This window comes from Henckelia pumila, chromosome 4 (assembly GCF_033568475.1).
Source record: "Henckelia pumila isolate YLH828 chromosome 4, ASM3356847v2, whole genome shotgun sequence".
Taxonomy (NCBI): Eukaryota; Viridiplantae; Streptophyta; class Magnoliopsida; order Lamiales; family Gesneriaceae; genus Henckelia; species Henckelia pumila.
In genome coordinates, this window is record NC_133123.1 from 183,297,240 (window position 1) to 183,369,328 (window position 72,089).

The 72,089-nt window shown below is 39.8% G+C and overlaps 1 protein-coding gene across 1 annotated transcript; it reads right to left on the reverse strand.

Annotated features, from left to right (window-relative positions):
• Positions 1-30,501: 30,501 nt before the first annotated feature.
• On the reverse strand, positions 30,502-33,525 carry LOC140866714 (uncharacterized). The gene is made up of 6 exons (XM_073271746.1): positions 33,362-33,525; positions 32,971-33,220; positions 32,218-32,353; positions 31,472-31,563; positions 30,870-30,993; positions 30,502-30,790 (listed from the first exon to the last, which is right to left on the reverse strand). Exons 1-6 carry the CDS (start codon positions 33,441-33,443, stop codon positions 30,713-30,715), a joined length of 762 nt encoding a protein of 253 aa, XP_073127847.1. The 5' UTR covers positions 33,444-33,525; the 3' UTR covers positions 30,502-30,712.
• Positions 33,526-72,089: the final 38,564 nt, after the last annotated feature.

Sequence of the window (72,089 nt, forward strand, 5' to 3'; positions counted from 1 at the left end):
CGGGGTATAACCCTGATTTTACTCCCTTCAAACATTTTCGCAGAGGAGATCGTCCCTCACTGGCCAATCCTGAGAACACTTCGGGTGATGATTCCGAAGATGCTGATTATGAATTTGTGGCTCGGAAGAAACCAACTGCCACTAATGCACCCTCTGCCTCTGCATCTGTAGCCCCTGCAGGAAGTGATTCAAGTGATTCTAATGCTTCCACAGAGTTTGTTCAGGCTAATGTTCTTGAAAAGTCCGCACCGGCTGATCTTGCTTTCTCAAATGAGGACGATACCTCCCTGGCAAAAATTTAGGAGAGTCTCATGAAAGGAAAGGCTACTCCCTCTGTACCTCCAGTTGTTCATCACTCTGATAATGAACCTGATGCTGAGATGATGGCAGAATTTGCTGCTGGCCGCAATCCTCTGACTAATAGTTCCTCATCTTCCATTGCCTCTGATGCAAGTTCATCTGATAAGAGTGCTGAAATTGGCGATGAAGAAGATTCTAAAGATGTTTCCAGCATGGATGCTGATGAAGATCCTCTGGAGGAAGAGGGTATTTCTGCTGCCAAAGCCAGCATTGCAGTTGATGTTGCCAACACCACAGGAAACACTTTTGATGATGGGTACGATGTGGATTCTGCACACTGCTGTTGTATGGCCCCTCTATGTACACAGAGGGATGCTGGATGAAAAGAACATTGATGTGGATTCCTACAGCATGTATAATTTGACTTAGTTTTTCAAGCTTAGAAAGCTTTATTCCACAGTTGTTGCTGTGATGCCCTATTGCAAGAGGGTAGTTCTGGAGTTCTACGCCAATCTAACTACAAGTATTGAAGATCAAGATTCGGCGAAGTATGGCTTGGTGTACCTTTGGGGCAGGCTATTTGAGTTTACTCCAGCCTTGATCAATTCCCTATATTCAACCCCCGAAGTGGAGGAAAGACACCACCCAGACATTCAAGTAGTCATTTAAATCCTCACAGGTGGAATGGTCAAGAAGTTCACTGGCCATTTTTTGCAATCAAGCTCACTTCTTTCTACTCTGTGCTTCATAAGACTGCTGTAAGGAATTGGACGCCCTCATCAAACTCTACCGTGGTAACAAGGTCACAGACGTTCATACTTTATGCCATAGGGGCAGGGAGTCCTTTCAATTTTGGGAAGTTGGTGTTTAGGACAGTGATCCAGTTTGCTGATGGAGGCCTTAAATCAAAATAGATGTCGTTCCCATCTTTGATCTATGGTATTTTGGAATCTCAAGGGTTCATCCATAATATTACAGAAAACTTGCCTGAAAAACCTGAGATTCTAAGGATTGCAGCTGGACTACTCAAGGGGAATCGAGTTCTTGACTTGCCCTGGACTACTGCTCCTACTTCTGCTGCTGATGTTGCACCCGGTGTTGCCAACACGGGTGACAAAACTGAAGAAACTGTTCCTACTCCTTCTGTAGTGACCCTTACTCGGATCACCTACTAAACAGAACTTAGGCATGCAATTAACTTAATTAAACAAAAATCAAAATTCAACTGCGGAAACCATAACATTTATACAATCCCAAGAAAAGAAATCTGTAAATATCCAAAATAATATACAACCAAATCGAATAGCTGTATAAACCCAAAAAACAGAATAAAACCTAAACGAAGCTTCAGCTGATCAACCACTGCCTAGCCCCTCTTGGATCCACCTGCCTCGTCCAATCGCAAACCTGCCCCATGGAATAGGGTGTTCAGAAACATAGAGTATTAGACGTGAGCATAAAATGCTTAGCACGAGAGTATGAGTATACATGCATGCAAAGTGAACTCCCTATAAACTCTAGGTCAAGGATCAGATAACAGAGATAGACCAGGCCCTGGTATGTAGCACGTTGTGCCGTCGCTTCAGGAGGTGGCTCCCATACCAAAATACCAGTGGATATGCCGGACCAAAATCGATGAAAGTCCAACCACTAACAGGATAGGGTAAAATCATACTATAGACATCTCGAACGAGATAGCTCAATATGCAAATGTATGCAGCATAAATCAATGACATATAAATCATGCAGTCACATAATACATGCATACTCAGTCAGGATATCTCGAACAGTACTTTCGTACCTCAAATACTAGGCAAGTGCTATCAGCCCTAGGTCCACGCCTATAATCCGCGCTACACTGCCAAATGATACTACTATCATTATAGCGCTTTAAAAGACTTAACTAAGCTAAAACATACTCCTAAATATTTTTAGGAAGCAAAAGCTATACATTCGTCCGTCGTTAGCCCTTTGCTGTCGATTGCCTCAAAACTAGGCTACAGCTCCGCTACGACGCTTGGATCGCTATGCCACTTCCGGATTCCCGATGGGACGCCTAGAATTCCCTAGATCTGAGTTAGAAGGCTAAGGAATCGAGAGAGAAGAGGTGATTGGTGTGTCTAAATCTGAATCTCAGCCTTCCTATTTATAGACGAAGTTCGGATCGTCCGAACTGGACTTCGGAGCGTCGGAACACGTTCGGAGCGTCCGAACCCAATAATACGTCATTGCCTACGTTAGCAAAATGATGTCATCCATGACGACTGTTGGCAGCAAGTTCGGAGCGTCCGAACCACTCTTCGGATCGTCCGAACCCTGACTTCGGACCTCCCGAACCTTGACTTCGGAACCTCCGAACCCGACGACCCTCGAACCATTTTTTAGCGTTCTGAATCCATTTCCAAACTCTGTTAATATATCTGGGACTCCCTTAATCATCTTTTATTACATCTAAACATGATCGTATTATTAATTACTCATAAATCGTTAATTCTGGATACGGGTTACTACATTCTCCCCCACTTAAGATATTTTGCGCTCGAAATCCGATCTTAAGTACCAAATGTAAAACAACAATCCAAAACATTCTTTATTCAAATCAAAATTTTACAGAGTTTATATCTGAATACAAATCGAAAATAAAATCAAAATAACTCAGGATGTTCTGCACGCATCCTGTCCTCAAGTTTCCAAGTAGCTTCCTCAGTGCCTCGGCACTGCCACTGAACTAAAACCAAAGGAATGACTTTGTTCCACAAGACCTTATCCTTATGATCTAGGATACGAATAGATCTTTCAACATACGTGTAACGCCCGGAATTATTTAAAGAATAGTTAATTTGGGAATATTTGGAGTTTTGATTTAAATTCTAATATTCTTAAATTGATTAGGATTGAATTTGAATGAATTGAGTAATTGAGGACTGAATTGCAATTTTTGAACTCTTGAGGGGCTAAAGTGCAAATTGTATTTAACTTATCAGAATAGTGGAGGTTGCTCAGCATGCACGTGTACAATTTATATGACTTATCAGATTTCTCAAAGTTGAAGGAGGAAGAACCGAGAGCAGAATTTCCAAATTTGATCTTCATCTTCATTGTCACATATCTTGAGCTACGGTTGTCCGATTTCGATTCCGAAAGATGTTTTGGAATCCTCTTGACAAGACCTTCGATTTGATGTAAGTTTCTTCTTTGTTACTCAAGGTTTGATGGTTCGAAAATGACAGATATCAGCAGCTGGTATTGAATTGATGTTATGGATCTTCTATCTTTGATAATCTTGAGATTTGATTGAAGATTGAATTGTATATCTTGTTCTTATGATTTCTTAGCTGTGATTCACTCTATACACCTGCTGATATTTTGGTTTAGAGGTTGAACAATTGATATGAATGTTAGAAATGATATAGAGATTTGCGGGAATCGCCGAGTTATACCGAAATGCCGTCGAACTTTTGAATTGGAGTGATTTGCTATCATTCTTCAGCTTAGAAGTGGATGAGCTCTTAGCTGATGATTCTTTGCTTGTTATGTTGTTGTTTCAGTGCTTGAACATGACATTTCAATTGATTAATCTTGACTTCGAAACCGATAGACGATAGCACAAGGTTGGTAGAGTTTCCTTTGGCATTCTTGTTGAAGTTTGGGGTTGATCTTGAGCAGATTTTGAGTTGTGCTTGGTGCTTGATATTGTACAGCTTTTGACAAGTTTGAAGACCTCCTAGACATCACATTTGAAAGGTAAAAGTGGACTACAATTTGATTGGGATTATAACTCGAGATGGTTTGTATCGAGTTCCCTCAATTCACATACTTGTTTGTTTAAGTGCTCTTATGTGCTTTCTTTTGATTACTTGAATAAGTTCTTGATATAATGAATGCCCTGATTATGTTACATGTTGCATTCATCTTGATGACTTATTCCCTTGAGTTTGAAATGAACGGACACGTTCGAATAGACGATTTGAGGGATTGTATATGTATGGCCTGGGTGGTTGTTTGAGCCTAGCGTCTGAGCTACATATATAATGGCTTCAAAGTCTAGAGGAGCAAGATAGTAGCCCCACCTCGATAGGGTGTGTCGGTGGATTAGCTATGATATCTTCTTCTCGGGATCCCAATTGATGAATGATGAAAAGAACCTTGTTTTGAAAGCATGCATTGTATTTATTTCTATATCATGATTGTGATATTGACTATGCATGTTTAGTTGCTTTTACTGGGAAATCTATTTCTCACCGGAGTTATCCGGCTATTGTTTTGTTGTATGTGTTATTGCAATAGGAGGAAGTGGAATCGGGCAAAGGCGGACTTAAAGAACAAGGGATGAAATCAATATAGCGTGAGGATCCGAGTTAGGAGTTATGTGTGCTGTCATGAAGTTTAATGAGTCTTAATCATGATTATGTTTAAAGATACTTGTACAAGACTTGTAGATGATCTAGTTAAGGTCTTGTTGTTGTATTTAGAACTTGAGAAATGATGTAACTACTTGATTCCATCAGGATGTATCTTGATTTTGATATATGACAATGATCTTGCATGTTTATGATATTATGTTGATGTAGTAAAGCTTTGGATTGGTTTATTACTAGCATTGAAAGCATGTTGGAATGCATGGTAGTTGTTATGCTTGATTTCATCATGTCTAGACTTTGGTAGGAATTGATCTTGAATCAAAGGGATGCATGAACTCAAGTTTTGAACAGCAGCAGAGTGCAGCCAAATTTCTGGCCGATTGGCCTGCGCACGGGCGAGCTACTGCTCGCGCGCGCGCGGGCCAAGCCAGGGGGCCTCGGTCCCATTGGCTTGCGCGCGCGAGGGGTGATGCCCGCGCGTGCGCAGGGCAATTTATTTAAAAAAATTTTTTTTTTTTATTCTTTTGTTTAGACTTTGATTATTGTCTAACATGGTTTAATAATGATTAATGAGATTAATGAAAGATTAGAACTCGGGTCATCACAGCAGGTGGTATCAAAGCAAGAACATTCTGGACTTAGATAGAGAGTGAGTGGGGTAGATCGAGTCTTCTGCCTTACTTATTTATGTTTTTTTTTATCATGCTATGATTTAATTACGTGATTGAATTACATGTTTTAAATGCTAGCATGATTTACTTTCAAGTATTTTATTAAAAGATGTTGTATTTATTTTATTTGAAAGTATGATTACGATGATTAAAGATGCATGCTTATTGGAATATCTGAACTGATAGAGGCATGTATCCTGATGAATTATGACATGCTACCTGATTATCTGAATTGATTGGAAGCATGTTTTATTTGAAGATTATGATTATATATTTAAGATTGAATTAAAACCGAGTTTTGATCAGAGGTAAGATGATCAGAGGAGGACTGAGATAATTTGATGATTTGGTATCCTAACCATTTTGATAATCAGATATGTCTCGAAGACCAGGCCGACCTCCTCTGAGACCCCATGTTCCTATTTCTCTGCCAGAACAGACAGTTCATACTCCACCGACAGTTGTTACACCGATAGTGCCTCGAGCTACTGCAGTGCCGAGTAATGAACAGGGAAGTACGTCAAGAGATATGACTGATATGACAGCAACTCCTATGGAAACACTTCTGAAACGTTTCCAATCCTACAAGCCGCCTACTTTGAAAGGTACAGAAAATGCTGTTGAATGCGAGGGATGGCTTGATGATATGGAGATGCTATTTGATTCACTTGACTACGGGGATGAACGGAGAGTTAGATTGATTGGGCACCAGTTGCATGAAGTTGCGAAGAGCTGGTGGTTCACTACAAAAAGAGCTTTGGAGCGTAGAGGAACTGTACTGACTTGGAATGTCTTCAAAACTGAGTTCTACCAACGCTTCTTTCCTGTGGCTTACCGCAAGGATAAAGGGGCTGAGTTTGCAAATCTGAAACAGGGGAATTTGAATATCGAAGACTATGTTGCAAAATTCTCTACATTGCTACGTTTTGCTCCACATGTTGCTGACAATGACGAGGCTATGGCTGATCAGTTTATCAATGGCCTGAGTCCGGATGTTTTTACACTGGTGAATACAAGGCGACCGAATACCTTTGCTGATGCCTTGAATAGTGCCAAGGGAGCGGAAGCTGGTTTGATACAGCAGCGAGGAGCTTCGTATACCGCACAACCTCCGAGACAGTCACAACCTGCAGCTCCAACTTCGCAACAGCAACCTTTTCGATTTGAAGGTGGTAGTAGCAGTGGAAAGAAAGGGTTCTTGCAAGCAAGAGGAAAACAGTTTAAGAAGTCTGGGAGCAGTTCTTCGAGTTCCAGTTGTACGAAACAGAAGTCAGGAGTGTTCTGCAACAGTTGTGGTGGAAATCATCCGACCGATCAGTGCCGAGGTGTATCTGGGAGGTGCCATATATGCCAACAGACGGGTCATTTTGCAAGGGTGTGTCCTCAGAGAAATACTGGACAGGCAAGAGGTGCAGAGTCATCACGATCAGTGGCTCAACCTGGAAGACAGGCCTCTTCTGTTCATTCTTTCCAGCCAGCACATCCACAGCAGCAGACTCGACCAGGTGGAAGTCAGGCAGGCAATCAGCCTCAGAGACAGCAGGCTCATGTCTTTGCTTTGACTGAGGAGCAGGCACAGGGAGCACCTGATGATGTGATTGCAGGTAACTGTTCTATTTTTGGTTATTCTGCTTATGTGTTGTTTGATACCGGTGCATCCCATACGTTTCTATCTGCCAAATTTGTTGCATTGCATTCTTTGCCTGTTGAGTCATTACCAGTTGTAGTATCTGTTTCTTCTCCTTTGGGGAGGGGTCTTATCTCGATTCAGATAGTAAAGAATTGTGTACTACAGTATGAGGGTAATGAGATTGAGATCGATTGTTTTGTACTTGGTATGTCTGATTTTGATTGTATTATTGGGATTGATATGCTGAATAAGTACAGAGCTACCGTCGATTGCTTTCAGAAGGTAGTGAGATTCAGACCTGAGATGGCTGGAGAATGGAAGTTCTATGGTAAGGGTTCACGTGCTAAGATTCCTCTTATTTATGTATTATCTATGACCCGACTTTTGCAGAAAGGAGCGGTGGGATTTCTTGTTTATGTAGTGGATTTGTTGAAACCTAGCCTGAACCTGGCTGACTTGCCAGTGGTTAGTGAATTTGCGGACGTTTTTCCGGATGAGATTCCAGGATTACCTCCGTATCGTGAGATTGACTTCAACATTGAACTGATGCCTGGAACTGCACCGATTTCGAAAGCACCATATCGAATGGCACCAGTGGAATTAAAAGAGTTGAAAGAACAGTTAGAAGATTTATTGGCCAAGGGATACATTCGACCCAGTGTTTCTCCTTGGGGTGCTCCAGTTCTGTTTGTCAGAAAGAAAGACGGTTCAATGAGATTGTGTATTGATTACCGGCAACTGAACAAGGCTACGGTAAAGAGCAAATACCCTTTGCCTCGTATTGATGATTTGTTTGATCAGTTGCAAGGTTCTTCTGTGTATTCCAAGATCGATCTGAGATCTGGATACCATCAGCTGAGAGTTAGGGATTCTGATATTCCTAAGACTGCGTTCAGAACCAGGTATGGCCATTATGAGTTTATAGTTATGCCGTTTGGTTTGACGAATGCTCCAGCTGTATTTATGGCCTTAATGAACCGTGTATTTCAGAAGTATCTCGATTATTTTGTGATTATCGATGATATTCTGATATATTCAAAGAATTTGATTGATCATTCTGAACATCTAAGAACGGTATTGAAAACTTTAAGAGCCGAGAAACTGTATGCTAAACTGTCGAAATGTGAGTTTTGGCTGAAACAGGTTGTCTTTCTTGGACATATTATATCTGGAAATGGTATTTCTGTGGATCCAAGTAAAGTAGAAGCAGTGATCAGTTGGTCAAGACCGACATCTGTTCCTGAGATTCGTAGTTTTATGGGATTGGCTGGGTATTATCGTCGATTTATTAAATATTTTTCCAGTATTGCGAAGCCAATTACTCATTTAACTCAGAAAAATGCTCCTTTTATCTGGTCTGAAGCTTGTGAATCTAGTTTTCTTGAGTTGAAGACACGACTGACCAGTGCACCAGTCTTGACGATTCCTTCAGGTACTGGTGGTTTCACTGTTTACTGTGATGCATCTCATCGAGGATTAGGGTGTGTTTTGATGCAGCGAGGACATGTGATTGCTTATGCCTCAAGACAGTTGAAGCCTCACGAAACCAGATATCCGATTCATGATCTTGAATTGGCCGCCATTGTATTTGCTTTGAAGATTTGGCGACATTATCTGTACGGGGAGCAGTTTGAGATTTATTCTGATCACAAGAGTCTGAAGTATCTATTTTCACAGTCAGAATTGAATATGAGACAGCGGAGGTGGCTTGATTTGCTTAAAGACTTTGATTGTGAGATTAAGTACTATCCAGGGAAATCGAATGCGGCAGCAGATGCACTCAGTCGAAAGGTATGTTCTTTGTCCTTATCGACGATTGGTGTATCGAATTTGATTGAAGACTGTTGTCTGTCTGGGTTAGTATTTGATACGAATTATCAACCTCTTCGACTCTATCAAATGCAAGCTGAACCAGCTTTATTGGTAAGAATTCGAGATGCTCAGAAACTTGATCAGAATATACAGAATTCGATTGAGAAATTCAGATCAGGGCATGTATCTGAATACCGGGTTCGAGATGATCTTCTTTATGTTCACAATCGCCTTGTAGTGCCTGATATTTCTGATGTACGACAACAACTACTGACAGAGGCGCATTGTAGGCGTTATAGTATTCATCCTGGAGGTAGGAAGATGTATAATGATCTGAAGACTCGATATTGGTGGAAGCCAATGAAGTCTGATATCACTGAGTTCGTGTCTCAATGTTTGAACTGCCAACAGGTGAAGGCTGAAAGGAAGAAACCGCCTGGTTTACTTAAGAGTTTATCCGTGCCAGAATGGAAATGGGATCATATTTCCATGGATTTCGTGACGAGATTACCTCAATCTTCTAGAGGTTATGATGCTATCTGGGTGATTATCGATAGATTGACGAAGTCTGCGTGTTTTATACCTTATCGTATGACGTACAGACATGATCAGATGGCAGAAATTTATGTCCGTGAAGTTGTTAGATTACATGGTGTGCCGAAGTCTATTGTATCAGATCGTGATCCTCGATTTACATCTCACTTCTGGCATAGCTTACAGAGTGCTTTAGGTACTCAGCTTCGTTTGAGCACAGCTTATCATCCACAAACAGACGGGCAGTCTGAGCGTACCATTCAGACATTGGAGGACATGTTGAGAGCTGTAGTGCTTGATTTTGGCACGAGTTGGCAAGATTCATTACCTCTTTGTGAATTCTCGTACAACAACAGCTATCAATCGAGTATTGGAATGGCTCCTTTTGAAGCTTTATATGGAAGAAAATGTCGATCTCCTTTGTACTGGGATGATATTTCAGAAGTACCTGACACTGGCCCTGATATGATACGTGATCTGACTGATCAAGTGAAGCTTATTCAGACAAGAATGAAGACAGCTCAAGATAGACAAGCGAAATATGCTAACATTCGACGTCGACCTTTGTCTTTTGATCAAGGGGATCGAGTATTCCTGAAGATTTCTCCTTTCAGAGGTACAGTCAGATTTGGCAAGCGAGGGAAGTTGTCTCCACGCTACATTGGTCCTTATGAAATTCTGGAGAAAATAGGCAATCTTGCTTATCGATTAGCTCTTCATCCGGCGTTATCTGGAATACATGATGTCTTTCATGTATCAATGCTTTGAAAGTATCTTTCTGATGAATCTCATGTACTTCAATCTGATGAAGCTGAACTTGACGAGACTTTGAGTTATTTTGAAAAGCCGATTCAGATTCTTGATCGTAAAGAGAAGCAACTTCGTACGAAGACTATTCCGCTTGTGAAGGTTCAGTGGAGTCGTCATGGTATTGAAGAAGCTACTTGGGAGACTGAATCGGATATGAGACAACGATTTCCAGAGTTATTTCATTGATGTGAGTCTCATTTAGTTTTCTGTTATCTGATATCTGTGATATGATCTGTTGATATTACTAAGATTTCGAGGACGAAATCGAGTCTTAGTGGGGGAGAATTGTAACGCCCGGAATTATTTAAAGAATAGTTAATTTGGGAATATTTGGAGTTTTGATTTAAATTCTAATATTCTTAAATTGATTAGGATTGAATTTGAATGAATTGAGTAATTGAGGACTGAATTGCAATTTTTGAACTCTTGAGGGGCTAAAGTGCAAATTGTATTTAACTTATCAGAATAGTGGAGGTTGCTCAGCATGCACGTGTACAATTTATATGACTTATCAGATTTCTCAAAGTTGAAGGAGGAAGAACCGAGAGCAGAATTTCCAAATTTGATCTTCATCTTCATTGTCACATATCTTGAGCTACGGTTGTCCGATTTCAATTCCAAAAGATGTTTTGGAATCCTCTTGACAAGACCTTCGATTTGATGTAAGTTTCTTCTTTGTTACTCAAGGTTTGATGGTTCGAAAATGACAGATATCAGCAGCTGGTATTGAATTGATGTTATGGATCTTCTATCTTTGATAATCTTGAGATTTGATTGAAGATTGAATTTTATATCTTGTTCTTATGATTTCTTAGCTGTGATTCACTCTATACACCTGCTGATATTTTGGTTTAGAGGTTGAACAATTGATATGAATGTTAGAAATGATATAGAGATTTGCGGGAATCGCCGAGTTACACCGAAATGTCGTCGAACTTTTGAATTGGAGTGATTTGCTATCATTCTTCAGCTTAGAAGTGGATGAGCTCTTAGCTGATGATTCTTTGCTTGTTATGTTGTTGTTTCAGTGCTTGAACAGGACATTTCAATTGATTAATCTTGACTTCGAAACCGATAGACGATAGCACAAGGTTGGTAGAGTTTCCTTTGGCATTCTTGTTGAAGTTTGGGGTTGATCTTGAGCAGATTTTGAGTTGTGCTTGGTGCTTGATATTGTACAGCTTTTGACAAGTTTGAAGACCTCCTAGACATCACATTTGAAAGGTAAAAGTGGACTACAATTTGATTGGGATTATAACTCGAGATGGTTTGTATCGAGTTCCCTCAATTCACATACTTGTTTGTTTAAGTGCTCTTATGTGCTTTCTTTTGATTACTTGAATAAGTTCTTGATATAATGAATGCCCTGATTATGTTACATGTTGCATTCATCTTGATGACTTATTCCCTTGAGTTTGAAATGAACGGACACGTTCGAATAGACGATTTGAGGGATTGTATATGTATGGCCTGGGTGGTTGTTTGAGCCTAGCGTCTGAGCTACATATATAATGGCTTCAAAGTCTAGAGGAGCAAGATAGTAGCCCCACCTCGATAGGGTGTGTCGGTGGATTAGCTATGATATCTTCTTCTCGGGATCCCAATTGATGAATGATGAAAAGAACCTTGTTTTGAAAGCATGCATTGTATTTATTTCTATATCATGATTGTGATATTGACTATGCATGTTTAGTTGCTTTTACTGGGAAATCTATTTCTCACCGGAGTTATCCGGCTATTGTTTTGTTGTATGTGTCATTGCAATAGGAGGAAGTGGAATCGGGCAAAGGCGGACTTAAAGAACAAGGGATGAAATCAATATAGCGTGAGGATCCGAGTTAGGAGTTATGTGTGCTGTCATGAAGTTTAATGAGTCTTAATCATGATTATGTTTAAAGATACTTGTACAAGACTTGTAGATGATCTAGTTAAGGTCTTGTTGTTGTATTTAGAACTTGAGAAATGATGTAACTACTTGATTCCATCAGGATGTATCTTGATTTTGATATATGACAATGATCTTGCATGTTTATGATATTATGTTGATGTAGTAAAGCTTTGGATTTGGTTTATTACTAGCATTGAAAGCATGTTGGAATGCATGGTAGTTGTTATGCTTGATTTCATCATGTCTAGACTTTGGTAGGAATTGATCTTGAATCAAAGGGATGCATGAACTCAAGTTTTGAACAGCAGCAGAGTGCAGCCAAATTTCTGGCCGATTGGCCTGCGCACGGGCGAGCTACTGCTCGCGCGCGCGCGGGCCAAGCCAGGGGGCCTCGGTCCCATTGCCTTGCGCGCGCGCGAGGGGTGATGCGCGTGCGCAGGGCAATTTATTTAAAAATTTTTTTTTTTTATTCTTTTGTTTAGACTTTGATTATTGTCTAACATGGTTTAATAATGATTAATGAGATTAATGAAAGATTAGAACTCGGGTCATCACAGCAGGTGGTATCAAAGCAAGAACATTCTGGACTTAGATAGAGAGTGAGTGGGGTAGATCGAGTCTTCTGCCTTACTTATTTATGTTTTTTTTTATCATGCTATGATTTAATTACGTGATTGAATTACATGTTTTAAATGCTAGCATGATTTACTTTCAAGTATTTTATTAAAAGATGTTGTATTTATTTTATTTGAAAGTATGATTACGATGATTAAAGATGCATGCTTATTGGAATATCTGAACTGATAGAGGCATGTATCCTGATGAATTATGACATGCTACCTGATTATCTGAATTGATTGGAAGCATGTTTTATTTGAAGATTATGATTATATATTTAAGATTGAATTAAAACCGAGTTTTGATCAGAGGTAAGATGATCAGAGGAGGACTGAGATAATTTGATGATTTGGTATCCTAACCATTTTGATAATCAGATATGTCTCGAAGACCAGGCCGACCTCCTCTGAGACCCCATGTTCCTATTTCTCTGCCAGAACAGACAGTTCATACTCCACCGACAGTTGTTACACCGATAGTGCCTCGAGCTACTGCAGTGCCGAGTAATGAACAGGGAAGTACGTCAAGAGATATGACTGATATGACAGCAACTCCTATGGAAACACTTCTGAAACGTTTCCAATCCTACAAGCCGCCTACTTTGAAAGGTACAGAAAATGCTGTTGAATGCGAGGGATGGCTTGATGATATGGAGATGCTATTTGATTCACTTGACTACGGGGATGAACGGAGAGTTAGATTGATTGGGCACCAGTTGCATGAAGTTGCGAAGAGCTGGTGGTTCACTACAAAAAGAGCTTTGGAGCGTAGAGGAACTGTACTGACTTGGAATGTCTTCAAAACTAAGTTCTACCAACGCTTCTTTCCTGTGTCTTACCGCAAGGATAAAGGGGCTGAGTTTGCAAATCTGAAACAGGGGAATTTGAATATCGAAGACTATGTTGCAAAATTCTCTACATTGCTACGTTTTGCTCCACATGTTGCTGACAATGACGAGGCTATGGCTGATCAGTTTATCAATGGCCTGAGTCCGGATGTTTTTACACTGGTGAATACAAGGCGACCGAATACCTTTGCTAATGCCTTGAATAGTGCCAAGGGAGCGGAAGCTGGTTTGATACAGCAGCGAGGAGCTTCGTATACCGCACAACCTCCGAGACAGTCACAACCTGCAGCTCCAACTTCGCAACAGCAACCTTTTCGATTTGAAGGTGGTAGTAGCAGTGGAAAGAAAGGGTTCTTGCAAGCAAGAGGAAAACAGTTTAAGAAGTCTGGGAGCAGTTCTTCGAGTTCCAGTGGTACGAAACAGAAGTCAGGAGTGTTCTGCAACAGTTGTGGTGGAAATCATCCGACCGATCAGTGCCGAGGTGTATCTGGGAGGTGCCATATATGCCAACAGACGGGTTATTTTGCAAGGGTGTGTCCTCAGAGAAATACTGGACAGGCAAGAGGTGCAGAGTCATCACGATCTGTGGCTCAACCTGGAAGACAGGCCTCTTCTGTTCATTCTTTCCAGCCTGCACATCCACAGCAGCAGACTCGACCAGGTGGAAGTCAGGCAGGCAATCAGCCTCAGAGACAGCAGGCTCATGTCTTTGCTTTGACTGAGGAGCAGGCACAGGGAGCACCTGATGATGTGATTGCAGGTAAATGTTCTATTTCTGGTTATTCTGCTTATGTGTTGTTTGATACCGGTTCATCCCATACGTTTCTATCTGCCAAATTTGTTGCATTGCATTCTTTGCCTGTTGAGTCATTACCAGTTGTAGTATCTGTTTCTTCTCCTTTGGGGAGGGGTCTTATCTCGATTCAGATAGTAAAGAATTGTGTACTACAGTATGAGGGTAATGAGATTGAGATCGATTGTTTTGTACTTGGTATGTCTGATTTTGATTGTATTATTGGGATTGATATGCTGAATAAGTACAGAGCTACCGTCGATTGCTTTCAGAAGGTAGTGAGATTCAGACCTGAGATGGCTGGAGAATGGAAGTTCTATGGTAAGGGTTCACGTGCTAAGATTCCTCTTATTTTTGTATTATCTATGACCCGACTTTTGCAGAAAGGAGCGGAGGGATTTCTTGTTTATGTAGTGGATTTGTTGAAACCTAGCCTGAACCTGGCTGACTTGCCAGTGGTTAGTGAATTTGCGGACGTTTTTCCGGATGAGATTCCAGGATTACCTCCGTATCGTGAGATTGACTTCAACATTGAACTGATGCCTGGAACTGCACCGATTTCGAAAGCACCATATCGAATGGCACCAGTGGAATTAAAAGAGTTGAAAGAACAGTTAGAATATTTATTGGCCAAGGGATACATTCGACCCAGTGTTTCTCCTTGGGGTGCTCCAGTTCTGTTTGTCAGAAAGAAAGACGGTTCAATGAGATTGTGTATTGATTACCGGCAACTGAACAAGGCTACGGTAAAGAACAAATACCCTTTGCCTCGTATTGATGATTTGTTTGATCAGTTGCAGGGTTCTTCTGTGTATTCCAAGATCGATCTGAGATCTGGATACCATCAGCTGAGAGTTAGGGATTCTGATATTCCTAAGACTGCGTTCAGAACCAGATATGGCCATTATGAGTTTATAGTTATGCCGTTTGGTTTGACGAATGCTCCAGCTGTATTTATGGCCTTAATGAACCGTGTATTTCAGAAGTATCTTGATGATTTTGTGATTATCTTTATTGATGATATTCTGATATATTCAAAGAATTTGATTGATCATTCTGAACATCTAAGAACGGTATTGAAAACTTTAAGAGCCGAGAAACTGTATGCTAAACTGTCGAAATGTGAGTTTTGGCTGAAACAGGTTGTCTTTCTTGGACATATTATATCTGGAAATGGTATTTCTGTGGATCCAAGTAAAGTAGAAGCAGTGATCAGTTGGTCAAGACCGACATTTGTTCCTGAGATTCGTAGTTTTATGGGATTGGCTGGGTATTATCGTCGATTTATTAAAGATTTTTCCAGTATTGCGAAGCCAATTACTCAGTTAACTCAGAAAAATGCTCCTTTTATCTGGTCTGAAGCTTGTGAATCTAGTTTTCTTGAGTTGAAGACATGACTGACCAGTGCACCAGTCTTGACGATTCCTTCAGGTACTGGTGGTTTCACTGTTTACTGTGATGCATCTCATCGAGGATTAGGGTGTGTTTTGATGCAGCGAGGACATGTGATTGCTTATGCCTCAAGACAGTTGAAGCCTCACGAAACCAGATATCCGATTCATGATCTTGAATTGGCCGCCATTGTATTTGCTTTGAAGATTTGGCGACATTATCTGTACGGGGAGCAGTTTGAGATTTATTCTGATCACAAGAGTCTGAAGTATCTATTTTCACAGTCAGAATTGAATATGAGACAGCGGAGGTGGCTTGATTTGCTTAAAGACTTTGATTGTGAGATTAAGTACTATCCAGGGAAATCGAATGCGGCAGCAGATGCACTCAGTCGAAAGGTATGTTCTTTGTCCTTATCGACGATTGGTGTATCGAATTTGATTGAAGACTGTTGTCTGTCTGGGTTAGTATTTGATACGAATTATCAACCTCTTCGACTCTATCAAATGCAAGCTGAACCAGCTTTATTGGTAAGAATTCGAGATGCTCAGAAACTTGATCAGAATATACAGAATTCGATTGAGAAAGTCAGATCAGGGCATGTATCTGAATACCGGGTTCGAGATGATCTTCTTTATGTTCACAATCGCCTTGTAGTGCCTGATATTTCTGATGTACGACAACAACTACTGACAGAGGCGCATTGTAGGCGTTATAGTATTCATCCTGGAGGTAGGAAGATGTATAATGATCTGAAGACTCGATATTGGTGGAAGCCAATGAAGTCTGATATCACTGAGTTCGTGTCTCGATGTTTGAACTGCCAACAGGTGAAGGCTGAAAGGAAGAAACCGCCTGGTTTACTTAAGAGTTTATCCGTGCCAGAATGGAAATGAGATCATATTTCCATGGATTTCGTGACGAGATTACCTCAATCTTCTAGAGGTTATGATGCTATCTGGGTGATTATCGATAGATTGACGAAGTCTGCGTGTTTTATACCTTATCGTATGACGTACAGACATGATCAGATGGCAGAAATTTATGTCCGTGAAGTTGTTAGATTACATGGTGTGCCGAAGTCTATTGTATCAGATCGTGATCCTCGATTTACATCTCACTTCTGGCATAGCTTACAGAGTGCTTTAGGTACTCAGCTTCGTTTGAGCACAGCTTATCATCCACAAACAGACGGGCAGTCTGAGCGTACCATTCAGACATTGGAGGACATGTTGAGAGCTGTAGTGCTTGATTTTGGCACGAGTTGGCAAGATTCATTACCTCTTTGTGAATTCTCGTACAACAACAGCTATCAATCGAGTATTGGAATGGCTCCTTTTGAAGCTTTATATGGAAGAAAATGTCGATCTCCTTTGTACTGGGATGATATTTCAGAAGTACCTGACACTGGCCCTGATATGATACGTGATCTGACTGATCAAGTGAAGCTTATTCAGACAAGAATGAAGACAGCTCAAGATAGACAAGCGAAATATGCTAACATTCGACGTCGACCTTTGTCTTTTGATCAGGGGGATCGAGTATTCCTGAAGATTTCTCCTTTCAGAGGTACAGTCAGATTTGGCAAGCGAGGGAAGTTGTCTCCACGCTACATTGGTCCTTATGAAATTCTGGAGAAAATAGGCAATCTTGCTTATCGATTAGCTCTTCCTCCGGCGTTATCTGGAATACATGATGTCTTTCATGTATCAATGCTTCGAAAGTATCTTTCTGATGAATCTCATGTACTTCAATCTGATGAAGCTGAACTTGACGAGACTTTGAGTTATTTTGAAAAGCCGATTCAGATTCTTGATCGTAAAGAGAAGCAACTTCGTACGAAGACTATTCCGCTTGTGAAGGTTCAGTGGAGTCGTCATGGTATTGAAGAAGCTACTTGGGAGACTGAATCGGATATGAGACAACGATTTCCAGAGTTATTTCATTGATGTGAGTCTCATTTAGTTTTCTGTTATCTGATATCTGTGATATGATCTGTTGATATTACTAAGATTTCGAGGACGAAATCGAGTCTTAGTGGGGGAGAATTGTAACGCCCGGAATTATTTAAAGAATAGTTAATTTGGGAATATTTGGAGTTTTGATTTAAATTCTAATATTCTTAAATTGATTAGGATTGAATTTGAATGAATTGAGTAATTGAGGACTGAATTGCAATTTTTGAACTCTTGAGGGGCTAAAGTGCAAATTGTATTTAACTTATCAGAATAGTGGAGGTTGCTCAGCATGCACGTGTACAATTTATATGACTTATCAGATTTCTCAAAGTTGAAGGAGGAAGAACCGAGAGCAGAATTTCCAAATTTGATCTTCATCTTCATTGTCACATATCTTGAGCTACGGTTGTCCGATTTCAATTCCAAAAGATGTTTTGGAATCCTCTTGACAAGACCTTCGATTTGATGTAAGTTTCTTCTTTGTTACTCAAGGTTTGATGGTTCGAAAATGACAGATATCAGCAGCTGGTATTGAATTGATGTTATGGATCTTCTATCTTTGATAATCTTGAGATTTGATTGAAGATTGAATTGTATATCTTGTTCTTATGATTTCTTAGCTGTGATTCACTCTATACACCTGCTGATATTTTGGTTTAGAGGTTGAACAATTGATATGAATGTTAGAAATGATATAGAGATTTGCGGGAATCGCCGAGTTACACCGAAATGTCGTCGAACTTTTGAATTGGAGTGATTTGCTATCATTCTTCAGCTTAGAAGTGGATGAGCTCTTAGCTGATGATTCTTTGCTTGTTATGTTGTTGTTTCAGTGCTTGAACAGGACATTTCAATTGATTAATCTTGACTTCGAAACCGATAGACGATAGCACAAGGTTGGTAGAGTTTCCTTTGGCATTCTTGTTGAAGTTTGGGGTTGATCTTGAGCAGATTTTGAGTTGTGCTTGGTGCTTGATATTGTACAGCTTTTGACAAGTTTGAAGACCTCCTAGACATCACATTTGAAAGGTAAAAGTGGACTACAATTTGATTGGGATTATAACTCGAGATGGTTTGTATCGAGTTCCCTCAATTCACATACTTGTTTGTTTAAGTGCTCTTATGTGCTTTCTTTTGATTACTTGAATAAGTTCTTGATATAATGAATGCCCTGATTATGTTACATGTTGCATTCATCTTGATGACTTATTCCCTTGAGTTTGAAATGAACGGACACGTTCGAATAGACGATTTGAGGGATTGTATATGTATGGCCTGGGTGGTTGTTTGAGCCTAGCGTCTGAGCTACATATATAATGGCTTCAAAGTCTAGAGGAGCAAGATAGTAGCCCCACCTCGATAGGGTGTGTCGGTGGATTAGCTATGATATCTTCTTCTCGGGATCCCAATTGATGAATGATGAAAAGAACCTTGTTTTGAAAGCATGCATTGTATTTATTTCTATATCATGATTGTGATATTGACTATGCATGTTTAGTTGCTTTTACTGGGAAATCTATTTCTCACCGGAGTTATCCGGCTATTGTTTTGTTGTATGTGTTATTGCAATAGGAGGAAGTGGAATCGGGCAAAGGCGGACTTAAAGAACAAGGGATGAAATCAATATAGCGTGAGGATCCGAGTTAGGAGTTATGTGTGCTGTCATGAAGTTTAATGAGTCTTAATCATGATTATGTTTAAAGATACTTGTACAAGACTTGTAGATGATCTAGTTAAGGTCTTGTTGTTGTATTTAGAACTTGAGAAATGATGTAACTACTTGATTCCATCAGGATGTATCTTGATTTTGATATATGACAATGATCTTGCATGTTTATGATATTATGTTGATGTAGTAAAGCTTTGGATTGGTTTATTACTAGCATTGAAAGCATGTTGGAATGCATGGTAGTTGTTATGCTTGATTTCATCATGTCTAGACTTTGGTAGGAATTGATCTTGAATCAAAGGGATGCATGAACTCAAGTTTTGAACAGCAGCAGAGTGCAGTCAAATTTCTGGCCGATTGGCCTGCGCACGGGCGAGCTACTGCTCGCGCGCGCGCGGGCCAAGCCAGGGGGCCTCGGTCCCATTGGCTTGCGCGCGTGCGCAGGGCAATTTATTTAAAAAAAAAAAAAATTTTTTTATTCTTTTGTTTAGACTTTGATTATTGTCTAACATGGTTTAATAATGATTAATGAGATTAATGAGAGATTAGAACTCGGGTCATCAGAATACGTCAAATCCTTATCCACTTGAACTTCAGACCGCTGCAGAATATGAGACGGATCTACCACATACCGTCGCAACAGAGATACGTGGAACACGTTGTGAATACTGGACAGATACGGTGGCAAAGCCAAACGATAAGCCAAATCACCAATTCTCTCCAAGATCTCAAACGGACCGATAAATCTGGGAGACAACTTGCCCTTAAGGCCAAATCTGAGAATCCTGCGGAAAGGTGACACCCTCAGAAACATTTTCTCCCCAACATCAAACTGCAAAGGCCTACGCTTAGTGTTAACATAGCAGGCCTGACGATCCTGTGCAGTCTTAATCCGTTTCTTGATCTGATTAATAATATCTACTACCTGCTGGATAAACTCCGGTCCCTCAGCCTGTCTCTCCCCCACTTCTTCCCAGAAGAGAGGAGTACGCTCCCGTACAACGCCTCAAAAGGTGTCATCCCAATGCTAGTATGATAGCTGTTTTTGTACGCGAACTCGATCAATGGCAAATTATCCTGCCAGGCTGAACCAAAATCCATAATGCACGCTCGAAGCATATCCTCCAAAGTACGGATAGTGCGCTCTGACTGACCATCTGTCTCCGGATGATAGGCAATACTCAAACTGAGAGTAGTACCCATCGCACGCTGAACACTCCCCCAGAACCTAGAAGTGAACCTGGGGTCTCGATCGCTGACAATGCTCACAAGCACTCCATGAAGTCGAACGATCTCTTGAACATACAGACGGGCCATGCGATCCACAGAGTACTCTCGGCTATAGGCAATGAAATGCGCTGACTTGGTGAGTCGGTCCACCACAACCTAGATAGCATCACAATTCCTCAAGGACATCGGCAAATGGGTCACAAAATCCATCGTGATAAACTCCCATTTCTACTCAGGAATAGACAGACTGTGAAGCAAACCTCCAGATCATCGGTGTTCTGCCTTGACTTGTTGACACACCAAACATCTCGAAACATACTGATACACACTGCGTTTCATCCCCTTCCACCAAAACCGAGTACGTAGATCCTTGTACATCTTGTTGCTTCCCGGATGAATACTCAACTTAGAGCGATGAGCCTGAGACAAGATCTCCTCTCGCAACTCTACATCCCCCGGAATCACAAGTCTACCAGACAAGCACAGAAAACCATCTGACTGATAGTGAAATCCAGACGAGCTACCCTCGTTAGCTAGACGAGCCAAACATTGGGTCTTTGAGTCAGACATCTGAGCATCCCAAATCCGCGAATACAAAGCTGGCTCAGATAATATCGCAAACACTTGGATACTCTGCATGACTTTCTTATGCTTGAAGGTATACCCCAAAGTACAACAGTCACTGATCGCACTAGACATCGAACAAGTCTGCAGTGCGGATAGTCGCACCTTGCGACTCAAAGCATCAGCGGTGAGATTAGCAACTCCCGGATGGTACTTAATCTCGCAATCATAGTCCTTAAGCAAGTCCGTCCAACGTCTCTGCCTCATGTTCAACTCCGTCTGAGTGAATAAATACTTGAGACTCTTTGGTCGGTAAAGATCTCAAATTTCTCATCATACAGATAATGACGTCATATCTTCAAAGCAATTACAATGGCTGCCAATTTCAAATCATGGACTGGATAGTTGTCCTCGTGAAGCTTCAGCTGTCTAGAAGCGTATGCAATCACATGCCCATTCTGAGTCAGGACACAACCTAACCCCTGAAGAGAAGCATCAGTGTATACCACATACCCTCCAGATCCTGACGGTAATGCCAACACCGGCGCAGAAGTCAACTGCTGTCGAAGCTCACAAAAATTCTCCTCACACTCGGAGGACCACTCGAAATCAACACCCTTGCGGGTAAGCTACGTCAACGGTCGAGCTAGCTTAGAGAAGTTCAGAATGAAGCGTCGATAATATCCTGCTAGACCCAGAAAACTATGGATCTCAGCAACCGTCGTTGGACGCGACCAATTCAGCACAGCCTCAATCTTGCTCGGATCAACTGAAATCCCCTCCCTAGATATGATATGGCCAAGAAATACCACTCGATCCATCCAGAACTCACACTTTCTCAGTTTGGCGTACAACTGCTCGTCCCGAAGAGTCTGCAGTACCACTCGCAAGTGAGAAACATGCTCTTCCGCATAACGCGAATACACCAAGATGTCGTCTATTAAGACCACGACAAACTTGTCTAAATACTTACTGAAGACACGGTTCATCAGATCCATAAATATAGCCGGCGCATTAGTCAATCCAAATGGCATCACTAGAAACTCATAATGCCCATAGCGAGTACGGAATGCAGTCTTGGCTACGTCCTGATCTTGGACTCTCAACTGATGATACCCAGATCTCAAGTCAATCTTGGAGTAAACCGAAGTACCCTGCAGCTGATCAAACAAGTCATCAATGTGAGGCAACGGATACTTGTTCTTCACAGTAACTCGATTCAGCTGCCGATAGTCAATGCACAACCGCATAGACCCATCTTTCTTCTTTACAAAAAGAACAGGAGCTCCCCAAGGAGATACACTAGGACGAATGTACCCCTTGTCCAAAATATCATGTAACTGATTCTTCAACTCACGCATCTCTGACGGAGCCAGACGATACGGTGCTAGAGAAATAGGCGAAGTACCCGGCATCAACTCTATGCCAAACTCGACTTCCCTAGCAGGAGGAAAACCCGAAATCTCATCTGGAAATACATCTGGGAATTCATCCACAACAGGAATACTCTCTATCCCAATACTCTCAGCGGAAAAATCAACTGCATAGATAAGGTAGCCTTCCCCGCCAGACTCTAGAGCTCGACAGGCTCTCAAAGCTGATACCAAAGGCATCGGGGGTCGCTCTCCCTCACCATAGAAAAACCAATTATCACTCTCATCCGGATGAAAGTGTACTAATCTCTGATAGCAGTCCACTGAAGCTCGATAGGTAGTCAACATGTCTATCCCTAGAATACAATCAAAATCGTCCATCGCAAGGACCATAAGATTCGCCAACAGAATGTTCCCTTCGAACTCTAAATAGCAACCCATCACTAAACTCTTGGCCAAAGCAGATTGACCCGTCGGAGTAAAAACAGAAACTACTACGTCTAGTGCAATGCATGGTAACTTATGCCTCTTAACAAAACGTGCAGAAATGAAGGAATGAGATGCACCAGTGTCAATAAGTACAATAGCAGGTATACCATAAAGTAGAAATGTACCTGCGATGACCTTCTCATTCTCCTCCACAGCCTGATCATGCCTCAAGGAAAACACCTGACCAGAAGCCCGCGACCTCAAATGAGAACTCCCAGCGGGCTGTCCCTGCGACCTCTGCTGAACGGTGGCCTGAGAACATGATCTTGAACCAGAACCGCCTCCCCTAGATAGTGGACAATCCCTCTGGGTATGACCAACCTCTCCACATCGGAAACAAGCTCCAGAAGCTCTACGGCACTTGTCTGACGGATGGTTCTTCCCGTAATGGTCGCACTTGTCCTTCTTCCCAAAGCGAACAACACCTCCAGAACTAGAGGAAGAAGTAGATCCGGACTTCTTGAAAGATTGGGCACGGGGACCCAAAGAACTAGCAGGCCTCGACTGAGAGAAAGACCTGTTCCGCCGAATGCTGTCCTCTGCCTGGTGAAAACAGCTCACCAAACCCTCATAGGACATGTCATCACCGACCGCCACACGGTCATGGATCTCAGGGTTAAGGCCCTGAAGGAACAGATTATACTTCATCTCAGAGCTGTCAGCAATCTCGGGGCAATAGGATAGCAGATCAAAGAACTTCTGCTGATACTCGTCAATAGACATGGCTCCCTGTCGCAGACTTAGTAGCTCACCCGCCTGTTGGAGAACGGTGATCAGATCAATCAGAATTGATACCCGGTGCAGCGGAAGTTTTAAAAATTTTATATGGAACAATTCCATATCATGGGTATCAAAACTCTACGATTAAATTGTGCGTGTAAAAATTAAATAACAATTAAATTTTTACCTTGAATCTCGAAACGAGATTATGGACACCAACAGATTACTCTGCTCTTGTTGTATATCCCAGGAACTGATGGACGAACAATTCTTCAATCAGGTCCACGAACAGAAGTTTAATCCCTCTGATAGATTGCACTAGAAAATCTATCAGAAGTTTATACGAAGAGAATTAACGAATTTGATCCGTTAAACCAGACTGCAAATTCAAAATTCACAGGCTGGAATTTTCGAGCAGAGAGGGAGGGGGCAGCGGCCACTATAAGAAAAATAGGGTTTTCGAAAAATTTTGTGACCTTATGTTGTCTAATTTCTGTACTACAATAACTTATTTATAATGTGGGCTGCTAACAGCTTAGGGCCCATTAGTCATAAGTTCAAGCCTGACAAGCAAAGCCCGCATGTTCAGAAATTAATATAAAATTCATCGTGACTCAGATTGATAAACCAATTTCACCAATGTGCACAGAAACCATTTCTGCATCTTTTAAAGTCAAGATAAATTTTCTGAATCCGAATTCAGTGGTTTCCAAAAATGTCCATCACTATGTCATTTTTAGGAAATCTTACTCCCTCTAATCTTAAATAAGAAGTCCCACTTCTTTATTCACTAAATTTAACTCTTTAAATTTAATTATCTCAACGGGGATTAAAAATCCATTACTTGTGTGACCCTAAATGGTTCAGGGATACAGCTAGCTGTGGGCTCACAACTCCTTGTGACTCGGAACAACAATTTCCGACTTGACCATCGAATCATGGTAAGAGCGCGTAGTAACATCGCCCCATGATTCCCTAGGTATCACTGATAGTGCCTGCAAGAACCAATAGATTTTGGTTAGCGTACAGTACGGTCCCTTCATCCATATATCCCGATCGAATCAACAACCATTGGTAAATCGAGAGTCGTTCGAGATTCGATAACTATGCAATGCATCTTGAAGATCAAATAGTGACATCGCATGTGCTACTAAGAAACCATTTCTTAAAACACATCATGTACTCTGGACAGAGATTCGTCACACTAATATCTCCTCAGATTGCATAGGATATCCACACTAGCAAGTATGTGGTGAATCCTTGACAACAAAGCATCGACTCCTATATGTGTCGTAACTGTACCCAATCCCGACACCTGATGACCCCAATAGAGTCGGTAAACGAGTCAAAGTACAGTACTATCATATAGAGTCTCAATGATGTTTCAAGTCGTAAGGACTAATGGTGTACAACCAAAACCGCGGACTTTATCCACTCGATAAGTGATAACCACTTGGAAAGTCCGGATAGGGTAGTTCGATCATTCATCGTATGAATATCCATTTGCATGCTTTGAACATCTCTATGTTCCATACCAATGAAACGTGGTACTCGGCATCGCAAATGCTAGTCTCAATCTCGAGCGATCCTTATCCTTATTAACGGACGGCTCAATCGACTAGGAACTGTTTAGAATATACAGTGACTATAAGATGTGTTTCATGATAGTCATCCCCATGTGCCACCACATCTTACATACACTATAGTATATTCAAGGTCTTCATCTAAACATCTTATAGTATGTCACAACATAATAATATGATAAAAGATAAAGTAAATGCCATTATAAAAGTGTAAATTATATTAAACAAAAGATTGTTTATACATAGAATCATAAAAGCCCTTAGCCACAAGTTGGCTCACCGGGCACCCACTCTTTCACCGCCTTCGACTGACGGAGTGTAGGAGGAAAATACAGCTTCTGAAAAGCTGTGCGGAACTCGGCCCAAGTGGCCACTCCTCTCGCCATCACAAAGGGTGCAGAAGTAAACCTCCACCACCTACGAGCTCGCCCATCCAGAAGATAGCCAAGGGTCTCCATCTTCTGTACCTCGGTGCAGTGGAAAGTCTGAAAAGTCGTCTCCATGCGGTCTAACCAGTTCTCCGCATCCTCCGGAGACTCACCTCCAACCAAGGGCTTAGGTGTTATCTGCAAGAATCGGCGCACGCTAAAACGGTCCTCATCACGACGACGATGATGACGGTCCCGACGACGCTCACGATCGTCATCTCCCCAGCGTCCACCTCCACTACCATGGCTACTCTGGTCATCGTAGTTCGCCATCTACAAAAGTACCTCACGGTTACCTTATGCAGAATCTAAATCCCAAGAATACTATGCATGCTCTGATACCATAAATGTAGTGACCCTTACCCGGATCACCTACTAAACAAAACTTAGGCATGCAATTAACTTAATTAAACAGAAATCAGAATTCAACTGCGGAAACCATAACATTTATACAATCCCAAGAAAAGAAATCTGTAAATATCCAAAATAATATACAACCAAATTGAATAGCTATATAAACCCAAAACAACAGAATAAAAACCTAAACGAAGCTCCAGCTGATCAACCACTGCCTAGCCCCTCTTGGATCCACCTGCCTCGTCCAATCGCAAACCTGCCCCATGAAATAGGGTGTCCAGAAACACAGAGTACCAGACGTGAGCATAAAACCCTTAGCACGAGAGTATGAGTATACATGCATGCAAAGTGAACTCCCTATAAACTCGAGGTCAAGGATCAGATAACAGAGACAGACCGAGCCCTGGTATGTAGCACGCTGTGCCGTCGCTTCAGGAGGTGGCTCTCATATCAAAATATCAGTGGATATGCCGGATCCAAATCGATGGAAGTCCAACCACTAACAGGATAGGGTAAAACCCTACTATAGACATCTCGAACGAGATAGCTCAATATGCAAATGTATGCAGCATAAATCAATGACATATAAATCATGCAGTCACATAATACATGCATACTCAGTCAAGATATCTCGAACAGTACTTTCGTACCTCAAATACTAGGCAAGTGTTATCAGCCCTAGGTCCATGCCTATAATCCGCGCTACACTACCAAATGATACTACTCTCATTATAGCGCTCTAAAAGCCTTAACTAAGCTAAAGCATACTCCTAAATATTTTAAGGAAGCAAAAGCTATACCTTCGTCCGTCGTTAGCCCTTTGCTGTCAATTGCCTCAAAACTAGGCTACCGCTCCGCTACGACGCCTGGATCGCTATGCCACTTCCGGATTCCCGATGGGACGCCTAGAATTCCCTAGATCTGAGTTAGAAGGCTAAGGAATCGAGAGAGAAGAGGTGATTGGTGCGTCTAAATCTGAATCTTGGCCTTCTTATTTATAGACGGAGTTCGGATCGTCTGAACTGGACTTCGGATCGTCCGAACTGGACTTCGGATCATCCGAACCCAATAATATGTCATTGCTTACGTCAGTAAAATGACGTCATCCATGACGACTGTCGGCAGCACGTTCGGTGTTGGAAAACGCGGCTCTCAGATCAATCACGATTGATACCCGGTGCAGCGGAAGTTTAAAATTCAAATAACAATTAATTAAATTTTACCTCCAATCTCACAACGAGATTAATGGACACCAACAGATTTGATCTGCTCTTGTTGTCTCTCCCTGGAACCGATGAACTCCTTCAATCAGGTCCACGAACAGAGGTTTAATCCCTCTGATAGATTGCACTAGAAAATCTATCAGAAGTTTTCTGCGAAGAGAATAAACGAATCTGATTCGCTATTCCAGACTGCAATTCAAAATCACAGACCGGAAAATCTCGGGCAGAGGGGGAGGGGTCGGCCGAACAGAGAGAGAGAGCTAGGGTTCGAAAATTTTCTCTGTCTCAAAAATTATGACCTGTTGTGTGTAATTTCTGTACTGCAATAACTTATTTATAATGCAGGCCACTAACACCTTAGGGCCCATTAATCATAAGCTGGGGCCCGACAAGCAAAGCCCGCTCGTTCAGAAATTAATATAAAATTCATCGTGACTCCGATTGATGAAACGATTTCACCAATGTGCACAGAAACCATTTCTGCACGTTTTAAAGTCAAAATAAATTTTCCTGAATCCGAATTCAGTGGTTTCCAAAAATGTCCATCCCTATGTCATTTTAGGAAATCCTACTCCCTTACTCTTATTTAAGAAGTCCAACTCCTTAGTTCATTAAATTTAACTCTTTAAATTTAACTATCTCAACGGGGATTAAAACTCCATTACACTGTGTGACCCTCAATGGTTCAGGGATACAGCTAGCCGTGGGCTCACAACTCCTTGTGACTCGGAACAACACTTTCCGACTTGCCCAACGAATCATGGTAAAGCGCCTAGCAACATCGCCCCATGATTCCCTAGGTATCACTGATAGTGCCTACAAGAACCAGTAGATTTTGGTTAGCGTACAGTACGGTCCCTTCATCCATATATCCCGATCGAATCAACAACCATTGGTATATCGAGAGTCGCTCAAGATTCGATAACTATGCAATACATCTTGAAGATCAAATTAGTGACATCGCATGTGCTACTAAGAAACCATTTCTTAAATCACATCAAGTACTCTGGCCAGAGATTCGTCACACTAATATCTCCTCAGATCGCATAGGATATCCACACTCGCAAGTATGTGGTGAATCCTTGACAACAATGCATCGACTCCTATATGTGTCGTAACTGTACCCAATCTCGACACCTGATGACCCCCATAGAGTCGGTAAACGAGTCAAAGCACAGCACTAGCATATAGAGTCTCCATGATGTTTCAAGTCGTAAGGACTAATGGTGTACAACCAAAACCGCGGACTTTATCCACTCGATAAGTGATAACCACTTGGAAAGTCCGGATAGGGTAGTTCGATTATTCATCCTATGAATATCCATTTGCATGCTTCGAACATCTCTATGTTCCCTACCAATGAAACGTGGTACTCCGCATCGCAAATGCTAGTCTCAAACTCGAGCGATCCTTATCCTTATTATCGGACGGCTCAATCGACTAGGAACAGTTTAGAATATACAGTGACTATAAGATGTATTTCATGATAGACATCTCCATGTTCTACCACATCTTACATACACTATGGTATATTCAAGGTCTTTATCAAAACAACAATAGTATATCACAATATAACAATATGAAGTAATATAAAGTCATTGCCATTAATAAAAGTGTAAATTACATTAAACAAAAGATTGTTTTTACAAAGAGTCATCAAAGCCCATAGCCACAAGTTGGCTCATTGGGCACCCACTCTTTCATTCGGAGCGTCCGAACTACTCTACGGATCGTCCGAACCCTGACTTCGGACCTCCCGAACCCTGACTTCGAAGCCTCCAAACCCGACGACCCTCTAACCATTTTCGAGCGTTCTGAATCCATTTTCGAACTCTGTTAATCCATCTGGGACTCCCTTAATCATGTTTTATTACATATAAACATGATCGTATTATTAATTACTCATAAATCGTTAATTCTGGATACGGGTTACTACACCTTCTCTGATGGAATTTTCTATGACTACTCTCTAGCTGCTGATCACACGTGCCGAAGAAAATATTGCTCAAGCTCAGAAAGATATTGCCTTCAACAGCACGTTGTTGGCTGATTGTAGGAACCAACTTGACATTTCTGGCCAAAAAGGAGGAGATAGTGCACAAATTGAAGAAGCTGGTCCATTTGGGACAAAAGATGATGAGGATGAAGTTGCTGATCCAGAGGGATCTGATAGTGATCAGTTTTAGCTTTGTTTTGCTTTCTTCCTTCATCTTTGTTTTGCTTCGTTTTTTAATGATTAATATATCTGTTTTTGTTATCTTTTTTTGTTTTGCTCTAGTTATGTGCCTAAATTGCTCTAATATGCTCTAACTAGACTAACCTCTTTTACCCCACTTATGCTCTGATATATAAATTATAGAATCCCTAAGTGTCAAGGTTCATGTTAACCTTGGTGTTGTCAACACGAGGGACAACTTACAATTCAACGGGAGAGGTATTTTAAACTCAGGGGGAGTTTATGTTTATTCTTACTTGTGTTATGTTTTGTCCAAAAAGCAAAAAGAGGGAGATTGAAAATAATTTTTATTTCTTGATATTCTCGACCTTGTGAATATTGCACATTATTAATTTTTCTTTCTAGACAAGTTAAAAGTATTGGTAAATATATTATGTATATTTCGAAAATCTTGATAAATATATTTGTCATACTTAATTATATTTTGATAAGGTATTTAATAGATATATTATTATTTGATATTATCAAGATATGATATGATATGATTTGATTTGATAGAGTTTTATTTCTACATATAATTTTTTTTTTATTTTTGTAGAACTCTATCTAAGAAAACCTTCTAAACTTGGATTCCAATCTATAAAAGAAGGATTTCACGCACAAGAAAAAAACACTTCATACGCATAATTTTCAAAGCATCAACTGAAGAAATCCTGTTAAAGAATTGAAGATTTCTGAAGCAAGGTTTTGCATCCTTCATTGTTGTTTTCCCCGTGTTGCCGTTAGTGTTGAAGACATAAGAGACAACACTGTGGGAATAGTGTTGTTTGAAGATCTTTACTGTCTCTTCAAATTTAAGCTACGGGAGTTGCATCTAATTTGTTTTACTCTGATTTATTTAGGATGCAAGCTTGATTTTTCAACCTGTTGAAAAATTTATGATTTATTAATTTTTCGTAAAATCACTAGTATTGTTTTGTAAAACTAATCTTACTTTTTCTAGTGATATTTAGCTCTAAGACACCCGCACGAGTTTTTATACTCGTGCAAAATTATTTACTTGTGTTTTATTTTACGCTTTAATTTTCGCTGCACTATGTTGTCGTTGGTGTTACAACAACAAGTACAATAATGCCTGTTTTTACATAACAAACTACATAACGTCGTCTTTCAAATATAATAAAGCAAGCACACAAATTCAACGATCAAGTGGAAGTAACCAACTAACAAAATCTGTCTGCCCACAAAAATTGGAAGGAATACAGGTTGAAAATTACATGAAAACATCACAACAAGAAGCCCGCGATGTCACCAAAATATATGGTTATTCCCTTCGACTTTCCCCGCACAAAGTTTTCTTCCACCTGAAAGAAGAAGATACAACAGATGCGGCAACGATTCATCTACATATACCTGAAATCAAGTGCGCATAAGTAAATGTACCTCGACGTCCAAGGGAGGAGAAGACAACCACGAAAGCTCAATTGCCTGGGGCATATCAACATTGCGAGGCAAGTACATTACGATGTTAGGCGTGATCCTTTGAGAAACTTGAAACAAGGAATGCCTGCAAAAAAAAATGCAATGTACACCCCGCAACTGAAAATCACCATTTACTTTTCGATTTAACGAACCAGAATATGAACAAAGACATAAAGAACAGATTCACTAGCAGGGAGCATAAACTCCACAAAAATAAGAATAGAGACGTCATGGAGTGAAGGGAACTTGAGCTGTAAATAGATGGCATCTTCATTCAATCGGTGCAACATAGACATTTGAGTTAAAATTGATTTCTTAGTCTGAATCTTTCAAATAATTCTGTAGACATTTAGTGAATAGATCAAAACAAGGGGAAAATAGTAATTGCAAGGTGATCCGAAAGAATTGAGTATATCCCGTTTCCAATAAACTCTGCCATCAGCTATGCTAGTCCATTCGAGAGCATTGAAACGTCTAAATATTACTCACATATTAGGAACAAGTTATAGCATGAGCCGTAATTGGTGGACATTCGTAATTGGTATAAGAAACTTTTGACATACCCATCCCTTGGCTTCAATAAATCAAGAGTGAATTTTTCTTTAGCTTTGTACGATGGACCTCCCCAGGGCGGTGAAAGAAACACCACGTCCCCCTAACAAGTAACAAAAGATTTAAAATTAGAGAGCAGGCTTATCTGAATCACTAGCAAGACAATCATTAGGAAAGTTTATGAAGCCGACAGCATGTCAACAAGCCATGTTTTTGGGTGTAAAAAATGAATCGGTTTACTTTGTAGATTAGGTGATTATTGGACAAAGATTTGAGCTTTCAGCTTTTCTCATCAATCATTTCTAGTATGCATATTTCTCTTCAGTCCATGATCAAGGTTTTTCCGGCTAATATTCTGATGCATACCAGTATGATACAAAGAAGAAAGCAACATTAACACTAATAACAATATTGAAATTGCATGGGAACATGAAGAAAATTAAGGAGAGGAAAATAATGTCCCAGGTAACCCATTAAATTGAAGCAGAGACCGTTTCAAGAAAAGAGCTCCCAAAATCTCACAGTAACAACCATTCTGTATTTCTGTGCCAGTTAAACGTTGTACCAATGTATTCAGTGCAATGAGATATGGACTTGTAGATTTTCCTAGAAACACAAGCACTTAGGGGAGAAAACGGAAAAAAAATAAAAAATATTGAGCATTCAACAACACAAATGAGCTCTGTTTTTGCTTATATTTAAGCTTCAACAAAAATTTCAGTTTCAAAATAGGAATGGCCTAAAAGGGAAACTATACCTTCAAGAAAGGAGCAATTTGGAAAAAGTCTGCTACAATGAAATCAATACGATCCTCTACACCATAGATCTTTGCATTATGAATTGCCAACGCCACCTTGTTTGGGTCAATCTCGATAGCCACAACATGATGGCACCTAACAGAATGAACGCGTGAATTGATCGAAGCCTCCAAGTCAGCATCTACTCTTCTCATAATCCAACAAATTTCTAACACCTGATCTTTAAAACATAATTTTTAAACCTATAATATGTGACACTCATTCACGTGTCCTGCAAACAATTAAAATGAATCGCATATCCTGTACATGCTCAACCAAGGCCATGGGTTGATTGAGTACTCATGGAACAGACTGAAAGGCCGTCATGGGACAGGAATGACTGCTTTTGTTATAATATTTCAGTCGTTTAGAGAAGTAGTATATAGAATACCCATGCCCTTTCTGTGAAATTATGGTGGAACTTGATCGAAGGTGACCGCAACAGCATGATGTTGGCCAATCAAGCCAACACAATCTTACAGATGAATCACAAATGAATCTTCATTGGAAGTTATACGATCTTAAATTACATTTTTTTACCACCTCTCGCCGGTTTCTGCTCAAATTAGAAGCCAAACATGGATTGATAAATAAGCAGATAACCCACCATAAGCATTAGTGAGTAAAAAAAACAATTAATCAAGTAAACAAAATATTATACGCAGTGAACAGCATAATTACACCAATTTTACAGAGTTCCCGGTAAAACTCACAGTCGAGCGAATTGAATAGCGTTGCCTCCAACACCGGCGAAGGCATCAATAACAACTCCAGCACCGGCGCACCTCTGCGCGTGCCAGGCGGCGATCTCCTCCGGCGTCACGGAGAACCACCCTTCTTCATCCATTTGAATGCCCACATCATATTTGGAGAAAAGATCGTATCTTTGACGCCAGTACTTCCTCACCAGTGGAGTAACATTTTCTTCCTCCTCCTGGGTTTTTCTCTTCACGTTGATTTTCACTGTTAAACACAAAGAAAATGTGAATTAAGACAATGAATCCTGATTAACCCACAAGATTGTGGACAAAATAAATGTTTCGGAACATTATTGTTGTTTTTTAGCATTGTTTCGGAACATCATAGAGTTGAAAAAGATTGAACCTTTTCGTGACATGCTTCCTTTTTCCTCCGGTTTGTCGGAAAATTTTTGAAGAATCTTCGGGTGGAAGCATTTTTGTTCCATTTAGAAGATTTTTCATGTTTACATGGTTCTTTCGGCTCAAGGCTAATTGGGAAAATCAAGGAATACGGCGGAACTTTGAGTTGTTTTTGTCAATGAATTCCGAATTATTTTCGAATAATCGTGAAGTTACATCCAATCTACGGATCCACGTGAAATGATTCTTACTCGATTTTTTTTTTAACTGCTACATATATGCAATACATATATGCAACTATACTTAAAATAGATTTTCTATAAAGTATAATGTATAATTAAAATCAATTGTATGCTAATAATTTAAAATACTAGAACAAATTAAAAATTCATGCATGAATGTTCAATAACGTAAAATTCAGAAAATAGTTTATAACAATCTCATAATCACTGAAACATAAAAGCGTGAAGTTTAAGGGTGTGCTAGCTCGCCACAATTGTACAAAGGTCCTCGCCGTCAATCGGGACTGCAACCTCCCGACTAACATCAAATTCATCTGCACATCATTTAGATCTAATGAGCCTAGAGGCTCAGCATGCTCTACACTTTAATAACAAATACTACATAAAAAGGTCGCATACAAGCACATATCGTATCAAAATATCCTGAATTGTCTTATGCATGAATGATCATAAAAGCATTTTCATAATACTGAGTCATAAACGTAAACATCATCATAATCTTGATCATAAACATATTATGTAACATAAATACGTAACATAATCATAGGCATGTCATAAACATAAAAAAAATCATTTTCTGTGGGTCATATCAGTGAAGTACAACCATAAACGATTGATCAATTTAAAAACCAACGTACGTGCCGGCGAGGTTCACCCAATCTTAACACGGGGATTCCCTACGCCTCTTATGTCACTTCACCCAACCTTAACACGGGGATCCATAGGCTCCTGAACATAAGTGGAGAGGTCATCGAGCTCGGTATCCCGACTTCCAATCCCATTAGTGTTACAAATCACATCAAATTCCCAAAAATATTTTCTTTACATGCCCATAATTTTATCATAAAATACATGCATGAATCTGAACTTAAAAATATCATTTTCTGAAAATTCTGCCCGTAAATATATATTTAATTTATTTTCCATAAAATTCATACTTATATCAAAATATACATATACATCTATTAAATATATATATTTACGGACTATTTTGTTTGTCACTGGCTAGTTCGAGTTGATGCCCCTTAACTAAAGCTCATAAACTTAGATTGGTTCATTAACATTTATCCTGACCTAAAAAACACTTAGGCTAGCCCAAACACACTTAAAATGACCCAATTAAACTTAGACTGGCCCAATAGTACTTAGCCCAACTTAAAACTTAGCTCAACCAAATAAATTAAACAATTTAGGCACATTAACAAATTTAGCCCAATTAATAAATTAAGCCCAATAAATATCTTATGTCCAATAAGCTTGGCCCAACTAGCAAACTTGTCCCAATAAACAAATTTAGCTCACCTAACAAACATGGCTCAATAAATAAACTTTGCCCAATAAACAAACTTGGCCCAATAAGCGAACATGGCCCAATAAATAAAATTGACCCAATAAACAAACTTGGCCCAATAAATAAACTTAACACCTGGACTCCTAAATAAATTACCTTATACGAAATAAAATAACTCGAACCCAAGACCATAACATATGACTCTAATATACTTGATCCGACCCGAAAAACCCACTTGCTCGAGCCCTGCCCAAGCTGCCCGCTAGATAGACCACCTTACAACCATCCAACTCTTTACCTAGCCAACACTAGCTCAGGCCATCTTAAACCAAGACCCAAAGGGACCTAACCCAGCTACCAAACCAGTGAACATCATCTAAGACCCAGCCATGGCAGAAAAAGCATCCAAAACCAAGCCACAATGCACAAAAACGTGAATGATGCATGAATTAAAACTTGAGCTACCATTTCCACATACAAGTGCAATAACACGATTTTAATCATTAAAACAGTGAATATATTGATCTAAATGGGTAAGAAAGGAAGGGTATAACATGCATTTGCGTTTAAAATGCACGAAAAACTTATACGGTTGCGGGTTGCGTATATCGGGACTTGGGAATCTCATAACTTTCCAATTCTGGAAAGCTCAAATCCCTAAATTGGTGGTTTCTGCCTCAAAATAACCTCAACTAGCTTCCGATCTGCGAAAAATCACATAATGGTCAAAAGTCAACCCTAGTCAACTTTGGTCAAATTTTGACCAAAAATTCCCAAACATTATTGCGTTCTCACCACTTCATGATTTTGAATCTAGACTCAAAACTTGGATATTTGGATCTATCATGTCGAACCGATCAAAATGGCTAACAAGCCGACGGTTGTCGGAAAATTGAGGAAGACGGCGGCGGCGGCGGCGGCGGTGGCGCGGAGGCGATGTCCAAAACTACTCCAAAATTCATGAAATTTGGCAAGGTTTTAGAGCTCGTGGGATGATTCTAATGCACTAGGCCATGATCGGAATGGACCACCGTCGCGGCCAAAATCGGAGAAATACAGGCGACGGCGGCGGCGGTGGCATTCGAGCTCAGATCTACCCGATTTTTCAACGGAAAAAGCTGTAATACGCTAGGGAAATGATCTACACACATCCTAGAACTCCTTAACAATACAAAAACAACAAGAATCGACCTCAAATCCATCCATTTCGCGTGAGGAAGATGATGAATAGTGGTCGCACATTCTCGACTTCGTGCTCGCCAAATCGGACACCATAACTCATGATTCTTGGTATGGTTGTGACCGCCTCGACGAGAGCTACAAGATGGCATGCTCAATCGACGGCAACGACAACGGTCGTTTGGCCGGCGACGTGAATCACGATTTAGGTTTTAGGGTTTTAGTGTGAGTTTTGGTGTTTTATGAGAGAGAGAGAGAGAGAGAGAGAGAGAGAGAGAGAGAGAGAGAGAGAGCACCATTTAATATTATAAAAATTGGTCCTAAAATGACCCGGTCTGATCCATTTCAATACTCTTGTGTTGTTTTACTCCAATATATAATTTAACACATTTTTACAATTATCTGAAATAGTAAACTTTGACCTGTCAAATTGACCAGTAAATTCTCCAATAAATAAATTGATTCAATCTTAGGCTTTGACCAGTCAGCTAGACTGATTATTTCTCCAAATTAAATTATCTGGCATAAATAACTATTTCCTCCTCTTCAATAATTATTTTTAATTTTCAATTAATTTGATAACTAATTTTGGTGCGTTACAACTCTCCCTCCTTAAATGGAATTTTGTCCTCGAAATTGAAGTACGTACCGAAAAGCTCTAGATAACGCACCCACATGTTGGCCTCGGCCTCACAGGTAGCCTCCTCATCTGAATTTTTCACCCACCGGAGTCACCAATATCCTCCAGATATCGACTCTAAAAATTTTTCGAACCAACCACCGGAGTGTCAAGAAGAGTGTGTAGGGTATTTTGAGGATCATGTGGCTCAGTTGGAGAATCTTGTTCGACAACAGATAGAGACAAATCAATTCTTTGAAAGCCGCATCAAATCTTTGAGTTTTTGGATGAACAGATTGAGCGTTTTATAGAACCAATTTTTGAGATCTGCCAAGAGAGTGAAGTCACTGATCCAGAGCATGAGGAAATAATTTTTGAGGAATCTTCTTGTGAGGATGCATCAAAAGTGACAATGGAGGAGGAAGAAACATACAAGGCTACATATTTTACCTCGTTAATGGTCGTTCCATGTACACTGTTAGAAGATTCTTTCTTGCCATTGACACCACCTCCAACATATTCCATCCTCTATGAGTTCAGCCTAGATTCGAAGTCTCCTTTCAAAAGAAAAATTTCAGACCAAGTGTTGTTGGATCGACGAGCTTACAAAGTATATATCACGCCAAGCTTGAGGGCGAAGGAAATCAAGACCCATACGTAGAGTCGTATGATTCTTACTATAGGCGGCAACCGCTCTTTGATGGTGGCTTCTGCATAGTCGGGCTATAGACTATAATTTTAGCGCTGACTGGGAGGCAACCTAGTGTTTTCTTTTCATTTTTTTTATTTATTGTTTTTTTTATTATTTTATTTTGTAATCCACCGCCTTACCCGTCGCCTTTATATGTGCAGTATATTGCCCCGATAAGTGAAGTTGCTATGGAGTTTGCAGATGGAGGAAGAGAAAGAATCGAAAACCAGGGGAGTGTTGTTTTTGTTTGTGTTTTTTGTTCGTCTTGCAATTGTGTGTTTGTTTCGCATTCTGTTCATTGTTCTGAAACATTGAGGGCAATGCTTTGGATAAGTATGGGGGGTAGATTAGTTTTGTTTGTGTTGTTGTTTGCATTCATTTGGTCTAGTTTATTGCATATAGTTCGTATTCATTCATATCATTATGTTTTGTGTTTATGTTATGTGAATAATTAGAATGATGAAGGTTGGCCGATGATGATAGAGTTGTGAAATTTTTAATTTTTTTTTAGAAAATATTGCTTTTGATTGATCATGAGAAACTGTTGGTTGAATCGTGAATCTTTTTAAGCACGCATGCTAGACTAGTGTAGTGTAGCAATGTAATTAATGAAGTTTGTGTTTGTTTGATCATTGCACGACAATAGATGCTTGTTGATCATGATAGTGTCTTTGGATTCTTGATGATTGTTAGACATTGCATGTATGATCTTGGGCGTACCTATAAAATTTTTTTGAAAATTAAGTTAACTCCATCCGGGTTACGAGCAGAGATTGAAATCATAATCTCTTGTTCTTGCCTAAGTATGCGAATTTCATGGGGTTAATAAATTTAAAATTTTAAAGTAACAATTCCATCTGGGCTTGGACAATGATTGAAATCCTAATCTTTGTTCCATAGCTAAGTTTGCGGGTTAAATGAGATTGATGCTCCATCCGGGCTATAGACGAGGGGATTGAAATTTGAATCCTATCTTAGTTATAGCTAAGTTTGCGGGTAATTATTGGGGCTTATTAAAAATACCGGGTGCAAAATCCGGAGGTACGTAATTAATCTCAAGAAAGTGCATGTTTTTGTTTGGGATTGTTGAGATGATGGAGTGCTGGATTGTGATACTTGCATTGAATTGTTATAGGTCGCTAAGAATTCTTAGGACAGAGTCTTTTGAAGTTGCATGAAGCTGGAATGACATGACACACACACACACGTTAACGTTAAACAGATAGTGTATTGTGAAAAATCGGAAGTTTTTTGTGGTTTTTAGTTGTTGAAGTTGAAACTTATCGGAGGCTATGATGTTCATGATTCATTCTTACTTATGTCGTTGTTTGCATATTATTTTTGGTATGTCTTGCTCGAGGGCGAGCAAGGTTTAAGTATGGGGGTGTTGATTAGTGCATTTTGTATGCATTATTTCGTGTTATTTTTATATATATTTTGTGTGTATTCATATTATTTTTATGTATGTTTATGTGTTTTAGTGCATGCTTGTGTATTTCACTCCTCGGGTTGATTTTGTAGGATTGAAGAGTGAGTTACGGAGCAGCTTTGTTCAAAAAATCAAATTTACTTTTATAGAAATCCAAATCCGATCTTCACTGTTCAGATTTAAGTTCAAGATGTTTTAAAGCTTATGTCTAAATTTCAGCTTGATCCGACGGCTAGATCTTGAGATATGAATTTTTCACAATCGTCGCTCGGATAAAAAATTTGTACTGCGCGCGCGCGAGACCTATTCCGCGAGCGCGCGCGTGTTTTGGCGTCAGATTTACTCCGAAAAGTCCTTGTTTTGAAAAAAAATTAATTGGTAGGCGTCCAAACCATATATATAGAAGATATAACATATTTTTGTGGGGTTCGAAAGTTCTGGAACGCAGAGAACGCAAGAGAGGCGGCTACAAGGCTTGGGAGAGAAGATTTTTATTTTATTTTATTTTCTTCTTCTTTTTATTTTTGAATTATTGTTTTAAATTATTGAGTAGTTTATTTTCAACCAAGAAGGCGTGATTGGGCCGAACAAATTTATGTAGAAAACTTGGATGTTTGTTTGAGATTTTTCAGAGTTGATTTTATTTTATTGATTGTCAAATTTATATTTGTCTTGTGAATAGTCTGATCAACTGTTTGCCTGCATTTTAATCGATTCCAAGTCGACAGAGGAGGTATTGATTTCGATCACTTTGATAATCAACACATGGTAAAACCGACTAGAAATAGAATTCGGTTTCAGTGTGCGGTTTGGGTGTAAACTGAATTTTCATAAATATTTAATGTATTTAAATTTTAGTAGAATTACAAAAGATTAGTTCATAAATATTTGAATAGGTTTGATTGTTTTAGAAATAGTCCTTTGAACAAATTAGGAGAATTCCCGTGAATTAAGATTAAATCTGAGTTCTAAATCGACTACATGTTACATGATTTGTTCGGTACCTACGTGTGTCTTGGTTGTCTTTGTTTTAATTATTTTTATCAGTTATTTTAATTCTTATTTCTTTAGAAGTTTTTATTTTAAATTCTTATTTTATCTAAATAAAATTGCTTTTTATGATTTTGTCTAGATTAAGCTAAATAATTAATTCTTCAGAATTGACTGCAGTCCCTGTGGGATTGATACTTGGACTCTCAGTCCACTATACTATAACTTGATCTGGTACGCTTGCCAGTAGATTCATATCACACCGAATTAAGCGGTCAATTTCCTCTAAAGCCGACTCCTCATTATTTGTTAAATTTGGTGATACTTATGTCATTTATATGCTTGTTTATGTGGATGACATTTTAGTCACAGGCAATGATGATCATCGGATTCACACTTTGACTCACCAACTCAGCCGTATATTTTCTCTTAAGGATCTTGGGGATGTTTCTTACTTCCTTGGAATCGAAGTACATCGTTCAGTAGACAAGTCTTTGTTTCTCACTCAAACAAAGTATACCTGAGATCTCTTGCTTCGCACAAAAATGGAACATGCAAAGCCACTGCCTACACCAATGTCTACTGGAGTCAAGCTCTCCTCACATGATGGTGATCCTTTTGACGATGTCACTCTTTATCGTAGTACAGTTGGTGCACTTTAGTACTTGACCATCACCAGGCCCGATATTGCATATAGTGTCAACAAGGTCTGTCAGTTTATGCAAACGCCTCTACATTCCCACTGGAAAGCTGTCAAACGCATTTTGCGTTACCTACATGGTACTCTTGACTTTGGTATTCAACTTGGTGCTTCAGGTGATCTTCGTTTATCTGGATATTGTGATGCTGATTGGGGAAGTGATCCAGATGATCGTCGATCTATTTCTGGGTTTTGTTGGTTTCTTGGTCATTCGCCCATATCATGGAGTTCTAAGAAAAAATCCGTGGTCTCTCACTCTAGAACCGAAGCTGAGTATCGCAGCCTTGCCAATGCTACTTCTGAGATTTTATGGATTCGGTCTTTATTTACTGAGCTTCACATTTCCTCGGATGGAATCCCACTGCTGTGTTGTGACAATATTAGCACAATTGCCTTAAGTGTTAAACCTGTTCTACATGCTCGCATGAAGCATTTAGAACTAGATCTTCACTTTTTTTGCAAAAAGATTCAGTCCAACATTGTTTATGTTCGTCATGTTCCGTCCTATGATCAGACTGTCGATGTGCTTACAAAACCTCTTTCTTCTGCTGCCTTCATCAAATTACGATCCAAGCTCAGAGTGCTTTCTCATCCCCTACTGAGCTTGAGGGGGACAGTTAAAGACCTCAAGCCCAATTTGTTAACCCATGTAACGAAGCCCAAATAGTTGTGCAGCCCAGTATCGAGACTCTTCTAAATAATTTTCATTTTATTTGTTTTATTTAAAGTTGTTAGATTTGTTATAACTGAATCGCTAGATCTTCTCCAAGTGTCTCAAGATCATGCGTTGTAATAGGGTATTTAAATTGATACTGTTCAACATCAACATTCAAGGAATGAGGACGAGGTTGGCGAGAGGATTCTCTTAGGGTCTGAGTTAGTGCAGCAGACTGCAGATGTTGTGATGCGGATTCAAGATAAGATGAGGACCACACAGAGTCGCCATAAGAGTTATGCTGACCGACGACTACGAGACCTAGAGTTTGCCGTTGGAGACCATGTCTTTGCGAGGATTGCACCCATGAAGGGCGTGATGCATTTTGGTAGGAGAGGCAAGCTTAGTCGAGGTTTAGTGGACCGTTCAAGATTTCGGAGAGGGTTGGTACGTTGGCCTACCGTATAGCACTACCGCCTAGTCTCGCGGTTGTGCACAATGTGTTCTATGTATCGATGTTGCAGAAATATGTCTCAAATCCATCTCACGTATTGGATTATGAGCTTCTGCAGCTGACATCAGACTTGTCGTTTGAGGAACGACCAGTGAAGATCTTAGCACGTGAGAAGTGAAGGTTTAGGACTATTCAAAAGATACTATACATGTCATACGTATCAAAAAAATATACAGCAAACAACTCAGGATGTTCCGCTCACATACGACTCTCGAACTCCCAAGTCTCTTCTTCTAATCTCGACGTTGCCACTGTACCATCACCAATGGTATAGACTTGTTCCGGAGTACTTTTTCTTTCTTGTCAAGGATTCAGAGTGGTCTTTCCATGTATGACATATCAGGTTCAATTTTCACATCAGTCGGATGTATCACATGCGACTCATCAGCAATATACTGTCGATGTAACGACACGTGGAAGACATTATGGATACTAGATATATATGGAGGTAAAGCCAAACGATAAGTAACATCTCCAATCTTTTCTAGTATGTCAAATGGTCCAATATATCGAGGTGATAAATTATCTTTCAAACCAAACCACATTAACTTCCTGAAAAGTGATACTCGAAGAAACATATGCTCACCAGAATCGAACTGCAATGGCCTACGGTGAACATTAACATAGCTAGCCTATCTGTCTTAGGCAGCTTTAATTCTCCGTTTGATCAGATCTACCTTGTCAGCAACCTGCTGTATTAACTCTGGCCCATCGACCTGCCGTTCTCCCATCCCATCCTAGAATAGTGGAGTACGACATCGTCTTTCATACAATGCTTCAAAGGGTGCCATGTCAATGTTGTGATGATAAATGTTATTGTAGGAAAATTCTACCAAAGGTAACTGATCCTGCCATGACAAGACAAAATCCATAACAAATGCTCTCAGCATATCCTCGAGTGTTTGTATCGTCCGCTCTGACGGTCCATCAATCTCCGGATGATATGCAGTACTCAAACTCAGAGTGGTGCCCAATTCCTGCTGGAAACTACCCCAAAACCGTGAGGTAAAACGTGGATCCCTGTCACTGACTATGCTCAATGGAATTCCATGTAATCACATTATCTTCTGGATGTATAAGCGTGTTATGCAATCAAATGAATACTCTCTATTGTAAGGAATGAAATGTGCAGATTTCGTCAAATGATCAATAACGACCCAAATATAATCACGTGGTCTAGAGTTCATAGGCAAGTGGGCGACAAAGTCCATAGTAACATGCTCCCACTTCCACTCGGGAACCTCTAAACTCTGTAATAAACCACCTGGTCGTTGATGTTTCGCTTTGACCTGCTGACATAAAAGGCATTTAGAAACAAACTGGTATACACTTCGCTTCATTCCCTTCCACCAGAATCTAGATCGCAAGTCCCTATACATCTTCATACTTCTAGGATGAACTGTCAATCGACTTCTGTGAGCTTGAGAAAGATTATCATTCTTTAGCTCCGCGTCATCAGGCACAACCACTCGATTAGATAAGCACAGTAAACCATCAGATTGGTAATGGAATCCAGAGGTATTAACCCCATTGGATAGAATTTCCAATCGCTGGGTCTTAACATCAGACATCTGAGCATCTCTAATCCTAGAGCAGAATGTTGGCTCAGATAAAACCGTATACAAACGAATTTCATTCCTTCCTTTCTTGTGCTTAAGCGTGAAACCAAGAGAACAAAATTCCTGAATCATATGAGATAACTCACTAGTCTGAAGTACAAAAAGTCTTACCTGCTGACTTAGAGCATCAGCAGTAAGATTAGCAGAACCTGGATGATACTTAATCTCGTAGTCATAGTCCTTCAATAATTTCATCCAGCGTTTTTGTCTCATGCTCAAATCCGCCTGAGTGAACAAATATTTCAGACTCTTGTGATCAGTAAGTATCTCAAACTTCTTGTCATACAGATAACGCCTCCAAATCTTAAGAGCGAAAATAATGGCGGCCAACTCAAGATCATGTATTGGATAATTCACTCCATGTGTCTTCACCTGTCGAGAGGCATAAGATATCACATGTCCATGTTGTGTCAGTACATACCCTAACCCCCGACCAGAGGCATCTATGTACACAACATAACCTCCCGATCCAGATGGTAGAGCTAGTACAAGTGCAGTGGTAAGACGTCTACGCAGCTCTCGAAATGATTCCTCACACTCTGAGGACCACTTAAAAGAAATATCCTTCCGGGTAAGATGTGTCAAAGGCCTGGCTAACTGTGCAAATTTCTTGATGAACCGACGATAATAACAAGCTAGACCCAAGAAACTATGGATCTCAGCCACCGTCATCGGACGAGACCAATTCAGCACTGCCTCAACCTTACTCGGATCCACAGATCTTCAATCCCTAGATATTACATGACCAAGAAACGCGACCCGATCAATCCAAAACTCACATTTGCTCAACTTAACATACTGCTGATTTTCCCGTAGCATCTGCAATACAATTCTCAAATGTTGTGCATGCTCATCTCTATCATGAGAATAAACCAGAATATTGTAGATGAAGACGATGACAAATTTATCCAGATTATCTCGAAATACTCTATTCATCAAGTCCATAAAGACTGCAGGTGCATTCGTCAATCCAAATGGCATAACCAAGAATTCATAATGTCCATACCTGGTTCGCAAAGCAGTCTTAGAAATATCTAAGTCTCTTACCCACATCTGGTGGTATCACAATCTTAGATCAATCTTTGAATAAACAGAAGTACCCTGAAACTGATCTAACAGATCATCAATGCATGGTAACGGGTACTTGTTCTTGATGGTGACACGGTTCAGCTATCTGTAATCAATATACAACCGCATCGATCCATCCTTATTCTTGACAAACAATACAGGTGATAATCGTGTTTGTGTTGCATATTTTAATATTATTCTGTTGTTGTTTTGCATGAATTTATATGTTTTAATTAATTATTTTGTTCATATTTCATGAATCCTATCTTCATAACATGCTCCCGAGTTTATTGTGTAGGATGTAACATTTTGGCTGGAAAATTGAGTAAGAAGTTTGGCCGCTCGATCTGCATACTTTTACCAATCGAGCGGGCTCCATATAAAAGAAAATATTTCGAGGCAGAGATTTTTCCGCTCGATCTGCCATATTTCACCGATCGAGCGTCCAAAAGAAGAAAAGAATGACTTGATACAGAGTTTTTCTCGCTCGATCGGTTATTTTCTACCTATCGAGCGATTTCCTAATTTAAAGTTATTTTCTACCTATCGAGCGAGCTGCGCAGTTCGGGAAAATAACTTTAAATTAGGAAACTTTATTTTTAAGTACTCTAGTCAATATTTAAGACTTTATTTTTCGATTTTCATAACTTTGAATGAGACTTAGACGGAGATAACGTGAAGGAGGCTTGGCGGCTAGGTTTTCTCTTGAATTTTCTTAGGTTTCTTCTCTTCTTTTGATTTTTTTCTTGAGAATTTCATGAATCGTTGTGGCTAGGTTTTAGAACTTGGTTGAGGAAGACGAACTCTTGAGTTTATTTATTTGTGAGATTCAGTTTTTCATTGTTTAATTTGAATTGAGTATCAAGAGTTGTTTGGAATTTATTTCCATGCTTGTGTGTTTGATTATTGGATTGATCACCTGATGATTTTTTATACAATCTACTGCTAAATTAGAATTCAAATCCGAAATTGTTTGAATCATCTAATTTGTGAAGCAACTGCAATTAATAATCGCCCGCTTGTGAGTTTATTTAATTGTAGAAACAACAATTGACTAGATTGAATACATCTGCTTGTGTATGTGTTGTCTAGGTTCATCAGTTTCACTAGTTTGCATGCTACCTAGGATATAAATCTAATTGCTTGTGTTGGGTTAATTCATTGGTAAGGGTTAATTTAAAATGCTTGTGTCTAGTTAACTAAGATTAAGGTGAAATAGGAATTAAGTTTTCAATGATGAATATTCAATGATAATTAATGATTTTTAGATAATCGATGATCGAATGAATAATTTCAAGGGTGTAGTCGACCGATACCAAGGATTGTTTCTAATTGATTTTTTTGTTATAATTTAATCTTGCATGATAGTTGATAGAATTTCATTTTAAATTGCTTTTAATTAGTAGTAGTTAATTTCAATCCAAAAACCCCTTTGTTTATTTTTAATATTTTAAGGAACACAATTAAATTTCACTTTCCTCGTGGGAACGATCCCTACTCTTACTACTGCATAATTTATTTATCTGATTTGAGTTGGATAATTTGGGCGCGACACGACTAAGCGCTACCAATTTTTGGCGTCATTTTTGGGGAAGGCGTTTAGTTAGATTGTCTTCTTTTATTTTTTATTTTCATTATTTTTTTTATTTTATTTCCCCTAGTGCTTCTCAGGTTTGTTAATGCTTACAGGAGAATCTTTTGAAGAAGAATTCCCCTACGATTTGGAGATAGAGAGAACGCTCCATAGAAGAAATAAGGAGGCTCGAATGAAATTAGAAGAAGAAGACGAAGTTCTACTTGAAGATCCTAGAGAGGAGATGACTGCAAATTTGAGCTTGAGACAACTGGGCACTCCTGATTTAAACCAGCAGCCTTTATGCATCACTTTTTCCCAGTCTGGAAGCTAATGTTACATTTGAGTTAAAATCCGAATTAGGTCACTTATTACCTTCGTTTCATGGTCTTGCAGGTGAGGATCCCCACAAGCACTTGATGGAATTCCATGTGGTATGCACAAGCATGAAACCCCATAGTGTAACAGAGGAGCAGATCCAATTGAGAGCCTTTCCATTTTCGTTGAATAATGCAGCGAAGGATTGACTATACTACCTAACTCCTGGATCCATCACAACCTGTACTAAAATGAAGAGAATTTTTCTAGAGAAATACTTCCCAGCTTCTAGAGCAGCAAACATCAGGAAAGATATCTATGGCATCAAACAGTATATAGGAGAGTCACTTCACGAGTATTAGGAGCGATTCAAAAAGATTTGTGCTAGCTGTCCGCAACACCAGATAAGTGAAAATCTTTTAATCCAATACTGATATGAAGGTTTGTTGCCTCATGACAGGAGTATGGTAGACGCGGTCAGTGGAGGAGTGTTTGTTGATAAAACACCGCAAGCTGCACGGAACCTAATAGAGAATATAGCTACCAATTCTCAACAATTTGGCACCAACAAAAGTGATTCTGCACACAGAAGGAGTAATGAGGTAAATGTTTCTTCCCTTGAACAACAACTGATTGATTTGACGTCTCTTGGAAATGGACAAAATGTGAAAAAGTGTGGAATTTGTGCTGCGATGTGGCATTCGACTGACATGTGTCTCACACTTCAAGAGAAAACGGTCGAACAAGTGAATGCCACTGGAAGATTTCCCGGGCCACCACAACAGAAGTATGATCCTTATTCCAACACATACAATCCAGGTTGGAAATTCCATCCTAATATTAGATACAGAAACTCTCCGTTGAATAAGTCTGCACCTCACGTGCAACCGAATACTCAAGATTAAAGACCACCGTATCATCCTCCACCACAACGTTCTCAAATTCCAATGTCTAGTGAGTTTCTAGAAAACATTTTCAAGGATCTAGCAACTAATACGTAATTTTCAACATGAAACAAGAGCAAGTATCCAGAACTTGATTACTCAAGTGGGACAGTTGGCAACCGCAATCAATAGGTTAGAGGAACAAAACTCTGGAAGTTTACCATCTCAGACAGTGCCTAATCCGAAGGAAAATGTAAGTGCAATCACCTTGAAGAGTGGAAGAGAGATGAAGGTTCAAGAGACAGTAGTGCAAGCACCATTAATGAACAAAGATGACAAAGAATCTAAGGTAGAGGAGAGTGAGCCAAGTTAGAAAGACACGCCAAGAGGTAAGTTTCCTTCAATTTCTGAGTATAAACCTGTAGCTCCTTTTCCACTTGCATTGAAAGAGTCTAGGAAGGATGAAGGTATTAAGGGGTTGTATGAAACTTTTCGTAGATGTGAGATAAATATTCCATTGTTAGATGTTTTTAAGCAAGTACCTCGTTATGCTAAATTTCTAAAAGAATTGTGTACTGCGAAAAGAAAACACAAACTGAAGGGATGCCAGAAAGTTGAATTAGGAGAACAAATTTCTGTTGTGATTCAAAGAAAAATACCCACAAAATGCAAGGATCGAGGTATGTTTTCGATTCTTTGTAAAATTGGAGATGTTCAGCTTGATACGACCATGTTAGACTTAGGAGCATCGATTAATGTCATGTCGTACTCTGTTTATGCTTCCTTAAAACTAAGGCCTTTGAATGAAACTTCAACTGTTATCTAGATGGCTGATAGATCTACTATTTATTCTAGGGGTGTGATAGAGGATGTTCTTGTACAAGTTGGTAATTTGGTTTTTTCTGCTGATTTTTATGCTCTTGACATGAAAAACAATGATTTTAAGAGCCCAATTTTTCTAGGAAGACCATTTATTAAAACTTCAAAGTCTGTTATAAATATTAATAATAGTACTCTCACTATGAAATTCGATGGGAAGATTGTCAAGTTTAATATTTTTGATAACCTGAATTTTCCTAGTTGTGAAAGTGCTGCTAATAATCTTGATATCAATGATTACTTGTGACAAGAACACAAGAAAGTTGTGAACTAGGGTAAGTTGAAGAAAGTAATGGCAAGACCTGTTAAATTTTCTCTTTCTGATCTGTAGGCATCCAAAGCTGAAGATCCTAGGATTTCAAGGAATTCAAAGAAAATACCAAAATTAACTGTGAAAGTGCTCCAATGGGTGAAGGTGGACAAGGGAACCAGATATAAACCACCATGATGAACTGAAACATGCAGTCGGGCCGAAGACTATAAACAAAGGTGCTGGTTGGGAGGCAACCCAGTGTTCTTTCATTTCATTTAGTTTTTTCATTTTATTTTTGTTGTATTCTGAACCGAGTGTCGCCACCTCCGCATTCCGAGTTTCAATATGATTCTTCCATTATTCCATCATACATGGAAGAGAACGACGTCGCCAACACTTGAACCATGGGAGTTCTGTTTTACATTTTCATATCATTGTCCTTTTGTTATTTGTGCTGTTGTGTTTGTGTTTTTGTGTTCTGAAGCATTCAGAGCAATGCTTTAGATAAGTGTGGGGGGTGCATTTATTGTTTGGCATTTTGTTTTGCATTTGTTTTATTGCATTTTTGTATATAGTTCATGCATTGTCTTGTTTGTGTTTCTTGTTTGTTTCGTTTGCATAAGTAGATGATGATTTCTAGCCTATAATGATGAGTAAAAAAGAATGAAATTTTTGAAAAAAATTTACTCTTGATTGGATATGAGAAATCGTAGGTTGAGTAGTGAATATTTTTAAGCATGTATGTTTAACCGGTGAATTGTAGCGATGCATTAGATGATGTTGGTGTCTATTGGAACATTGCACAATAATAGGTGTTTGTGGAACTTGATATTTTCTTGAATTTTGATGATCTTTTTGATATGGCATGTATGGTCTTGGGCGCACCTATTAAAATATCTTATTTTATAGAAATTTTATGAAAATCCAATTAACTCCATCCGGGTTATGAGCAAGAAGATTGAAATCTTAATTTGTAGTGACCCGCAATTAATCAAGGTAATTAAGGAAATTAATTACTAAATTTTGCCTAAAATTATCCGAAGTGGATCGGAAGCTCCGAAGCACAGATCGGAAGCTCCGATCGGGATCGAACGTTCCGTTGGAGGATCGGAGGTTCCGTTCTGGCTAGGGCTTGCGTCATCACCGACGTCAGCAAGATGACATCACTGCTTACGCACGTGAGGTGACATCGGACGTTCCGATGTCACGATCGGATGCTCCATTCGCGATCGGACGTTCCGATGAGGGATCGGACGTTCCGATCGCCGTCTATAAATAAGGGGTCCGAGCCCTCATTCTGTGCACCGATTTCCCCTCCTTTCCTCTAGTTTTCAAACCTTCTTACTTAGATCTACGGAGTTCTAGGCATCCTATTGGGAATCCGGAAGTTGCCTAGCGATCCCGGCGTCGTAGCGGAGGTGTGCCTAAGTTTTGAGGCGATTCTACACCAGTGGGCTGACGACGGACAAAGGTATAAATTGGCTTCCAAAAAATATTTTGGAGTATGAAATAGCTTAGTTAAGGCTTTTAGAGCGTTTATAGAGATGCATGGACTTTTGCATGTGTAGACGCAGTAGAGCAGACTTGTAGGCTTTGGACCTAGACGGGTGTGCTAGGAGTTGACCTGCAGTGTTAGAGGTACGTAAATACTGACCGAGATAGTCGGCATGATATTTATACATATGTGTGTGATGCATGATGTATGTGCTGTATTGGCTATGTTTTACTGTTTTTAGCACTTGCATATGTTTTTATGGATACTGCATCGGGTATGATGTGAGTCATGACAGTTTCCATCAGTCGAGGCGATTATTCCTGAGGATTCGTGTCTTGGGAATATACGAGTACCACGCGGAGTCGCTCTCTTGCCCGGTACTGTGTATTCCAGGCGCCATGAGTAAAGTGATTTAACCCTGATTTTTAAAGTCATGTGCATGCTCATATTTGTATTTATATCATTGCTTCCGTATTGAGCATAGTCGCTCACGCCCTTTATGTTTCGTGTTTTGGGACACCTTGTGGCGGGTCAGGTCTGAGGCTGGACGGTCCCGGTGGTTCCCAGCAGGGTTGAGGTTGCTACCATGCAGAGGTAGTTTGTTAGGGATTCTGATACCCTAATTTCGATTTGGTTGTATAAAGAATTATACATTGTTTCTATCGTTGGTTGTATTCTGCCGATTGGATTTGTTGTACTTTGGAATTATCTGCTATTTAACGCTTTAATTGTTGTTGCTTGCGCTAATCACTCTGATTAGGTAGTGGATCCAGGTAGGGTCGCTACATTAATTGGTATCAGAGCGCATTGCAACTGGGAATTAGTAAAGCGGATTTTAAGAGTTGTCTGTTGTTATTGACAGATGGCAGATGATGATTACGAGAGTCAGGCTAGCGGTGGTCGTTGGGGTGATCCACCAAGGAGACATGACCGTAGACATCATCATGAGGATCATAGGCGTTTTAGTATGAACCATTTTCTTCAGATGGCTCCTAAGCCATTGGTGGGTGGCGAGGCTCTTGCAGTTGCTGAGGACTGGTTGGAGCGTATGGAGAGTTGTTTTCGGGAGTATCAGTGTACTGAAGCCCAGAAGATGGAGACTTTAGCTTTTGTTCTAGAGGGAAATGCGAAGAGGTGGTGGAGAGCTACTTTTACTCCATTTATTGCTGCCAGGGGTACCGCTACTTGGGCTGAGTTTAAGTCTTCCTTTGAGAAGCATTACTTTCCTCCAGCTTTGCGTCAGACGAAGGCGAGCGAGTTGCTGAGTTTGCGACAGGGTACTATGACCATTGATGAGTACCAGCAGAAATTCTTTGAGCTTCTTTCTTTCAGTCCCCATATTGCGAGTAGCTCAGAGACGATGCACGATCTATTTCTTCAGGGCCTTAACCCTGACATTCATCAGTTGGTTGCCGTGGGCAGAGAGAGGAACTTCGAGAATTTAGTGAACAATTTTCACCTGGCAGAGGACAGTCTACAGAGGAACATGACTTTCGGATCTTCTGCATCTAGACCATCTAGCTCTTTGGGTCCAAGGGCCCAGTCTTTTAAGAGACAGGGTGGTACTTCTTCTTCTTCTTCTTCTGGATCTGGCGGTGTTCATCATTTTGGTGATTCACGAAGTTGTCGTCAGTGCAAACGGAAGCATCACCCAGGATTGTGTCCTCATATCACTGGTGTTTGTTTTCAGTGCGGCCAGGAGGGTCACATGAAGAGAGATTGTCCCACTTTGGCCGGTACAGTGAGTGGTTCGGGGAGTGTTGGTGGTTCTCAGACCACTATCTATCAGCCACCGCAGTATCAGCAGCAGCCTTCGCCGCAGCAGCGTCAGCAGTCGTAGCCATCGCAGCGACATCATTCTCAGTCTTCTTCGAGAGGACAGTCATCGCGCCCGCGTGCTCAGGGGCAGGTGTTTGCGCTGAACCAGGAGCAGGCTCAGGCAGACAGTGAGAACATGATTGCAGGTACTTTTAGTTTGTGCGGTTTTCCTGCTTATCTTTTGATCGATACCGGTGCTTCGCATTCATTCATATCAGCTCGGTTTGTTAAGAGGCATAGATTACCTTTTGTTTCCTTAGACGTCTTGTTAGCGGTTTCAACTCCGATGGGTCAGGAAGTCTTAGCTAAGCGTCTTGTTTTGGGTTGTATTTTGGGATTTGAGGGACATCTGTTGAGCACTAACCTGATGGTTTTAGCAATGGATGACTTTGATGGTATCATCGGAATTGATCTTCTGACTTTGTATCGAGCGGTAGTGGATTGCTACCAGAGATTTGTCCAGTTTCGCCCCGAGGCTGAGGATGCTTGGTATTTCTACGGTGAGGGAGCGCGACCCCCGATTCCAGTGGTTTCTGCTCTGAAAGCCCGACGTGCTTTAGAGTCTGGCGGGGAAGGCTACCTGATTTATGCGATTGATGCATCCTTAGAGGGTCTGGACATGGAGGAGATACCAGTAGTCAGTGAGTTCCCAAATGTGTTTCCCGAAGAGATTCCAGGGTTACCACCTATGCGAGAGATCGAGTTTGGCATTGACTTGTTGCCAGGGACAGCACCGATTTCCCGAGCACCGTACCGATTAGCTCCATCTGAGATGCGTGAGTTGCAGCAGCAGTTGCAGGATCTTCTTGATAAGGGCTACATTCGACCCAGTGTTTCACCTTGGGGAGCCCCGATTCTATTCTTCAAGAAGAAGGATGGTTCGATGCGTTTGTGCATTGACTATCGTCAGTTGAACAAAGTGACAGTAAAGAACAAGTATCCTCTCCCGCGGATTGACGATCTGTTTGATCAATTGCAGGGTACGTCTGTATATTCCAAGATCGACTTGCGTTCTGGGTATCATCATTTGCGAGTTAGAGACGAGGATGTTTTGAAGACAACATTTCGTACTCGATATGGGCACTATGAGTTCTTAGTGATGCCATTTGGTCTGACGAATGCTCCAGCTGTTTTCATGGATTTGATGAACAGGGTTTTCCAAGAGCTCCTGGATAAGTTCGTTGTAGTGTTCATCGATGACATCCTTGTGTATTCTCGTAGCATGGATGAGCATGCCTTTCATCTTCGTACTGTTTTACAGACCTTGCGAGAGCATCAGTTGTATGCTAAGCTCAGCAAGTGTGACTTCTGGATTGACCGAGTTGTGTTCCTTGGTCATGTCATTTCTAGAGATGGAGTGTCAGTGGATCCTAGCAAGACAGAGGTTATTCTTAATTGGTCGCGCCCGACGACAGCATCTGAGATTCGTAGTTTCTTGGGTTTGGCCGGTTACTACCATCGATTCGTGGAGAATTTCTCTCAGATAGCCAGTCCTTTGACACAGTTGACGCGAAAGGATGTTTCTTTTGAGTGGTCTTCCGCGTGCAAAGACAGTTTTTGTGAGTTGAGACGTTGATTGACGACTGCTCCAGTACTATCCTTGCCAACTAGATCTGGTGGTTTCGTAGTCCACACCGATGCTTCTCTTCAGGGTTTGGGGTGTGTGTTGACTCAAAATGGGCATGTGATTGCCTATGCCTCCAAGCAACTAAACACTCACGAGGGGAATTATCCCGTACATGATCTAGAGCTTGCAGCCATTGTCTTTGCTCTGAAGATATGGCGTCATTATTTGTACGGTGAACGATTCCAGATTTTTACTGATCATAAGAGTTTGAAGTACCTGTTCACTCAGGTAGAGTTGAACATGCGACAGCGCCGTTGGATGGACTTGCTGAAGGACTATGATTGCGAAATCAATTACCATCCAGGATCTTCTAATCCGGTTGCTGATGCGCTTAGTCGCAAGATTTATTTGAGTTCCCTTCGTACCAGTGCAGTGTCACGAATGGTCGAAAAGTGTTGTTCCTTGGGTTTCACTTTCCGTCATAAGAAGAAACAACAGGGAGTTCGTGTTGCGTCTGTGCTTGCCGAGCCAGCCTTGTATAGACGTATTCGTGAGACACAGGGTGTTGATCCCAAGATGCAGAGATTAGCCCGATTCACTGAGGGTGAGAATTCAGCTGGTTTCCATTTTCAGACGGATGGTTTGTTGTGTCTTTCTGGCCGTGTGGTTGTGCCTGATGATTCCACACTTAGAAACGAGATCTTATCGCAAGCTCATCATAGTAGGTTCTCAGTACATCCTGGCAGCATGAAGATGTACAAGGATCTACGTACTCGATTTTGGTGGAAAGGAATGAAGCACAACGTTTATTAGTTCGTGTCCCGATGCCTTGTGTGTCAGCAGGTCAAGGCAGAGTATCGCCGACCCGGAGGTCTACTTCACAATCTCGATATTCCTGAGTGGAAGTGGGAGCATGTGACGATAGACTTTATCACCCACTTGCCTATGTCTTCCAGGAATTGCGACGCGATTTGGGTTGTTGTTGACCGATTGTCGAAATCCGCGCATTTCTTACCATATAACCGAGATTTCACCTTCGACAGGATGGCACGGCTGTATGTGCAAGATATTGTCCGTTTGCATGGTATTCCACTGAGTATTGTGAGCGACAGAGATCCTCGTTTCACCTCAAGATTTTGGGGGAGTTTTCAGCGTGCTCTTGGTACCACTTTGAGTTTGAGCACAGCGTATCATCCAGAGACTGATGGACAATCAGAGAGGACTATCCGTACTCTTGAGGACATGCTTTGAGCTACCATAATGGATTTTGGCCCAGCATGGCACGATCATTTGCCATTGGTAGAGTTTGCTTATAACAATAGCTACCATAGCAGCATTGGCATGGCACCATTTGAGGCTCTTTATGGACGTCGTTGTCGTACACCTTTGTTTTGGGACGAGGTGGGTGAGCGGCAGGTGGAGGGTCCTCAGATGATTCAGCAGATGACTGATGCAGTAGAATTGATCCGACGCAGGATTAAGGCATCCCAGGATCGACATGCTAGCTACGCGAACACTCACCGTTGGCCACTTCATTTTGAAGAAGGAGAGTATGTATTCTTGCGTGTATCACCTTTCCGGAAGGTGATGAGGTTTGGTCTCAAGGGTAAGTTGTCACCAAGATTTATTGGTCCTTTTGAGATTCTCGAGAAAGTTGGAGACGTGGCTTATCGTCTAGCCTTGCCACCGAATCTTTCAAAGATTCATGATGTGTTTCACGTGTCTTTGTTGAGATAGTACGTGTCGGATCAGTCCCACATCTTGCGTCCGACTGAGGTGCAACTAGACCACGATTTGTCATATGTGGAGAAACCCCTCAGGATTCTCGACAGGAAGGACAAGGTGCTTCGTAACAAGTGCATACCATTGGTGATGATACAGTGGCAACGCAGAGGTACAGAGGAAGCTACTTGGGAGTTGGAGAGTCGGATTTTAGCCGAGCACCCCGAGTTGTTTTAAGATTTTGTACTCTGTTGTATCGAATGTATATTGTTCAGTTGTAATAAGAGCATTGATTTTGCATTCTATGTTTTCCTTAAAATGTAATTTCGAGGACGAAATTTCTTAAGTGGGGGAGAATGTAGTGACCCGCAATTAATCAAGGTAATTAAGGAAATTAATTGCTAAATTTTTCCTAAAATTATCCGAAGTGGATCGGAAACTCCGAAGCACAGATCGGAAGCTCCGATCGGGATCGGACGTTCCGTTGGAGGATCGGAGGTTCCGTTCTGGCTAGGGCTGGCGTCATCACCAACGTCAGCAAGATGATGTCACTGCTTATGCACGTGAGGTGACATCGGACGTTCCGATGTCACGATCGGACGCTCCGTTCGCGATCAGACGTTCCGATGAGGGATCGGACGTTTCGATCTCCGTTTATAAATAAGGGGTCCGAGCCCTCATTCTGTGCACCGATTTCCCCTCCTTTCCTCTGGTTTTCGAACCTTCTTACTTAGATCTACGGATTTCTAGGCATCCTATTGAGAATCCGGAAGTTGCCTAGCGATCCCGGCGTCATAGCGGAGGTGTGCCTAAGTTTTGAGGTGATTCTACACCAGTGGGCTGACGACAGACGAAGGTATAAATTGGCTTCCTAAAAATATTTAGGAGTATGAAATAGCTTAGTTAAGGCTTTTAGAGCGTTTATAGTGATGCATGGACTTTTGCATGTGTAGACGCAGTAGAGCAGACTTGTAGGCTTTGGACCTAGACGGGTGTGCTAGGAGTTGACCTACAGTGTTAGAGGTACGTAAGTACTGACCGAGATAGCCGGCATGATATTTATACATATATGTGTGATGCATGATGTATGTGCTGTATTGGCTATGTTTTACTGTTTTTAGCACATGCATATGTTTTTACGGAGACTGCATCGGGTATGATGTGAGTCATGACAGTTTCTATCAGTCGAGGCGATTCTTCCTGAGGATTCGTGTCTTGGGAATATACAAGTACCACGCGGAGTCGCTCTCTTGCCCGGTACTGTGTATTCCAGGCGCCATGAGTAAAGTGATTTAACCCTGATTTTTAAAGTCATGTGCATGCTCATATTTATATTTATATCATTGCTTCCGTATTGAGCGTAGTCGCTCACGCCCTTTATGTTTCGTGTTTTAGGACACCTTGTGGCGGGTCAGGTCTGAGGCTGGACGGTCCCGGTGGTTCCCAGCAGGGTTGAGGTTGCTACCGTGCAGAGGTAGTTTGTTAGGGATTCTGATACCCTAATTTCGATTTGGTTGTATAAAGAATTATACACTGTTTCTATCGTCGGTTGTATTCTGCCGATTGGATTTGTTGTACTTTGGAATTATCCGCTATTTAACGCTTTAATTGTTGTTGCTTGTGCTAATCACACTGATTAGGTAGTGGATCCGGGTAGGGTCGCTACATAATTATCTTGTTTTTGACTAAGTGTGCGGATTGAATGGGGTTAAAATTTTGAAAATTTTTAAAATAACAATTCCATTCGGGCTTGGAATGTGATTGAAATTCTAGTCACTATTCCATAGCTAAGTTTTCGGACCCAATGGGGTTGTAGTTCTATCCGGGCTATAAACGAGGGGATTGAAATTCTAGTCACTATTCCATAGCTAAGTTTGCGGACCCAATGGGGTTGTAGTTTAATCCGGGCAATAGATGAGGGGATTGAAATTCTAATCCTATCACAGTTATAGCTAAGTTTGCGGGTAATTATTGGGGCTTAAGAAAACCGGGTGCAAAATTCGGAGGTGCGTAATTATATCTCAAGAGATTTGTGTTGTGTTTTAGGATTGTTGGGAGAAGGGTTCTTGATAGTGATACTTACACTTGATTGTTATAGGTCGGCGAACAGTCTTGAAACTATATCTTTTGAAGTTGCATGTAGCTGGGGTAACATGACACACACGCATGTTCACATTCGATTGGAGGTGTATCATAGAGAATCGAGATTATTCGTAAGCTTGTTTTTGTGTGAGAAACTTTGTTGAGATTATGATATTCATGATTCGCCATTGCTTATGTTATTGTTTTGTTTACATATTGTTTTTTGCATGACTTGCTCGAGGACGAGCATGGATTAAGTGTGGGGGAATTTGATAGTCGTGTTTGTGTTGCATATTTTAATATTATTTTGTTGTTGTTTTGCATGAATTTATATGTTTTAATTATGTATTTTGTTCATATTTTATGCATCATGTCTTCAAAACATGCTCCCGGGTTTACTGTGTAGGATGTAACATTTTGTTTAGAAAATTGAGTCAGAAGTTTGGCCGCTCGATCTGCATACTTTCACCAATCGAGCGGGCACCATATAGAAAAAAATATTTTGAGGCAGAGATTTTTCCGCTCGATCTGCCATATTTCACCGATTGAGCGGCCAAAAGAAGAAAAGCAGGACTTGAGATAGAGTTTTTCTCGCTCGATCGGTTATTTTCTACCGATCGAGCGAGCTGCGCAGTTTGGGAAAATATCTTTAAATTAGGAAACTTTATTTTTAAGGACTCTAGTCTATATTTAAGACTTTTATTTCCGATTTTCATAACTTTGAATGAGACTTAGATGGATATAGCGGTTAGGTTTTCTCTTGAATTTTCTTAGGTTTCTTCTCTTATTTTGATTTTTTTTCTTGCGAATTTCATGAATCGTTGTGGCTTGATTTTAGAACTTGGTTGAGGAAGACGAACCCTTGAGTTTATTTATTTGTGATATTCTGTTTTTCATTATTTAATTTCAATTGAGTATCAAGATTTGTTTGGAATTGATTGCCATGATTGTGTGTTTGATTATTGGATTGATCACCTGATGATTTTTCATACAATTTACTGCTAGATTAGAATTCAAATCCGTAATTATTTGAATCATCTAATTTGCGAAGCAACTGCAGTTAATAATCGCCCGCTTGTGAGTTTATTAAATTGTAGGAACAACGATTGACTAGATTAAATACATCCGCTTGTGTATGTGTTGTCTAGGTTCATTAGTTTCACTAGTTTTTATGCTACCTTGGATTTAAACTAATCGCTTGTATTGGGTTAATTCATTGGTAAGGGTTAATTTAGAACGCTTGTGTCTAGTTAACTAAGATTAAGGTGAAATATGAATTAAGTTTTCAATGATGAATATTCAATGATAATTATAGATTTTTAGATAATCGATAATCGAATGAATAATTTCAAGGGTGTAGTCAACTGATACCAAGGCTTGTTTCTAATTGATTTTTTTGTTATAATTTAATCTTGCATGATAGTTGATAGAATTTTATTTTAAATTGCTTTTAATTAATAGTAGTTAATTTCAATCCAAAAACCCTTTTTTATTTTTAATATTTTAAGGAACATAATTAAATTTTACTTTTCTTGTGGGAACGATCCCTACTTTCACTACTTCATAATTTATTTATCTGATTTGAGTTGGGTAATTTGGGCGCGACACGACTATGCGCTACCAATTTTTGGTGTCGTTGCCGGAAAAGGCGTTTAATTAGATTGTGTTCTTTTATTTTTTTCATTTCATTATTTGTTTATTTTCTTTCCCCCAGGGCTTCTCGGGTTTGTTAATGCTTACAGGAGAATCTTCTTAAGAAGAATTCTCCTACGATTCGGAGATAGAGAGAACGCTCCATAGAAAAAAATAAGGAGGATCGAAGGAAATTAGAAGAAGAAGACGAAGTTCTACTTGAAGAGCCTAGAGAGGAGATGACTGCAAATTTGAGCTTGAGACAACTGGGCTTTCCTGATTTAAACCAACAGCCTTTATGCATCACTTTTCCCAGTCTGGAAGCTAATGTTACATTTGAGTTAAAATCCGAATTAATTCACTTATTACCTTCGTTTCATGGTCTTTCTGGTGAGGATCCCCACAAGCACTTGATGGAATTCCATGTGGTATGCACAAGCATGAAACCCCATAGAGTAACAGAGGAGCAGATCCAATTGAGAGCCTTTCCATTTTCGTTGAATAATGCTGCAAAGGATTGGCTATACTACCTAACTCCTGGATCCATCACAACCTATACTGCAATGAAGAGAATTTTTCTGGAGAAATACTTCCCAGCTTCTAGAGCAGCAAACATCAGGAAAGATATCTATGGCATCAAACAGTATACAGGAAATCACTTCACAAGTATTGGGAGCGATTCAAGAAGCTTTGTGCTAGCTGTCCGCAACACCAGATAAATGAAAATCTTTTAATCCAATACTGCTATGAAGGTTTGTTGCCTCATGACAGGAGTATGGTAGACGCGGCCAGTGGAGGAGTGTTTGTTGATAAAATACCGCAAGCTGCACGGAACCTAATAGAGAATATGGCTACCAATTCTCAGCAATTTGGCACCAAAAAAAGTGATTCTGCACACAGAAGGAGTAATGAGGTAAATGTTTCTTCCCTTGAACAACAACTGATTGATCTGACATTTCTTGTGCGTCAAATGGCTGTAGGGAATGGACAGAATGTGAAAAAGTTTGGAATTTGTGCTGCGATGGGGCATTTGACTGACATGTGTCCCACACATCAAGAAAAAATGGTCAAACAAGTGAATGCCACTGGAGGATTTCCCGGGCCACCACAACAGAATTATGATCCTTATTCCAACACATACAATCCAGGTTGGAGAGACCATACCAATCTTTGATACGAAAACCATTCGCTGAATCATCCTCCACCTCACGTGCAACCGAATACTCAAGCTTAAAGACCACGGTATCATCCTCCACCACAACCTCCTCAAATTCCAGTGCTTGGTGGGTTTCTAGAAAACATTTTCAAGGATCTTGCAACTAATACGTTAAATTTTCAACAGGAAACGAGAGCAAGTATCCAAAACTTGAACACTCGGGTGGGACAGTTGGCAATCACAATCAATAGGTTGGAGGAACAAAACTCTAGAAGTTTACCATCTCAGACAATGCCTAATCCAAAGGAAAATGTAAGTGCAATCACCTTGAGGAGTGGAATAGAGATGAAGGTTCAAGAGACAGTAGTGCAAGCACCAGTAATGAACAAAGATGAAAAAGAATCTAAGGTAGAGAAGAGTGAGCCAAGTCAGAAAGACACACCAAGAGGTAAGTTTCCTCCAATTTCTGAGTATAAACCTGTAGCTCCTTTTCCCCTTGCATTGAAAGAGTCTAGGAAGGATGAAGGTATCAAGGGGTTGTATGAAACTTTTCGTAGATGTGAGGTAAATGTTCCACTGTTAGATGCTATTAAGCAAGTACCTCGTTATGCTAAATTTCTAAAAGAATTGTGTATTGAAAAAAGAAAACACAAACTGAAGGGATGCCAGAAAGTTAAATTAGGAGAACAAATTTCAATTGTGATTCAAAGAAAAATACCCACAAAATTCAAGGATCCAGATATGTTTTCGATTCCTTGTAAAATAGGAGATGTTCAGCTTGATACGGTCATGTTAGACTTAGGCGCATCGATTAATGTCATGTCGTACTTTGTTTATGCTTCCTTAAAACTAAGGCCTTTGAATGAAAATGCAACTGTTATCTAGATGGCTGATAGATCTATTATTTATCCTATAGGTGTGATAGAGGATGTTCTTGTGCAAGTTGGTAATTTTGTTTTTTCTGCTGATTTTTATGTGCTTGACATGAAAAACAATGATTTGAAGAGCCCAATTTTTCTAGGAAGACCATTTCTTAAAACTCAAAGTCTGTTATAGATGTTAATAATGGTACTCTCACTATGGAATTCGATGGGGGAGATTGTAAAGTTTAATATTTTTGATAACTTGAATTTTCCTAGTTGTGAAAGTGCTGCTAATAATCTTGATATCAATGATTACTTGTCACAAGAACACAAGAAAGTTGTGGACGAGGGTAAGTTGAAGGAAGTAATGGAAAGACCTGTTAAAGTTTCTCTTTCTTATCTGCAGGCACCCAAAGCTGAAGAGCCTAGGATTTCAAGGAATCCAAAGAAAAGACCAAAATTAACTGTGAAAGTGGTCCAATGGATGAAGGTTGACAAGGGAACCAGATATGAACCACCATGATGAACTAAAACATGCAATCGGGCCGAAGACTGTAAACAGAGACGCTGGTTGGGAGGCAACCCAGTATTCTTTCATTTAATTTAGTTTTTTCATTTTATTTTCATTGTTTTCTGAACTGAGTGCCACCACCTCTGCAGTCCGAGTTTCAATATGATTCTTCCGTTATTCCATCAGACATGAAAGAGGATGACGCCGCCAACACTTGAACTAGGGGAGTTCTGTTTTTCATTTGCATATCATTGTCCTTTTGTTATTTGTGTTGTTGTGTTTGTGTTTTTGTATTCTGAATCATTGAGAGCAATGTTTTAGATATGTGTGGGGGTGCATTTATTGTTTGGCATTTTGTTTTTCGTTTGTTTTATTGCATTTCTGCATATAGTTCATGCATTGTCTTGTTTGTGTTTCTTGTTTGTTTCATTTGCATAAGTAGAGGATGATTCTAGCCTATGTTGATGAAGTAAAAAAGAATGAAATTTTTTTATTCTTGATGGATATGAGAAATCGTAGGTTGAGTAGTGAATATTTTTAAGCAAGCATGTTTAACCAGTGAATTGTAGCAATGCATTAAATGATGTTGGTGTCTGTTAGACCATTGCACAATATTAAGTGTTTGTGGAACTTTATAGTTACTTGAATCTTGATGATCTTTTTGATATGGCATGTATGATCTTGGGCGCACCTATTAAAATATCTTATTTTATAGAATCCAATTAACTCCATCCGGGTTATGAGCAAGAAGATTGAAATCTTAATTATCTTGTTTTTGACTAAGTGTGCGGATTGAATAGTGTTAAAATTTTGAAAATTTTTAAAATAACAATTTCATCCGGGCTTGGAATGTGATTGAAATCTAGTCACTATTCCATAGTTAATTTTTTGGACCCAATGGTGTTGTAGTTCCATCCGGGCTATAGACGAAGGGATTGAAATTCTAGTCACTATTCCATAGCTAAGTTTGCGGATCCAATGGGGTTGTAGTTTAATCCGGGGTATAGATGAGGGGATTGAAATTCTAATACTATCATAGTTATAGCTAAGTTTGCGGGTAATTATTGGGGCTTAAGAAAACCGGGTGCAAAATCCGGAGGTGCGTAATTATATCCCAAGAGAGTTTTGTTGTGTTTTAGGATTGTTGGGAGAAGTGTTCTTGATAGTGATACTTACACTTGATTGTTATAGGTTGGCGAACAGTTTTGAAACTATATCTTTTGAAGTTTCATGTAGCTGGGTTAACATGACACACACGCAAGTTCACATTCGACTAGAGGTGTATCATGGAAAATCGAGAGTATTCGTAAGCTTGTTTTTGTGTGAGAAACTTCGTTGAGGTTATGATATTCATGATTCGTCATTGCTTATGTTTTTGTTATGTTTACATATTGTTTTTTTGCATGAATTTCTCGAGGGCGAGCAATGATTAAGTGTGGGAAAATTTGATAGTCGTGTTTGTGTTGCATATTTTAATATTATTCTGTTGTTGTTTTGCATGCATTTATATGTTTTAATTAAGTATTTTGTTCATATTTCATGAATCCTGTCTTCATAAAATGCTCCCGGGTTTATTGTGTAGGATGTAACATTTTGGCTGGAAAATTGAGTCAGAAGTTTGGCCGCTCGATCTGCATACTTTCACCAATCGAGCGGGCACCATATAGAAGAAAATATTTTTAGGCAGAGATTTTTCCCCTCGATCTGCCATACTTCACCGATCGAGCGGCCAGAAGAAGAAAAGCAGGACTTGAGACAGAGTTTTTCTCGCTCGATCGGTTATTTTCTACCAATCGAGCGAGCTGCGCAGTTCGGGAAAATATCTTTAAATTAGGAAACTTTATTTTTAAGGACTCTAGTCTATATTTAAAACTTTTATTTCCGATTTTCATAACTTTGAATTAGACTTTGACGGAGATAACGTGAAGGAGGCTTGGCGGCTAGGTTTTCTCTTGAAATTTCTTAGGTTTCTTCTCTTCTTTTGATTTTTTTCTTGCAAATTTCATGAATCATTGTGGCTAGATTTTAGAAATTAGTTGAGGAAGATGAACCCTTGAGTTTATTTATTTGTGAGATTCAGTTTTTCATTGTTTAATTTCAATTGAGTATCAAGAGTTGTTTGGAATTGATTGTCATGCCTGTGTGTTTGATTATTGGATTGATCACTTGATGATTTTTCATATAATATACTGCTAAATTAGAATTCAAATACGTAATTGTTTGAATCATTTAATTTGTGAAGCAACTGCAATTAGTTTTGGGTGTTTTATCCTAGATTGTGCCAGTAAAATTTTGGCTTTAAGGTTTGTGCCAGGGATGACGTGTTTCATCAGGGGCATGATTCATACCGGTATGTTTTATTTGGCTGAGCCGTTTTCCTAGACTAGTTGGTTAAGTTGGGATTTTGCTAAGTTGATTGTCAAGTGATGATGGGTTTTGTTAGTACATAATGAAGGATTATGCCAAGTACTGTGGACTGTGAAACCTATTAACAAGACAGAAATAAAAAGCGACCCTATACCAGCATTACTCTGGAAACCCTTCATATTTCAGGTGGAGGATGTGTTTGGTTCACACCAGTGATCATTTAGATTATTGTCTGACTTCGTCAGAAATATAGAATTATGTATTCTTGTGAATAATTGTCCAAGATAGTGAATGATTCTTTGATTATAATAAATCCTGGAACTCAGTGCACAATTTAGTGTTCGTTTCCGATTGGACAAGAATTTGGTAATAGATTCAGACTGCAGGATAGGTGTCAGTAATCGTCATTATTTATCATCTGACTTTGCCAGAGATAGAAGAAATAAACTTAGAATTGGGAATCTTGCGATTTTAAGTGCTTTGGGATTAGATGATCACTTTAGAAGTTGTAACTCAGAAATCAGAATTTGTTGATCCGCAGTGTAAATTCTAAGTGATCAAGAATTGATTACTGGTTGCCTAACTTGATTGATCTTTTCTGGCTAAGTGTAAGTCGCAACGGATCAATATCAGTAGATGATACCAATTAAAGTATGATGAGTATCAACTTGTAGTTTGGTAACGGGATATTATAAATCTCGAGGTATTTGCCTGTCGTGCTTAGGGACTTAGGTAAATTATGATAATACCTCAAAAGGATATTTAGATTCACACGCAATTGTTGACATAAATAATGTTGACTCTGGTTTGATGTAAGATGAACAGATCAGTATGGTCAGAGATTTTGTGGTTGAACAAGTTGAATTAATTATCCATAGTTGTGGCTCAGTCGTAGTTTGTTCTTGAGTAAATCTGTTGCAAGATACATATAGTGACAGTCTCAAACAAGGTGAGTATTTCTTTATCAGATAAAGGTCGATTTGATATACCTAGCTTGGTACCGGAGGTTTTCTGCAGCAATCTGAGACTGGACTAGATAATATTTTCAAGTTTGTCATAGAATAACAGTCTTGAGGAATGATAATTATAACATTATACTCTGGTATCTTTGCAGTTTTCCTAAGATTGTCATTGGAAAGTTTTGATCTGATAGGATAGCATCAAATGATTAGACAGGGGAAAAGGACAGTAGCTGAGAACTATTATTTCCAGGTCTTGCGGGATTATTGTCACCGATTTTCCCGGGATGTCTTTAGGATGCGCTAAATCATTGTTGAGACTGGATAGATAGAGTCAATTCGAGCAAGGTTTTAAGACGTTGCGATTATCGAATGACTCAATTGGTGTTTCTCAGGACCAGTTAGTCAAGATTCTATGGGAGTTCATTTATAAGATTATGATCAGTATTATTGTTCGGTAAGTTGGTAATGTTACTCCAGACTTCAAGTTGTGAGACAGATGTAATTGTACAATACCAGATTATTAATATCAAGAGTGTTATTAATCAATTGAAGTGTTAAAAAAGTTGAAAATTTGGCCTTCAATGATCCTGGAAGACAAGTATTGTGGACAACTACGTTGTTACAATACTAGGGAGTGACAGAGACTTGGCCATTTTATTCTAGTAATATCATTTCGGGTATAAGGATATAATTTTTTATGATAAGGGAAATTTTGATTTCTCTTCTAAGGTTAATCGATTTGAATTATAAGCATGGCTTTTCAATTTATTGTAAATGGTGTTAATCCTGGTTTGTCATTGGGTTAAAGAGATCTGTCTCTAGATCAATGATACAATGGGTATTAAATCAAATTTATCTACTTGATGTGGTCAGTTTTTGGTAGAACAACCATTTGCTCAAGTAGATTCGTGCAAGCTAGTAATTTGGATAATGAGTAGTTTAAAGGACTACCAAATTTATCTAATTATGTTACTGAGAGGCAATGTCTAACCATATTTGGTATAAAATAGATTAGATATCAGAGGGATCTCAAATAGCAAGATAACAGTTATTGTTATAACTGACAGCGGATTGAAAATCTGTTACGAATTCAAGAAAATCATTTATTGGTTTGTCAGTAATATCTGGCGAGATTCTTGTGGATTTGCAAGATTCTGTTTATTAGTTCAATGTAAACTTCTGTATGAATTATTTGAAAATCAGGAATATACACTAGTAGATATTTAACTTTTTACTTCGCTACCTATTACTTCGCCAATTATTATTGACGAAGTAATATGAAACAATAAACTTCGGTAATAAAATTGGCGAAGTAAAATATTATTTTTTACTTCAGAATTAAAAAAACGTGGGCTTCACTGATAAGTTTTAGTAACATTTTACTTCGGTATATCAATTTTGATGAAGTAAAAAGTTAAAAAATAAAATTTATAATTATAATTGCTGAAGTAAAAAAGAATAACTGGGTACCTTATATTTTAATTTCCTTCACTTTTCTTTCTAACATTCATCCTTGAAGGCAAAAAAAAAAATGTGATCCCCTTTCTTCTTCAGCCCAAGCTCCGCCGATTTGAATCTCCAGCCTTCCACCTCCGCCTCTTTGATGAAAATGTTCAATTGGCTACATATTTGGTAAGATCTCGTCGCAAGCTATCTCTCGATACCCATTCCATAAGAAAAATTCTCGATTTTTTCATTTTGGTTGTCGGAATTAGTTGCGTTTTTCCAGCCGTTTCCCGATCAATTTTGGTTTTTTATGGTTGTAGGTTTCTTGGATTTGAGTTTTAGAGAGATTTATGCCACTTCCTCAGCTTTTATGACATATTTCAGCCACGGCCGCCGCAAGTCCACTGTTCACCGTTGTAGGCTTACGGAATAGATCTTGATAAAAGAATTTGATGAAAGCGAATAATAAATATACACTACATAATGTCATATGTAGCTGGCGGTGGCTCTATTGGTTGTACGGGTAGAAGGACATGGCAGTGGTGTTGGGTTGTTGGGGCATTGCGATGTGGCGGTGGGGTGGGTCTTTTACCTCGTTCGGCGATGTGCAGGCAGAGCAGGGACAGTGGGGTGGTTTTGGGGCTTGGTTTATCTTTAGTTTATTAGTGTTATAGTGTTATTATTTTTTATACAAGTAAAAGAAATTCAAAATCATGATTTTGGTTCTGTGATAATGTTATTATTAGTGCTAAAGCTGTGGTGGTAACAAGATTGATACAAGTTTAAAATCACACTACAGGTTGTATTACACGTACTTGCATTTTGGGAATCCTCCAAGGCCTTATTTTCTTGATATGGATACTGGGAGTGACTTAACATGGATACAATGTGATGCCCCATGCACTAGCTGCGCCAAGGTAATTTCTATGGCTTCACCTATTTTATGCAGTCTCCATCTAGATATTTAACAGCATGTATTATTATATCACTGTATGTAGGCGCTTCTAACACTACTGTCACTTACATATTTACAACCATAACAAGAAAAGAGAGCCAAAATACCATAAAATAGATCTATTTTATGGTATTTTGGCTCTATTTTTTTATCTATTTTATGGTGATAGCATTAAAGAGAATAGATGTTTCATTGAATGAACAACAATAACGAAGATCTGACCACTTTGTATTAGAAAATTAATGCTTGAGTAATTAACATATATAAACATCTCCATTTGTTTTGTTGTGGAAATGGGGTCCCTTGAACCTTGTTTTATATGTCCTTTACTGATATGTCCATTTTTTAAACATAGCATTTTTATATATAAGACAAATGTTTCATCACATGAACATCAACAATAAAGCTTTGTCCAGTCTGCATTAGAAAATGCTGGAACAATTACCATATATTTGTATTATTGGAGGTCATTGGTAAATATCAATGGCTGTTGTGTTATTGAAAAGGTGTCTAGTGGACCTTGTTTCCTCCACTTAATCATATGGTACGGTAATCACAAAGCTCTGTCAATATATGTTATCCAGGGAGCACACCCTTTTTTATAAGCTGACAAAAGCTAACATTATACCGCATAGGGATTCTTACTGTGTTGAAGTTCAAGGAAATCAAAGAACAAAAAATGGTGACACTTGCCACCAATGTGATTATGAGATAGAATATTCAGATCATAGCTCCTCCTTGGGAGTTCTTGCTAGGGACGAACTTAATCTAAACATTCCAAATGGATCCTTGTCCAGTTCAAAAGTAGTTTGGGTAACGATTTTTTTAGTAGCCCAAGTAGAACTTTTTGCTATGCTCACTTAATGATATCAATGTTTATTTTCTTTGGGTTTATTACGTTAGTTGTTCATATGACCAGCAAGGATTGCTTTTAAACACACTTGGGAAGACAGATGGAATTCTTGGGCCTAGCAAAGCCAAAATAAGTTGCCATCTCCATTGGCTCGCCAAGGAATCATAAAAAATGTCATAGGACACTGCCTTGCAACTAGTGACAGTGGTGGTTATTTGTTCTTTGGTGGTGATTTTGTTCCTCATCAGCAGATTTCTTGGGTCCCCATGGTTCACAGCGACTCTCTGTGAGTAGGATTTTCAAGTAAAGTGTTTTCTTGTTTAATATTTTGATGTGAAATTTCACTATAACCCGTTAACTGATGAATTAGTTTCATTAGAATATTTCACTTTATGGAAGAAAGTTTTGCAGAACAAGCGAGAGAACGTATGATGGAAGAATCTCAGTTAGTTTTGTGGCATCAATTAGATAGAGAGTGATGGTTATTACAGTTTAAGTTGTTCGAGAGTTTCAATGTTCAGTAAATTGGTTTTTTTCCCTGTATATAGGATATTATTTTTGCTTGAAAGGTTATTTTGATGTTTAGTTTTGCCATTTCTAGATTTTTCTCTCTTACATTCAAGAGGGATTCAGAATTTTACCGCCCACATGCATTTTATGCTCTAGCAATTCTTATCAGACAGAAATCGTAAAAATCAGTGATGGAAGTAGGCAGATTGGATTTTGCAACGTAGGGAATGGACGAGGAAGTCTAGTTTTTGACTCTGGGAGCACACACTTACTTTATGGATGTGAGACCCCGTTTCTAATCTCTAATCTCGAATAATTAACCACAATCGAACACAAAAAGCCGAGAAAAACGAATCATTTTTTTTAAAGCCTCGCGCCCGTGCGAGCTATCGCCTCACGCGCGCAGGTAAGGAGGCCAGAGGCCTTGCGGGATGCTCGCGCCCACGCAGGCAAAACAACCCGAGCCCCTCCAGACTCTTCGCGCGCGCGGGAGGTCAAGCCTCGTTCGCGCGCAGGCCAATCGGGCAGAAAAGGAGCAGAATCCTGGGAACAACTCCAAAAGCAAGTCCAATCAAATCTAAACTCAAGAACACATACATATCAATATTTAGAACATACAATATTCTAAGTTCTGCCCAAAATACAACATATTAAGTTCGACGATATAATTCGTTCGACTAATCAAAATAATACAGGTTCAACAGACACCACCCTATGACACGGTGTCTCACTTCTATCATTCTCACCCCGAGCTAACCCGGACGACTCGGTCCGGCTCCTGATCCTCCTGTTGTCAAGTACACATACAAACAAAAACAAAATCCGGATAACCCAGTTAGAAATATAATTTCTAAGTAAAAGAGACAGACATACAATATCAATTAAACACCTCATATTGAAATGTATCAATCATCAATAAATCAAATGAGGGTGGATGTATGCATGGTTTCAAATCTCGGGATTATCAAGTCAGATAATCAAAATATCAGTCGGTACTCGGTTGGGATCTCGGGGTCAAGTCATTACAAACAAACCACCTACACTCCCATTCGGGATGGATGTCGCACAACTCAAACCCCTAGACTTCAGAGCAACTATAAGAAGTATTCTAGCACTTGGAAAAACTCTAAATCCAAAGCAACTTCAATATAACTCCCTAAATCGTCTAATTTCAAAACGAATCGAATATTCGGCTCAATATGAATGAAAGTGTAAACACAATAATAAATCAAGTTCACAACAATAATTAAACATGCAGTATGTGATTTTTGGGACTCGAGAATCAATCGAACTCGAGTATTCAACCCCATTCAACTCAATGTCGTCTTTTACCTTTTCAAGTTCTTCGGGGATTCAAATCTGAAAATGACAACGAACTCAATCAATATCAATCAAATCAAAACAAACCATTACAAGAAGTTCAATACTATACCGTCTTCAACTCTCGAATCGGTTCAAACTTTTAAGTTCGTTTCAAACCCGAATCTTCACCCAAATCTGAAAATGTTGAACGGGCGGATTCGATATCAATCTACTAATTCAAGCAAACCCGGAAATCAAACCGAAATAATACAACCGATAATACAAAATTCGATTTTGACGGCATAACGGCTATAAAAGGTCAAAACAAAAATCTCAACCCAATTATCATCATCAATACAACTCAAACCCATCTTCCAATCCAACAAAACAACCAAATCGAACAAAAATCACAAAACCCATTTTTGAAATTAAGCTCCAAAAATCATATAAAATCCAAAATTTGTTCTTTTTCCAAACCGACTTCGAATACACGGTCTATGCTAGATAAAGAACAACATATCCAAAAATTATCAAATTCCGACAACCCGACAAAAATCAAAGTTCATGGATCTTAGCAAAACTTATGGCAAAACGAATCCCTAGTTGCGGTGACGCGAATCTCAACTCAAAACGAAAATCTGACGGTCGGATCTTGCGAATCAGAGGAAAGAAAATCTTGAGAAACCATCCATGGCTTCTTCTCTCTCGGTCGGCGTGTGGTGAGGGGAGAAAGGAGGAGGGTGATGTGATGATAGGATGATAGATAATAATAATATAAGTCAAGGCTTTGACTTGGTCCACCCCACAATTGCAACTCGGTCCCTTAATTTCCAATTTAAATAGATTCAATCCCGGCTCAATTAATCTCCATTAATTCCAAAAATAAATAATAATCAACTCTGCTAATCACGCAATAATTAATTTTAGGGCCTTACAATTCTCTCCCTCTAAGATTCGATTTCGTCCTCGAAATCTGACATATCACAACTGAAACAAGAAAGAATCATACTGAAGAAGAACTCACCTCAATCAAACAACTCTGGAAATCGCTGCCTCATATCAAGTTCTGTCTCCCACGTCGCTACCTCAACTCCGTGACGACTCCATTGAATCTTCACTAACGGAATCTACTTGTTTCTGAGCTGCTTTTCTTTCCTGTCAAGAATCTGAATCGGTCTCTCGAAGTAACTCAGAGTCTCATCGAGTTCGGCCTCATCTGGTTGAAGAACATGGGACGGATCCGGATGATATTTCCGCAACATCGAAACGTGAAACACATCGTGGATGCCTGAAAGAGATGGAGGAAGAGCAATCCTATAATCAAGATCGCCTATCTTCTCCAAAATCTCATACGGACCAATGAATCTCGGCAACAACTTCCCTCTTTTCCCGAATCTGACAGTACCTCGGAACGGAGAAATTTTCAGAAACACACGGTCTCCCTGATCAATACACAGTGGTCTGCGTCAGACATTAGCATACTTGGCATGTCTGTCTTGGGCTATCTTCATTCTGATTCGAATCAACTTCACCTGCTTTGCCATATCGCGAATCATATCTTGCCCCAACTCAGGTGATTCTGAAATCTCATCCCAAAATAATGGAGATCTGCACTTATTTCCGTAAAAAGCTTCAAAAGGTGTCATACCAATACTCGCTTGGAAACTGTTATTGTACGAAAACTCCACTAGAGGCAAAGAATCCTGCCAACCTGATCCAAAATCAAGCACTACGGCACGAAGCATATCTTCCAATGTCTGGATCGTACGCTTGGACTGACCGTCGGTCTGAGGGTGATACGCTGTGCTCAAGTGCAAACGAGTACCCAATGCCTCCTGTAAACTATGCCAAAAGTGAGAAGTGAATCTCGGATCTCTGTCTGATACTATCGACTTTAGCACGCAGTGAAATCTCACAACCTCTCTGACATATAAATCGGTCATCTGATCGTGACGGTATGTCATCCTGTAAGGAATGAAACAAGCAGATTTTGTCAGCCGGTCAATCACTACCCAAATCGCATCACAACCTCTGACTAAACGCGGTAGCTTCGTGACGAAATCCATAGAGATGTGATCCCACTTCCATTCCGGGATAGGCAAACTGTGCAATAATCCACCTGGTTTCTTCCTCTCGGCTTTCACCTGTTGACAATTCAGACAACGGGACACAAACCTCGTGACGTCTCCCTTCAACTTCTTCAACCAGAACTGAGTCTTCAAGTCATTATACATCTTCCGGCCTTCGGGATGAACACTGAACCAACTGCAATGCGCCTCTCAAAGAATACGCTGTCTCAACTCAGAAACATCGGGCACAACAATATGGTTATTCACGAATAACACATCATCCCTGACCTAAAAATCTTTCTGGTGACCTGGTCTGACCCTCTCTATCGAACTCTGACTGCTCGAATCAGATTTCTGAGCCTCTCTAATCAACTGAAATAACTCTAGCTTGGCCTGAATCGCAAAAACTCTGATGGATCTTCTATCGATCTCAAACTCCAAACCAGAAGTACAACAGTATTCAATCAACTGAGAGACACCAATTGTAGCAAGAGATAAGGAACAAAGCTTCCGAATAA

Bases quoted from the DNA above. Each gene is read 5' to 3' on its own strand.
- LOC140866714 (XM_073271746.1), bottom strand. From the start codon at position 33,443: ATGGAACAAAAATGCTTCCACCCGAAGATTCTTCAAAAATTTTCCGAC. The intron at 30,994-31,471 runs GTATGTCAAAAG...TTTTTTTTGCAG, and splicing joins TTATTGAAGCCAAGGGATGG to GCATTCCTTGTTTCAAGTTT. The intron at 30,791-30,869 runs GTACATTTACTT...TTCTTCTTTCAG, and splicing joins CTCCTCCCTTGGACGTCGAG to GTGGAAGAAAACTTTGTGCG.